Source organism: Brachyhypopomus gauderio, chromosome 8 (genome assembly GCF_052324685.1).
Source record: "Brachyhypopomus gauderio isolate BG-103 chromosome 8, BGAUD_0.2, whole genome shotgun sequence".
Lineage (NCBI taxonomy): Eukaryota > Metazoa > Chordata > Actinopteri > Gymnotiformes > Hypopomidae > Brachyhypopomus > Brachyhypopomus gauderio.
Window position 1 is genome coordinate 15,636,431 of NC_135218.1, and position 72,089 is coordinate 15,708,519.

Sequence of the window (72,089 nt, forward strand, 5' to 3'; positions counted from 1 at the left end):
ATTTGTATTGGTTTGCTTGATAACGGACAATCAAAGATAAGAGAGCTGACATTACAAACACAGTAACTATAACAGAGATGACCTTAATCAGCTATATTACGTATAATATGACAGCACAAATACAGTTGAAAGAAAAAAAAAACTCCAGAAACATTTAGAAGAAATGTGTTTCTAGTGTGTCTTCGACTGTGTTAGACTGTATTGTACCGGCTACCCTTGCCATATCTTGAAATCTTCTGTAGCTAAAACATTTCGTAACGTTAGCGTATGTTGTATGTAATCAACACGTCCACATAAACATGTAACGTTACTCAAAATCATAAAACCACAAGCAACCTCAGCCATTCTCCCAATAACCAGGCTGGTGTCCGGTTAAAATCAAGTCGGGGGAAACAATGACATTAAATCGTTCCCCAAACGGTTATTTGTTTATTTGTATATTTTATGCTCACGTAAAATATGTCAATTAAAATGAAATTAAATCAAATTGAAATTAAATCACGTATATTGTAGAAAAACAACAAGTTCAGGATCAGGACGCCAGCAACGTCTAACAGTTTATATATTTTTTGTGTTTCCGTAGGAGGTAAATGTCCGGCGCACGGCGCCAAAATATAAAGATTAGCCAGCTAGCTGATTTCAAATGTCAATGTTTAGGAGTAACTAGTTGTCAAACTAGTTATACATAATTAATCTGGGATAATTAGTTTACCCGTTTCTGTTGCTTCTTCTATAGCAAAGACGTAAACTGCATTACAATGCCGTGAGTGTTTGCTGACCTAGATACTGCATGGTTGTTTTCTTTCTTTTATTCAGTTATCTGGGCTGTCACTGTAGCTGAACTCACTGTGTTTGCATTAAGTGATTGCTGGCTAGTTTAAGATGAGATTAGTTGTAAATAACTAGTTAACTAACGTTTCTGTGCAGATTAACGTTGGAGTTGCTGTATTCCAGACCTACTTGGCTTGATAGCTATAAAATAAACAAATCGCTAACGTTTATTTTTTGGCAGTGTCAAACGAGCACTGCAGTTGGAAGACAAGGAAAATGTAAGGCAACATTTATTTTTTTTCTCATTTCTTCTATTTTTTTCGCTGTATATCCTTAAACGATTCATGAACTGGCCATATCAACAAACTGCCATCAGTAACTGGACGAATAGACTATGTAGTTAACTAGTGAACCTACATATAACATTTGTAACTGAATACATAGCAAAGTTCCCCGGGAGTGTACAATAACTGGTATGGCTGTTGGATGTCCAGTGAAGTCTTGTTTTGGATTAATTACTTATTTACAAATAGCCTGAGTCATTTCATCAATGTTTGATTCAGACTCCATTCAAGAGGCATGCTCCAGCCAGGAACTATTCACCTGTGACTGGTACTATGCCCATGAGTTCCATGGCCAAAACTCAAGGTACTGAAAGCTACAATCTGCATGGATCATAATGATGGTTATCCAGTATCTTGAAGCATGTTGAAGAATACTGCATAAACTAGGTTAAGGTAACATTTTGCCCATAGACATTTTCAGGAGGTGGAAAAGTATATGCTTAACAGTTCTGGAATAATCTGCAATCTGTTCAAAACCCACGGTTGCAAATGTAAATCTATATTACCACAGAAGATATAAATGAAGTGACTGGTTGATTTAAAGCTTTTGGGAGACTGTTCTGAAGACATTTTTCTTTACTTTATTGATGGTAGTTTTAGCACTGGGTGTGGCCTGGAATTCTCCTATTAGCTTATATTACAGCGTTCTTATCCTAACCGTTATGCATGTCTTTGTTTAAACTGATTTAATATATACAATTTGGTGATATTCTTCAGTAACAGGTAATTGTGTAACCCGTGGAAGGACTGTTAATTCCCTAGAAACAGAAGAGCCACTCTCAGAAACAGAGAGGTGAGTGTATCTATGTGAGACCAGGCTGGCCATAGCATATTTGGCTCTATTACCTTGTATGGTTTGAATTTGAATGTACAATGTAAGATTTATCTAATCACTTTTAAAGTTCACAATGGCCTTGCTTCTTATGCCTGACAGAGACCCTCCACCCATACATCCGTACTATTGCCCCCAGGTCCACTGGGAATCTCCCACATTTAGACTGGCCTCTGTGGCTGCTACATCCTTGAGTAGCACTGCCCCCAAGCTGCAGAATTCTCTCTTCCAGATCCTCCATAATGCTCACCCCATTCAGTTATTGAGGTTTTACTTCAAGCCCCATCTTTCCTCATTGTGTTACTCATTCACAAGTGTTGTAGTCAGTCACTGTGGTACTAGTGTTGATTGTTGTGTAAAGTATTATATCTTATTAAATATTTGTTTCATGTTCATTATATATTTGGAAGTGTCCATGTGAAGTGTATAGGTTGTCTAAATTGAAATTATGACGATCCAATATAAAACCTAAGAAAAATTAGAACTGATACAGGCAGATAATGTGTTTAGAAGAACGAACTAACTCAATATGATCTAAATAAACTTTCTTTTGTACACATTCTTACAATTAATCCTAAGCCTTTACCAGCTGATGTTGCACAATAGGAAATACAGAACCACTGCTTTTGTATGGTGCCATCTTGTTATATGTGCAACAGAAAACCCTCAAATTAATTGTTGCTTTCTTTTGATTTTTTTTTCTATTTTCAGTTGCATGTACATGTGATTTTTATGCGTTATAACATTCAGACCACTGCCAAAAAGATATCCCTCATCATTAGGGGGTATCTCCATTGTCCTCTTTGGCTGATGGTCATTATGAGTGATCAGAATTTAATGACAGGACATGGAAGCAATTTCATCACTAGCCAAAAGCCTTTGTGATTTACACACCACTAAAAATAGTTAGATAAGGAGTGTTTAAGAAAAGACCTATTTCCTCTCAAAGCATACTAACACAGGGCCCCTCTCGATCCATCACGACAAGCATTAGTTTTGAATTTTATAGTGAAGTCATTTAAGAGGAAGCTAGTTAAATATATATAAAAACATCAATAAAGAGAATGAGCTTATGATTCATTTAAGAAAGGATTCATTTGGAAAGTCGTACTGGAGCTGTTCCTGTGCCAAATAGCGAATGTAACAGCGTGGGGATCCTAACTGGAATTGATTGTGTGAGAGAATCATAATATTATAACAAAGTAAACTTTTAACATGTCACTATACTCTGAGATGTATTTTGTGGCATCGTCAGCATGTATAACACATTTTGTTGTTTTATTCTGTCATTTTCCAGAATAGGGGTGCAGCAATATATTTGTTCTAATTCAGAGCTGGTAAACTAAATGCAATCATTTTTTCCAGGTTGGTTTTTTTCAGAACCAAAATGGAGGAATATGTAGAAACCCTAATGAAAACAAGACAACAGCTGGAGACACTTCTGGTATGTGTGTTTAGATACCCTGCCCCTTTATCATAGTATTTTATATTTTTTTGACCACAGTAATAATATCTATGAGATAGTAGTTGTGTAGAGGACCAATGTGGTGCTTACAAAGCTATGATTGAGGCAGAGTCTGAAGAGTAAACTGTTCTGGCTAGCCAGGAATACATTTTTTGAGTAGACAACTAAAGCACTTTTGCAAAGTTCTCTGGATAAGATTTTACATTTACAGCACTTAGAAGACATAGTTTGAATTTGGATATTTATGAATGTGTAAGCATCTTGAACTGTACTAAATGCTTGTATTTAATGCACGGAGTTATACGTGTCATTCTCTTTTGTGGAATGTCTGTCTGTAGCCAATAGAGGGCAACAGTGAGCTGAGGAGTTTCTTGTTGATGGGTCCTGCTGACTTGCTAGCTGAACTCAAGCGGCACAAAGAGCTGAGTGAGTACTCATCACACCACGTGATTCCACCATTTACTTACCTGAATTACTATCTACTTAGTTACTCCCACACTTCTATGCTCTTCCATCCTGAGTGTTCATAGTTTGGTGAATCGCTGTCCTGCACGTGTTTAGAGTGGTAGTGACAGTTCACTTTAGCATGTATTTGGGTAAAAGAAATGATGTATTAAAATAACAAGTACTTTTTTTTCCAGTTGCTAAGCTTGACCGTTGTGTACATGCAGTGCCAAATCCCACGTCTTACCTTGAAGGTGAGTTAAAGTATAATTCATGTAACCTATTACAACAAACAGTAATATATAATTTTTCTAGATATCATTAAAGGATCTTTAGATTGCTCTTAAAGTTGAAGACCAGACTAAGACGTGTTTACTAAGAGTGTAAGTACAGTTCAAATGAACACAGACTAATCACTGCTTGATTCTCATCTGGGGAATAAGTAGAGTTGTGTACAGAACTGATTGAATGTACAGTATTATGATTGTGACCTTTTTTGTTTTGCTTTATACTGACAGAAAAAGAAAACATTTAGAGTTCCACTTATTTATGGCCTATGATTAATTTCAAGCTCTAAAGATTTGGCATCATGTGATGTGAGAAGGGTTTGCCATTTAGTGGACTTGATTTCATCAGTGCTGAATAACCATATGCTCTCTCCAAACACTGCCAGAATAAAAGGTTCTCTTGTTTTTCCAGATAGAAACAACATTTAGTTTTCGTAACAAACAACGATGCACTTCACTTCATGGGACTGAATTAATTTGATTATTTCAAGCACATATTCCGCCTTCAGCAAAGCTGCCCTTGTGATTGTCACATAATGGTGATTTGTGCCAAATGAATGAGACACTTGTGCAGGACTTGAGCATGTTTTTTAAGATAAGGTCGTTTGAAATTGTTTTAATTAGTCACACTCATGTCTTGCTCAATACAGCAGGAATGTCACATTTCTTTTGCCATCACATGGTGAAGCGTGACATGTAATGGTGTGCAGAGTCTATCTTGTTACAATGTATAGGATGGTTTCCCATTCTTTGCTTTGGATGGAGAATTGAGCCTTAGTGGCTATGAGCTGTACATCCAGTAAAGCAATTTGTTATTCAAGGCTGCATAGGCGTGGGGGCTCAGCTATGGATATGTCAGCGCGGGAACTCCAGGCAGACACTGAGGTGCTTTAGCTTGGAGAACAAGTGGGGTTAGCCACTCTGTGATGGGTGTATGAGAGAGAGAGGACTCTGGTCTAGACTGGCCTCTGGTCTAGACTGGCCTCTGTTTTACGGCCATCAGAGTCCCACTATTGACACCATGTTTTACATTTTCATTATTTCATTTTTATCTTGGATCTTATAGCTTGAAAATAATAACCACACCATTTGTACCTAAAAGATCATTATTCCAATATAGTGGAAAGCTATTTTATTTTTCATTCCTGAAGCGTTTTCTGAAAAGAAAGTGCTACTTTGTTTCCAGTCATGTAGCATGTCAGTACTGTTCATAAATGAACTGTATCCAGACCCCCAGGAAATTGAATCAGGAATGTCAGTTTGGGTAACTCTTAATATCTAACGCATGATATTTATTCTCTCTTACTGTCAAAATGTCATGTGGATTTAAAAGGACAAGACAGAGTGGTGGAATTGCTAAGATGAAAGAAGGATGCAAATGACCAGTAAAACTTTTAATGAAGTTTATGACCATTAGTTTTAATTTATATTTCTGTAATGAAAGAACCTATTCAAGCATGTAAAGTAGGTTTATCGGATGGTTGTGATACGATCAGATTGCTTCAAATTGTCAGTATACTGAAAATGTTCTTGGAAATGTGGTTAGACAGAGTACTGTGGTAAAAGGGTTATAGCTTGGATCGCTTGGAGAACTTGTAAATGTCATTTTCATTGTCCTGATTACATTATATTTGCCATCAGGTGTTTTATCTGACTTTGTTACATGTCAGACAATAATATGTATCTATCTGTTTACTCATTATTTAAAGGTGAACTGAGCATGATGACAGTTGACATTACTGTGTGCTGTCTTAAACTGTTTGATGTCACTTTGGGGAGAGCTGTGGTTTTAACGGTTATGTTCTTGGCTTTAAAGATGCTCACGTGCCTGTGACGTGAACATCTTTAATGCTAATGACTGTTAGATTGTTTTACACACACACACACACACACACACACACACACACACACACACACACAGTCACTGGAGCTGACATGATGGTATATTACACTAGCATGTGTAACAGCTAAAACAAGGACCAGGCCTTGTGCTACCGCCAAGACAGCTGAGAAAATCCACTGGGATAGTTTAACCTTAATGGATAAGCCTCCATATCCATGTCCCTACTGCGAGACTGCTTCTCCCCCTGCCTGCACTCTGGGCCTTCTGCAAGCATCCAGGGTAGCTGTACGGCCAGTTTCCTACGCTGAGCAGAAACGGGTAGGCAGGGTGGAGGGAGGAATGTTAACCCGAGTCTAGCTGGGGAAGAGTAACGAGGAGGATCAGAAACGCTAAGCTAAGCTTTTCAAGACCAGCCAAAGTTTTTAGTAAGCATTCTCCAGGACTCGTCTCTCCCAAACAGTTGGACTAGTTGTAAATTTCCCAACTTGGTCAGGCATTACAAAGTGACCCAGGCCCACACATGTGCTGATCGGCCCAAAATGGGAAGAGCGAGCTCGGTAATTGTGAGGTGCGTTTTCTGCTCCGGCTGGGCTTTGAGGGAGGGTGCTATTGATTATTTGTGTGTTGCGAGAGATTTGGAAAATTTAATTAAAGGAGTTGCGCAAAGGATTCATAAATCGGGGCCGGCCTCTGCTCAGCGCGCGCCCCTGCACAGACATTGTTATGTTCTAAATCAATGTTGCACTTCACAATATATTTTCCTTGGAGCATGAAAATAAATAACATTTAAACAGTTCTGCTTACCGCCGAAGCAAGTTTTATCTTCACCAAAGCCTTCTGTCACTGTGCAGCATACCCGCGCACCTCTGAGAGGTAGTAACAGATTTTTATGGCGAATGTTCCATAAGAAAATCCTATATAACGTGAATTTTGCGATGAAAAAATGAGAAGGAAGGGAACGGATCAGCAGTATAAAAATTGATCAGGCCGTAGATGGGGTCGGGTCGAGGGAGATTTGTAAGACAGCCTTAATAGACTGTATTAAAGAAAGATTCCTTAAAAATGTAATAAAACAAATAGGCTTTCAGCAGTTCTCTGGAGAAGGGTCACAGACCCTGCTCTCACTACATCAATCGTGTGCCGTTGATGGATAAATGGGGAGTGTTCGGGGTGAATTTGATGCTTTTTCATGCTGCTTCTTTGGAAAACACAGAAACAATTAAAGCTGTGCTGTATATTAGGAGGCGTTTGGGTGGACAGCTGATTAGCCGTTTTGCCAGTATTCACGGCTTCAAACCCCATCATCTGCATTTATGACCATATACATCTACAGTGGAATGTAATACTTTTAAGTATCATTTGAAGAGCATTTAATTAAGCATTTTTTTAATACTGACTATGAACATATCCTGAATTTTTTTTAGAGCTAATGTCAGTGTTGTGAGATCTTTGCAATAAATTTTTTTCTTTAAACACTAGGGGTTTCAAAAACATGATTATACATATTTGGTTAGATGATAATGTGAAATGTATTCTTCATGTGTGGTGATCTCACAGGTGCAACACAGATTGGCAGCTCCTATGAGTTCCTGAAGAAAATCTTTAGGTAAGTCTTATTAATGCCCGCAAAAATGGAATAGCCCTCCTCATCCCTGGAGATGCTGCGTCTCCTTGTCAGTGTGGAAGACACACACGGAGCGCGCTGTCAGGCTGGAGGCGGCTAGACGTCTGGGCTCCTGCCAGTCAACTCCGTGTGTGTCAAAAGCAGGTGGAGACACAGACAACCTCCGTCAAGTCTGAGACGTTTTCCTGCTCTCTGCGAGATCCCCCTTCTTTGTTTTCATCCACAAACTGACAGATTGTTGATTCTACCATGTACGCTGACCCACGCCTCTGCAAGAGTGTGTTTGCAGCTCTGACGTTGCTTTTCTCCCGCAGGGCTGATGGCAGACTGAGATTTAAACACACACACACACACATCCACAAACCAAGGTTGAAAAAGATGCGCACACACACACACACACACATATGAAAAGCTAAAATTACAAAGAGACGCACATATGCGGCGGGTAACGCTGTGAGAAGTGAAGGCCTGACTGGCCGTGACGTCTGCACACGTGTACACCTGTGTGTTTAGTGACGTCTGCACACGTGTACACCTGTGTGTTTAGTGACGTTTGCACACGTGCACTCCTGTGTGTGGAGTGGCGGAGTGCTCATGCTCGTCTGTGTGTGGAGTGGTAGAGTGCTCATGCTTGTCTGTCGTTGCTGTGTTTGGCAGTGACTGAGCGGGCCAACCCGAGGAACAGCTGGTGTCGCCCAAACTGGTTCCTGTTTCTGCTCGTGGTGGATCATATGACTCTCACTTTATCACCCCCGAGGAGGCCTGAAGGACAGGAGTGTGAGGTGCCCATCAACACCAGGAGTGTTTTCCCCGTACTCCTGAACCTCCCCTTTTCAAAGAAGAGACTTGGGAAGTGGTTAGAAGAAGTCCGTCCTGGACCATATCCCACATCTGTGCTTCATGACCTCGACAGCTTCACTGGAGAAGGTTCTTGCGCCGCACTAACGACGGCCCATCTTCGCCCGTCTCCTCACAATTGCCCCTCCTGCTCTCACTTCATCGGGCTTCTCCAGCTTCCGTTCACACTGACCATCATGCAATTCAAACCTACGCCCTGACCCACAAAAGCACGGACTGCGAGGCTGAGAGCATTTGCGTAGGCTCGAGAGCACGGGTGTCTGGTACCTGTTGTTCTTTTGCACAGGTGTTTCTCGGTCCTTCACGTATTTATTCCATCGATGGGGATCACAGGGTCCTTTCTCGTGCTGCAGGTGTACATGTAGCTGCAGGCCTTGTGCAGGCTGGAACACTGTAGCCCTTTTGTGACCTGATAACATTTACAGTTGTAATGGATTTTTCTTTTAATGCCAGTCATTAAGTCCTGTGAAAGGAGGAGGTGCAGAAAGATTGCGTGCACCTTTGTTCCTCTGGTATTTCAGCTTTATGGCATTGTGTTCTGATATGTCCCTTCCCATCAATTTTGTTTTATGGCTCATGAAGTCAATGCATTTTATTTTAATGTCTGTCCTTTGTGTGGGTACCTCCACAGTATTTAGTTATTGCGGGGATAATTTTTTTCATGTTCAATTAGTGTTCCAGGATTTGGATTCATGTTTGGTTCTATTACACCAAGAAATACTGAAATATTTCTGTTTTATCGAATGTGGATGACATTTCTAGGTATATTTCGGTTTCTGAGTTAGAATAAGGTTCATTCAGAAAAAAAATACTTCATTTTGTACAAAGCATTTATTGGCATGTAGAAAACAAGTGTTAATAAATGATATGTCAACAATTGGTCCTTGTGACAGACAATTTCACAATGCATTCTTATATTCACAGTTGACACCGAAGGTCTTTGTTTTCTCCTTAAGCATCCTTGTGACTTCTGGCAAAACTTTATCTGTTCTTAGACTGAGTGTGTGGGACATCCCCAAACCATCCATTAAGAGGAAATTTAATTTCCCAGATTAGGCCCATTTGTTATTAATTAAAAGAGCTTCCTCTGTCATCTTCCTCCATCACTAGTTCCCTGTTTGTAGAGTCCTCACTGAATTCTTGGTACAGCGCCGAAGAGCCTTAGTCGACTTTCTTGTGGCCCCTTCGGCTGGGCGGCTCCGTCAGCTGGACCAGGTTGAAATACAGTAGCGAGGCCAGGAAATGCAGATAAGAGAAAACGGAGACGAGCACAGGAAACAGGTCGGGCAGCGCCGCCGGGGGCTCCAGCACCGCACTCGCTGTGCTCAGGACAGTCATGGTAACCAGAGAGACGGCAAACTGCACAAAACACAAGACAGAGTGCTGTTTCTGGAACTGCACCGGAAGACACCACATAGTCAGATTTGATACGTTTCTGGTGAGGAAGACGAACCACAGCTCTTCATCACTCTACCAAAGGCCCACTGCGTGTGTAAATAAATATCTGTGACTGAGTTATCGGAATAGTATAAAGCATCTTGGACATTCACACACTGAAGAGCACGAGATTGGATCCAGGCTCAGATGTGAATATATATGAACATAAGTTATGCTTAAAGATAATAGTGTGATAATAAACGCAGCATCATTAGCTGTTGATGTTTGTGGTTTGATGTGAACTGCTGTGGTGGAACAGGAGCCCTTTCCCTAGTGGCAGTGCTGGGTTTTCTCCAACACCGCCTAGTCAAGAGTGACGGTCCTCACCGCAGACTTGAGCAGCAGACTGCAGTTGTGCGCAGACAGGCAGCGCTGGGTGAGTTTGTGAAGCACGCCGAGTCTGAGCTCCTCCTCAGAGCTTCTGTGGAGCGCCGAGAGAAGGTACAAGCTGAGGAAGAGGAAGGCCAGGCTGGTGACGGCGTACGGCAGGAGCAGGCCGTCCTTCAGGAGCAGGGGGAGCATGCTATAGGACAGAGGGAAGACAGCCCTGAGATCCAGCCTGCTTCACACATACACACACACAGCACCAGAAAGCCCTGCTCTCTCTCTGTCCAGTACCTCACTAGCCAGGGACTCCATGGACACGTCCTTTGGTGTCTTTCGTGCCAGGATAAATGGTGAAGTTTAATCGTAGCATTAGAGACCTTCCACTTTTCTGAGAGCTAAACAATGACTGACTGACTCTACAAACTGACCAATACTGCTATTTGGTGAATTTTACAAATTTTACAAAAAATATTTTAACTGCACAACATAGTTAAATCGGTAGTCATTTGAAAATAATGACTCAGTGTAATGTGTGTATGCTTGGGACATTATTATTTGTAGCAGTGATTTGTCTCTTTGCAACGGTTTTCTCCACTAGTCTGACAAAAACTCCTTCATGGAGGAATACTGGATTCTGTAAGTAAAGAAAGCATGTATTCAACAAAAGACAAAGAAGCCACTAGTGCTAATGAAGCTGCATTGAGGAAGCTGTCAGCATGAATCCACCGTATGTTGAGCAGTGATAGTCAAACGGCATGTGGACAATGTCAGAATATCTGTGTCCTGAGCAGTTAGCAGGCTGTGCAGGACACGCAGTAGCTGATAACAGTGCTACTTACATTTAGTCTGTAGTTTCAAATGGACCGTGTTTCTCTCGGAATAGGACCACATTTTAATAGACCACCATTACGTGTATCCGATACGTGTTTGTCGGTACACTTTGTTCCTTAAGTGTTGAAATTATTTCCATTATTTGAGTTCACAAAAACACAATGTCCTCAACACTGAATTAAATGAATGAGTCAGAACAAACTACGGGGCAGTGAAAGAAGAACAGAGGGAAAAAAGGTCTGCAAAAATGTACCATGTAACCGCTACATATATTGGGGTATGATTTTTTATCACAATAGACCAACAGATCCAACCATGGCCTACTGGTGTCAGGCTGTCTGCTATAGCATACCAGTCCCCAGCTACGTACCTGAAAGTGGAGACAGACAGGAACCAAGTGGCCATCAGTGGAAGTTCATTTATCAGAAGACACACTGGCCTGTAAACAAACATACACATTTAGGTAATTAGGTGCATCACACAAAACAGCAGGCCTAGGCCCCCGGTGTGCTGTTCATTCATCTGTTCCTTTAGAGGAGAGTGTAGGCCCCTAAAATGCACCTTCCTATGAGCTGATTAGTGACCTCATGGGTTGATCCATGATCGCACAGTCCTCACCGTTGGAAAACCCACCAGTTCACTAAGCTGTGTGTACTGTGGACATCAGTTTTCCAAAGGATCCTTCAGATATAGCCTGTGATGAGTCTTGTCAGGTGATCACTCACCATACACAAACGGTTAAACGCATACGCTGAACCCTCATCCAGAGATACACATTTATCTGACGTCAAAGCTATTCTTATCATCTAGAGGAAGGCATGTAGGTATGACCTCCACGAGCTGTCCTCATTCAGCCAGTAATTACAGGACTTGCCTTTCGCGACCCTGTTACACCCATACCACTGATCCTTCACACACACACACACACACACACACACACACACACACACACACACACACACACACACACACACACACACACACACACACACACACACACACACACACACACACACACACACACACACACACACACTGTGGCCCAGAATGCTGTCCTAATCCAGTGACATGCATTACTGATTGATTTGAACAACAGGTGCAAGATATAACTCAACAGTTAATAAAGCAACAATCTGGATAATCTAGCTTAATAGATCAGGGAAATCTGTAACCAATCCACTCAGCTTGTCTGCTGTACTTATATTGTACATACATCCATACATATTCACTCACACACACGCACACATATGTAAACATAGTGATGTAGAATGAATTCTTATAACAGGAGACCGTCAACTGTTTCCCAATTCAAATGAACTTTTTTTCTTATTTGTTGTCTGAATACTGCAATGAACAAAAATGGTTTGCAGTGAACGAAAACAATGAAGCACCTACAAATGGATTTTCTAAAACAAAAAACACCAGACTTGGTCTGACTAGGCAGATAAATGAATGCAAATGAACTTGTTCATTAGCCGGTGCTGTGAGTGACTGGGAACACATAGTATCACCAGTGAAACTTTAGAAGACATTTACTGTCAAAGGAAATCCAAATTTGTTTGATTAAATGTTAACAACCACGTAAATATAATTATGTATATTGGATTTTAAATATGCTTATTGGTACTGGCAAACAGAAAGCAGAAAAAAAACTGATGACATCTCCAGCTCGTAGGTTTAATTTGAGAGAATTATATTTTTCCACTTCAACAGGAGGTAAACATATGAATGCATATTTAATGGAGAAACCAACAATAAACGCTCGGGAGACACTTCATAGGATACACGAGACTATAAAACGCTCTGTGACACAATGTCACACGTTAAAAGGTGACACGTTATGAGCACTATATGCAACACTGCAGTAAAATAAAATTAGCACAATGTCCAGACTTACAAGGCTGGGAGCAGGATGGACTTCTCATGAACTTGAAATGAGAACAGGAAGAAAGCCAATGAGGAGTTCACCTGCGACATAAAAGCGGACCATGAAGCTGCAATCAAAACCAATCAAAAATAGGTTTAAAAGCTGGAAGTCTAAAGACACCACGTACCAAGGCGAGCTTGAACTGCCACACGGACGGTTTGGTCAGCAGTTTAAGTGACGAAGGCAAGACAAGCAGGAGAGTGAGAGCAAAACTGAAAATGGTGGAAAAACGTGTCAGTGTCCTTTCAACATTCCTGCTGGCTTTGAACGAATAAATCTAATTAGAAAAATCTAGTCAGTTGCCTCTGCCTTAAGTGCTAATCCCTCTATGAAAGAAAAGGAAGTGTACAGTTGTTTTTGTGTTTTTAATAAAATGTTTAGGGTCAACAAATAATATCTCACATATGTAAATAAAAACACTGCCATAACCTGGAGAAGAATTTAAAATTGTTTAACCCTTGAACTGTTGCCACTGAGACAGCAGCTTAAAAGGGGTGGAATTTGAAGACCACCCTCCCTGTCAGACCTCAGGGACCTGATGGGAGAAACCCAAAGCCCCACAGATGGTAGTTAAATGATCACAGTACATTAGAATGTCTGAAAGGAGCTTGTGGACATACTTCCTGACTCAATACCAAACATGCACACTTATCCAAATCTGACCGTTTCCCCTCCTACATCTTAGGTCCATGTCACAAAGTAAAACAAGAAAATAATAATCTGAGACCAGGCAGTCCAAGAGATTATGGGTTTTAAGAAACGTTGTCATTGTCGCCAGAATAAATGTACAGCCTTAGGCATGGCAAAGCCTCAGGATATCCACTGTATGCTCTCCTTGTACAAACAGCACGGCTAAATATAAAAATCCCTAACAGGGGCTATAAGACAGAGATGAAAACAGCCTATTGTTTAGTTGGATGACTCAACTAAGCCCAGTTGCAGATTACTGACCAGATATCGCTGTTTACAAAAGCCCACAGATATCATTAAGGTTGTGTAATCTTCAGGGCACTCAATCATAATGAGGACTCCAGAAGGTGTTCTGAAAGCAGGGTGCGCCATGGTGAGCGGGTGGTGGCGGGATTACCTGAGCACCAGTTGAGCTTCCCTGGGCAGCAGGGTCTTGATCTTTATCAGCACGTTCAAGCTACACCATGTGTTAGCCACTTTATCCTGTCAACACACACGCGCGCACAAAAGAACTGTCTACATGCTGGGTAAGTACTGTTCCCCAGTGAGGATCTGATTTAAGGTTTGTTTAAAAAATAAATTAATTAATTAATTACAATCAGAACTGCAAATATATATTACTTAAGTCATACATTCTATACAACATTTTGTGGCAGAAAATAGCACTGGTGACCACAGTAACCTTTCACACTGAAAGATATGAATGTCTGTCCCATGAAGTAAAAGTCTATTCCATATGTCAGATATCTTCTATGTGTTTGTTTCGTTATGCAATTTATTTTCGTTATACTCTACTTGATTCCATTCTAATCCTAGATACTACTGCTGAACTCCTGATAGTTGAAACCAAGACTACTAGTTTACAAAATTAGACTTCACAAATATGGTGAGCTTCCTTAAATACCTTTTCGCTTTTGAACGGAAAGCAAATAAGTGGCATTACTCTAAGTAATCAATTCCCAACTGAGAGTGTAATAAAAATTCCTGGGGGCTTTCTATAGCATTTCCACATAGGGCAAAAGGTGAAGAGCTCCTCCTGACATGAAGTTCCTTGGGATGATCTGAGATGTCAAAAAAAGCGATGTGCTCATTTGTAAATCAGGGACCTGGGGTCGAATGTGTACCAGTCAGCTCAGGACTCCATTTTCTGCATATCAAGCACATTCTTTCCTATCTGCACCTAGCAAGGCCTGTAGTCCTGCCACTCTAGGGTGGCCTGAGCCACAGGCTTAAGGAAACATGCCCGCTGACCTCTAATGGTGTCTGTTTATGCATTTATGTTGAATGTCCCCTGAGCTTCCTCATAAACTTTAGCAGTTGCACAACAATGTGCTTAGTAAAGCACACAAATGCTGCTGATCTGCTTCTAGGCTACGCCACTCACACTTTTTACAAACACAGCTGTCGCAGCTCACAGCTGTGTGTGTGTGTGTGTGTGTGTGTGTGTGTACGCCGCAGCTGAAGTACTGTCAGAGGACTCCTTAACACTCTTCTCACTACAAATGAGTTTCACTTAATTCAACATGTCTGGAATAGCTTCCAGAAATGTGCTCTCTCTAGTCTGATGCTGGGGTGTCGTGGCCTCTGGGTTTGGTTCCCTGCTCAAAGCGGAGGTGTCACCTCGGCGAATGTGTGCGCATACGCAGGCAGCCTTTTACTGACTGCGGCATTTGTTGCCAGTGAGAGCAGCTTGAGCTGGTGCAGTGCAGAACTGGAGTGAGGACTAATGCCCACGGTTTGTTCTGACTGCCTTGCTTTCAACTACGTTTTCCACAATTAGTATAAAGCAGGTGCCACCACTGACGCCCTTATACACACGTACGCACGCAGACAAGCCCCCCCAGCCAAGAGACAGCGATACACACATGCATATGAGCACTGAATCACAAACACTCTCAATTCAGTTCATGAGGTATGGCCCTTCTCCCTTTCACAGATGACCGAGTCTCCAGGTTAGGGTTGCTCACACCATGTGTATTTATGTTAGCATACCATAACAAGCAAATGTTTGATATTGAAATGTCTGAGTTCTCTTCAGAATTTGATGTTACGTCTTACATCACATGACTCTCGTGGCACCTCCACAAAAGGCTGAACGTGTGTTTCACAAGCACTGGATGTCTGTACACGTTAAAGTGGCTTTGGACAACACAAAGAATTGGGCTCTAGTTTTCCAGTCAAACACTTCAGATTTTTTTTTTGTGATCATATTTGAAAAAGGAATACAGCACGTGACCACCAATGTCTCCTGCATCAGACTCCAATTTAAGCAGAGAATACCAGATTTAACCAATTTAAACAGAGAATACTTGTGGCACTGAAATGTGGGTTCATGTTCACAAAAAAAATTACTTTACAGCTAGGTTACGTGTATATATACACAAACATACACACAGATTCATAGACATATAATGCATTTGGATTATGACCTCATGGGGACTTCCTTGCTAACCCAGTATTTGTAAGTTACCCAGCATGCAGTGCCAGAAACAGTGGGCACAGCAACCCTTCAGTGAACCACCATAGACGGCTTATGTACTGAAAACCAGGAAATGATTTTATCTGGTTAAACCTGTCCAAGCCCAGACCAGTGTGAACCCAGTGTGGGGCAATACCTCGAACAAGCCACGGGCCACGGGGAACAACCGGTGCAGAACCTGGAGGACCTGCTGCGGCTCCGACAGGAAGGGCAGCCAGCAGAGGGCAAAGGAGGCCAGCACAGTGGAGGAGATCTTCAGCAGCAGAAACAGCCTGCACAGAGGAGAACCAGAGGAGGAACATCTCACACAAGCCTCGTGGTAGCTGACGTGTTTTAAAATGTGTGGTGGTTTCTCATCCAAATACCCCCTTTTACAACTCCATCTCTGAACAAGGATCTGGTACAGTAAAAGAAATGGTTTAGGACTGGGATTTCCTTTTGAACACACTGAACCGATTCTTATTTAAGATCAAGCTGAGGACACAAACAAGTCGGCTTGTGGAAGTACTCAAGACTCTTGTGGAATAACAAGGCACATGCCTGCTGGTCTCATAATCACATTAATTCAATAATTAACCACAGCGCACATTTACACAGTGTGTGTGTGAATAATACATTAGCAATGGAAAATGCTGTAATAGATGTGATTCATAAAAAAGGAATCTAGTTGTTTCCAGCACTTCTTTAACAAATGTCCTTTGACAATGTCAGCGATGTTTTATATCTTTAAAATGCTGCTGCGTGCTGTATGAGTGATTCTGTGTACGCTGCTCAGCTGTAGTGGCAAGGCTGCAAAACACAGACATGACAGGGAAGGAGAGACATGGTGGGAGTCATCTGGACATATTTTTGCAGGCAATCTAATCCAACAATGCAATTGCTACCAAACGCCCTTGGCTTACTGTTACTACACCAACAGATGCACGGTGGCAAGACCAAGTTTCAGTGTAGTAGTAACAGAGTCCTGTGTGGTTCTGGGTGTTACATTTCAAGCTAAACAAATGGTAAACTTGTATTGCATGCAAGCCATCTCAGAATTGTTTCAGTGAAAACCTTGCAACAAGGAAAGATGTCCAAGCAGTTGTTATGCAGATAATTCTGAGATAATTTTAACATAGCACTAGTTTAAAACTAAACTTGTATTTAGTCTTATTAGTCTTAGTATTAGACTATTTTTGAACCAGGATTATCTGTTCTTTTATTTGATCTAAACTTAACCTGTGCAACTGAAATTAGGGAAATTTAATTTATTTTCATACACTGGAAAACACAATGCATTTAAACAACAACAATCAATTACAGAAATTATTCTAGAAAAAAAAATCAAAGATTCTTAAGTAATAAAATGTGGTAATGGAAAATGTGGGATCAGGCTTTAAAATAAAAATCAATCAAAGCTAACAGCTGGACATTGTAATTTTAAGCAATGGGCACTTACAAGTATAAAATACCCACTATGGAGATGGATGCTATGTAGTGATATCAGAAACTGAAACACAATTATTTCTAATTTAGCAACGCAAAGCACACGGTCCGAATGTCAGATACTAGCCAAAGATGAGACTAAGATTTCTAATTATGTCACAAAACCTAAAAGATTTTGAATTAGACGTGTAATAAAACCATTGAAAACTAAGGGACGGGACCTGTGTGATGGTATATTAAAAGCACAAGTATATTCTGCACGATAGTACTGTAATTATATTCATAGGGAAAAGGAAACATAGCTAAAACAAACCATAACTTACATCAAAAGACCTTTTATGTCATATGTCATTCCAGCAAGTTGTTACACTCGGTGGGCACATTGCATGAGGCACATCTGCATTACAGCAAACTTACAGCTTAATGTGTCGGCACATTTTATATGTTCAGCTGTAAGTCATCATAGTCTCCACTAGTCTCTTTAATGAATTACCCATTTTTAAAAGATAACACATATATACTTATATAATACTTATATGCAAAGAATATGATTAAGGCATATGGTGTGTTAGCAGATTATTAGCTATGACTACACTTGCCAATGGAAAAGACTCAGCAGCACAGACAATACTGCATAAGACTTGTGTATATAAGACTAATGTACAACTAATATAGAACAACACATGTTTAATTTCTAGCTCTCATCCCAGTCACCCTTTTATTATGCAATGAAATAGAACCTAATATATGACATCACGGCACAGAATACAACAGCAATGGCAAAAGGCCACAGTTCGTCTTTCTTGGCCTGGTAAGACTTACCCTCTACCCACAATGCCCTGTTTGATGCACTTGCCCAGGAGGAAGCAGAAGAAAGGCAGCGAGTGGTAAAGCTCCATCTGCTTGTAATTAAGAGCGAAGGTGAAGGCCAGGGATGCGAGCAGGTCCCACCCTAAACCAAGCCCCACAACACCCCACAACGCCAAACCCAGACTGACGCTGTTGTATCTGACACCCAGTTAAGGCTTTGTGCAAAGAGATTATCTATTTACAATGTGCTCCTGAGTGCCCAGAAGGATACTGGAAATGACCATAGTCAATGAGAATGAGTCCTGGATAAAGCAGGATACACAGGGCTGTAGCAACCTTTGGATGCAAAGACAGAAAAGCCATTAGGACATGAAAAGGTTAACTGCACTGCAATGATTACAGCAAACAAAGAATCTTGCCATTTACCTTCCTTTTGGAGGACCCATTACTGAGGTAAAAACAGTAAAGAATGACTGCTGGAATATAGAACAATACATCTGCAATGAGAACTGGGGGTGGGGTAGGGTAGGGGTGGGGGGGACATCACAGACAGCATTAATAAAACCACATTTTTAAATACTATCCACATTATTATTTAGTATAGTAGTTTAGCATAGTTATAGTTTAGTATATTTTTTCTTTTCATAGCTGTGTAATATGCAAAAACCATACGGCTACATATATTTAATCTTCAAGGTTAGTTAGCTCACCTTTCCATAAACATAAGGCAGAGAACCTGTAGACTTCTCAGTGATGCCGTCACACACTTACCTGTTGTCCTCATGAACAACTTATGAGAGGCACTTTCATGACCTCTAGATGAATGCAGCTCCACCCATGCTGGATTAATGAGGTTTGCACTACACACACACACACACACACACACGAGTCAAAAACTATTCAGTGTTGAAATAAACGTACAGCTAGTGGTTATACACATGTAAAGGCTCATACAATACTTACACATAAGCACATAAAAGACTGTGGTAGGCTGTGAGAGGTGGGTAGTCCAGACCCCAGTAGCTCAAATCATTGTCTGTGGTGTTTAAGTACCTTGATGAATGTAGGGGGAAAAAAATCACGGAATCATGTCACACTTTGTGATCGAGCTGTCATTATATAACAACGAAAGTAGGCTTATTCTAATATCTACACAGTAGTAATAAAAAAATGAATGGCACACCATTCATGAACGGGAAGATTGTACGTCACTTCTTGCCAGTGTCGTTGCGCCTCGTAGTCTCCAAACATCGGTGGTTTGCCAGCGCCTAGACACCAGTACAAAACCAGGAGTGGACGTGCACATTCAGGTCACTTTATGTTTATGTTTCGCATTAAATATAATGCAATTATTTTTTGTTACGCTAAAACAAAAATAAGCATTAGCGTTAAAAAATGTGTTTTGGTTTTTCTTTTTGTACAAAGCAATAGCACTGTGAATGGACTGACGTCTAGCTAGCTAGCTTAAACCATTTGTGTGGACAATAACCTGAGTAGGAGTTAAAAGAGACAGCCCATCTCGTCGTTAGGGCAAGCAGAACGCATATAGAAATAAGGCTCCAGTTCTCCATGTCTGGCAGCCAACATAAATGTAAGAATTACAAAAACATGAATCGCTATCATCTAAAAGTCTTGAAGTTCAACACGGTAGGGACTACAGCTTCCTGGAGGCTGACGTCAGCACAGCCCGCGCATGCGTGGTTGTGATCTATATATCATACTCCTACACGATTTGTGTAAGCGGATGGTTTGAAGATCTACTAGTCTCGGCAAAGCCGTGCACGCTGTTACTCGTCCGGCCATTACTGATGACGCGCGGGACGCTTGTCGCCTGTGGATATAATTATTTTTTTTAGATATTCTTTATTCTTTTTTTTTTTTTTTTCTTAATTTCTTTATTCTTTATTCTTTATTAGGATCCCCATCATAGATAGTGATTTGTTAAGGAGCTTAACTTTCCCGTGTGTTGCTTAACCGAGAAACATATCACGCAGATTTAGCGCACAGTTGATTCTACACTATAGCAGATTTTAGCAGCAGGTTGAGATGGCATCAATGGCTCAAAGGGAACGTTAATTATGCTAAAACATATTTAGTCACACAAACGTACAGGGATACATTTACTGCCTTATGTCTGGCAAAACAAACCAGGGTAGAGAAAAAGACACCCAAGTAGAGGAAGATAAATAAATACAAATACACAGATAAGTAAATGAATTCAGTACCCTGAATGGGGGGGGGGGGGGGGGGGGGGGGGGGGGGGGTTGGCGGCTTTCTATTGTAATATAATTCAACATATGTAAGTGTAATATTACAATAGTAAGAAACTGCAGTTTTGCTGCAGGTGGCAATTAACCATAGCCTACATCATCTAAATATAGGTGCTCTCTTTCTATTGTCCAATCTCTATTGCTGCTAGCTAGTATTTGCAATGAATGTAACAGTGGCCAACAGAGAAATATGAAGCAGGTAACACAGTTTTGGATAATTAAATAAAATCACATAAAAAGAGAACTTGAAACATTCATTGGTATAGGGCACTTGAAGCATTCAAGGCATTCATATGCAGAATAAACCAAAATAAAGCCTGTATACATTATGCAGTGCTTCATTTGTTGAATTTGCTTTATTTTGATGAAGTTATTTGTGTTTTTAATGTCCCATTCTTTCTTCAAATGTCTCTTCTGTTGGTCTCTGGATGGTGTGTTAACGGCAGTGCCTTGTTTCCTCTCGATCGTGTGGAAGTTGTGCAAGATGTGCTCCTTTGTGGTGAGCACATCAAACATTTATAAATGATAACCTTGGACAACTGCTGATTTGCAATGACACTTTCATTACAATGAGCAGCCTATTAGTCACCGTCGTCTCCATTAGTTATTAATGCTCCTGTGTGCCTGCTTTACTTTGCCATTTATTGCTTCATCTCTGTGCCTTTTAAATATTCAGTAACAGCTGTATCCACATTTACTGTTGATGATCAGCTCCGGGAGATGTCTGCGTTTGCTGCTAGCCCCATAATAAGAACCTGTCCTACATGCTGTCGTGTATTGTAACACCTAAGGTCATCTTAGCAGAAGCAATGCAGGATTTTCTGTTCTGGGCTAGCTGGCTTTCCTTAAAGTATACCAATAAAAAGATGTAGCAAATAAGGTACTACACAACACACTGTCTCTCATTTAAGACAATCTAAACACTGGGATGCTTTGAGAAAAGATGCCACGCATATAACCATTCCAAATAATAACGTTGCAATGATCAAATTGTTGTAATGACCGTCAGCCTAACTCGTTTTTATCTATGCGTTTAATAACGTCTATTGTCATTTTAAGAAAATGCAAATTGTGTTTAAGATATCCGTTCCCTAAACTGTGCATGACACGGGGAGGTGTAAGAAACCCAACCTAACGGGAGGTCCCCGACCTGCTGTCGCTGCAAGAAAAGCACGAAGCGGCACAGTTCAGCGCACCTGTGAGCACGCGGGCACAAGGGCGCCTTCATCAGACGGTGACCACCGAGACACCACATTGCCCCAGCAGGACATTTCTGTGAGGATCGTGTTGGGAAACTTTTGAATTTACGCCTTCTGTGATTACTGAGCGCTCCAGTGCTTTTAGAGAGATACTCTACATTAAGGAAATGTTGGCTTTTTCAGTGTTTCATGGCTTCACCACTTCGCCACTGTCGTTCTATGATAATTGTACCAGCACAAGCTTCTGTTCTCTAGCTTATTTGCACATTTGTAAATAAGATTTAATAAAAAAAAATGCCCCATCACCAGGCCTTAAAGTGTACACACTTAAGTAAAACAAGTCTATAGAGATAAATAGTGCTAATGTTATTTAGCCGTTTATGCAGTTAAATGGAAATGTTACATGGTTATTATAGGTCTATAGGCTGAACAAGAAACCATCAATACTGAAGTTCGGGGGTCACTTCCCCGAAATCACCATGCAGCTAAGCCCAGGTGAACTGTTAAATATCAGACATTTTTGTAACTTTTCCCCAAAACCTTTCTGACAACGTTATTAGCGTCATTATTTAACGAGTCAGTTAAATAACAGCCTACTATTAATAATAATAAAGTGTTTTGTAAATCGGTTATTATTTCTCCATTTATAAAGGAAATTGTTTTCACCCGTTTAGTCATGACATAATGAAGGTTACATTAACGTTTAAAAGGCCTTTAAATTAAAATGACGTGCTCATGATTGTGACCAAAGGTGTCACGGATTTGTCAGTCGACTGTTGGTTGTCGATTTGCCAGTGGGTCTCTGTTTTACGAGCCAAGGTATCGAGGCGCAGTTAACAAAGAATTTTTAACTTGTTTGTAAGTCCAGCGATTACGAGAGCTGTTGGAAAACACAGGCACGTGGGCTGTTTGTCACACCTTCACTGTAAAAGTGGCTCGTTAATCTCTAGGATTCATCGATATCGAGAAACCCAACCTGGATCTCGAAAATGTTTCTTTTGGTTTAAATTGCTTTGGTCTATGATGATTGTGTCTATAAGCGCCACCTAGTGATGTCTATTGAAGGTTTAACACTGCAGGCTACGGAATGTGTCTGAAAGTCGTACACTGCGTTTGGCCCTTGTGTCAGAAATGCAGCCTGTTTGGTCGCTCAGTCACTGTAAAACACAGATCGTGTATTTTGTTAATTGTAATAGGCCTTGAGCTTATGAAAATAACCGTGTTGTTTAACAGGCTTCATAGGGTCACGGTTTGTTAGGGCGCTTGTCAATCACACTGTAGGCTAACACATTTTTTTCTGTGGAGGAAATTATTTAATAACACACGTCTGTAGAATCTGTGATGTAGATTCTACGTCAATTAAGACTTTTTTATTTGTATTGTCATTATGGGTGGATATAGAGGCCCACGAGCTATTATATAGACCATAAAGTCCCACTGCATTATTCGCTTTGCCTAAAAATAGAGGTCTTTACGCGAGATACTTTATCCCTGCTAATTCTGACAGCGCTTTATTTTAAAAAGCGAAAGCGAACGTCACGTTGCGCCATAAATCACCCTGGGAATGTGCTGTCTAACTGCTCTCCGACTGCGAGGCATTGGAAAAATGCGCATAAAAATGTTTGTCTAATTTTAAGGAATAAGGAGACAGTTGTGGAATGAGGCCCGTGTTCTCCGGTGTCATTCAGAAGGACACGCTCAGCGCCTTCTTTTGCTTGAAAGTGAATTTAAGAAGAGAGGCCTTTCTCTTTTCCCATGGGTATCAGTTAAATATAGTCCTACCCCGTGTGCACGGTACACCATCCACCATTTGCTGTTTGTGTAGAGATGATTAGCTAGACACAACTGTGAAACGAAGTGTTACTTTTATAGAAACAACTTGCAAAACATTTTAGATTGCGTGGAAACTGATAGGCTGCTTAAATGTCTCGGTGGTAGGACTGCTCTCTGAGATGATCAATCACTAATGCCATCAACGGTTTTTATATCAAAATATGTTGGTGAATTAAGCGTAAGTCCATCGTGGATAACGACGCAGATTGCGCTGCTTCTAAACGTGGACATGCCATATTTTATTTTTGAGTAGCTACACTGAAATTGTAAATATTATTATGTGCATAGCATAACAACCGTATTTTAAATATTACATTTGATACATGTTTTTTCTGTCATTTGTTAATGGTGATAATGGACAGTGAAAATAAATTTTACATTTAATTGCGGCATAGCTAGCTGAATTTGTGGTTATCTAATTAATCTATAAAAGAGTTAAATATATGCATTTTTTGTTCATTTTAGTATGAACAATATACTTAAAATACATACGTAAAATACGTAAAACGCCCAAAGTCCTTTGACGGTTTTGAATACATTGGGTTTTTAATAAAAGCATATTAAATCTTGTAGTGAGAAATTTGGATAAAACACTATACAATACATCTAGGTTATATTATTATTTAGAATTGAATTTTGTTTTAGGCCTATGTTTTTTTAATTGATTTTGAAAAATGTTTTCTTTTGCAAAATAACAATTGTAAGCAATAATTCGGCTATATTTAAATGTAATTAATTAACGATTAATTAAAGAACAATTACAGCAAATTTATCCCGTTCGAATGTGACCGATGTCACTTTAAATTGTTTATGGAATCAATTTGAAGTTCAGCTAATTAAAAATAGGCTATATGTTGTCTGTGATTTCATTTCTTATTTTAACATTTATTAACAAATGTATTCAATTTACAACACGATATAGCTACATAGAATACATATATTTGAATTTTATAAACAGGCTACTTGTCCAGTCTTCGAACAAGAACATTTCATAGTAAAACAAAACAAAACGACATTAATTAGCCTAATAAAGGAATCACTTCTCTCGTGATTCCAAAGAAGAAAATACATATATATATATATAATGTAAAATAAAAAAAGAAATCACTCTGAACTACAAACTGTCAAAGTTTGAACAGCAGAATAACGAAAAAGTCGAACAAGTACATTTCTGTATACAAATATTTACAATTATTACCTGTGCTTAAAGCATTCCTCGATTATGTATATTTTCTTTTTTTACATGGCTACATAGAGGTGGACGAATCGTCCAGTGCTGCCTAGTTCGTGCTGTACAGTCTTTCCCTCCTTAAATATTAGAAGTAGAAAAAAAGTGTATCACTGAGAAGGCCATTTGGATACGGCTGTCGACGCCGTGGGTAAAAACTGTCCCGAGATGATGTTTGAAGGAACGCTAAGAATGGGCGCAATAGCCGCCGATGTCCGGGATAACGACAGAGACTGTGCGCTCAGTAACGCGGACTGCACCGTCACTGGCGGCCGCAGGAACGTCTGTGCGCTCGAAGAGCTGCTGGACACCCCGATAATGTTCTCTATACTGAACGAGGGTCGACTTGACGGCTCGGACTTGATCGCAGTACTTAAGCTATTGAGTTGCAGTTGTAGACTCGGACTGAGTTGGGAATTAAACGCCTTTCTGTTCAGTTCTGCCGAAGGCAAGAGCGGCACCGCCGGAGGCAGCATGGGACCCACCGGGGGGATATAAGGGTACTGCAGCGCGGCGGGGTGTGAGTACGCAGCCGGGTGAATTCCGTAGTGGCGCCCGTAGGGACTCCCAATACTGTACGCTCCGAAACTTTGCATCATGAGCGCGGTCTGGTCCCTGAGAATGTCCGGCTGTCTCTTGAAGCGTTTCCTTCTCCTGAGAAAACTGCCGTTGTCAAACATGTCTTCAGACTGGGGGTCCAGCGTCCAGTAATTCCCCTTGCCCGGGTTGCCCGGCTCCCGGGGGATCTTGACGAAGCAGTCGTTGAGGGACAGGTTGTGGCGGATGGAGTTCTGCCAGGCTGGAAACTTCTCCCTGTAGTACGGGAAGCGGTTGCTGATGAACTCGCAGATGCCACTGAGCGTCAACTTCTTCTGCGGGCTCTGGAGGATGGCCATGGTGATGAGCGCGATGTACGAGTACGGCGGCTTCACCAGGCTGCTCTTGGGCTTGTTCTGCACGGGCGCGGAGGAGCTCTCCTGCCCGTCCCCTTTGGACTCGCCCTCGCTCGCGCTCTCGCACGGACTCCCGCTGCGCTCCTTCACGTCCTCCGCGTCCTCGCCCCGGTCCTGCACGCCCGGGCTCTCGCAGTCACTGTCCCGCTCCATCCCCTCGTCTCCCTCCCCGACCACGTCGATATCCACATCGTCAGCCGTGAGGACCGTCTGACCGGACATGTCGCTGGCACTGCTGCCTCCAGACAGGGTCATCACCGCTTACTCTGCTGAGGAACGACCCGAGGTAAGAGCGTGGTCCGCCGTGGTCAGATCGGATGTCAACCAATTGCTAAATGAAGGGCAGACCCGGCCTGCCAGTGAAACTTAAACTTTAGAAAATATTTCTCCAAGCTAGTGGCTTCGGAAGTTTTAGCAGACTTGTGCGTTTCACGTCCGGTCCCCTTCCGGCCGTATTTCCTCGAACTACGAGTGATTTTGGACCGAGAAGTCAAGATGACACATGCTTTAAAAGCAGGTTTTAAAGACTGTCTGATAGATTACTTTTCACTTAAAGATATACTATCAGCTCGGTCACGTGACGCCATGACGTCAGGCGCCCCTCTGTTAAACCGCGCGGGCTGAAGTTGCTCCACGGATTTGTCAACAATGGGACAACAGTAACACCACTTGCCACCTCTCGCCGGCTCTGTTCGTCTGTCATAGACTATTTAGCGGTGGCTGAGGGAGAAAGGCAGGAAAAAAAAGGAAACTGGCCTGCATTACTGAAATCTCCTGACCCGACGCGCGTTACTTCGCCTGCTCTAAAAAAACCTAATCTAACTTTGCTCAAAACTATTTGTGTTGAAAGCAGCTGAAAGAAAACGACTACAGCTAAGTTAATTGAATCTCTTGTCATTATCGAGTGCTTGTATAGTCTAGTGCATGAAATAAAATATTTAGGCCAATTTGAAAGTAAGATAACTGACTGATTTTATCTTTTGTAGGCCTAATAAAACAGTCTTACTGACAGCAAGTTGGAATATTTCGTCGAAAGAGAAGGTCTTTAATTTTATGTTCCTGCAGGCACGTCTTGGGTGTTTTGCAGGATACTGCCCGCTTTACCGATTTTGTTATACGTGTCAGGGAAATAATTGTGTGGCAACAATAGGAAAACTGGAAATAAAGATTTCTTAACGGGTTCTGCAGAGGTGTTAACGACCTAATTATTGCATGTGTTAGCATATGAAAAAGTAGGAAACGAGCAATTGAGTAAATGCAAAATAACTATTCACAACCGTCAAGGTGAGCGACGCATGTGGGATGTTCCCAAGAAAAGGATGTTGATAGGGAATACGGAACTCTTTAACATTCCCTTCATCGTGTGAGAAAATTTTGCTTAGTGTTGTTGTGCTAGAGGGGGGTCCGTGACGTATATATGTAATATTGACGCATTTGGGTAATTTGGATATGTGTAGGATCGTAACAATTTAAAACGCATTCTTGCTTTATTTGAGTGTAAAGAATAATCGGACGAGATTATTTATGTCGACAGGCCTGTTCAGACGGATTAACAAACAAACGCTGTTAGTCGCCTTGAATCGTCATTTATTTTGCAACTAGCAATATAACGTTTTATCGATTTGCTTGGAGAGTTCCCACCCACCTAATGAAAATATCTTTAATTGACAACAGAATCAATTATTCTTACCATTATTTCATCATGCCTGACCAAATGTATAAATTACTTTACACCGGGAAATTAGAAGGCCGTCACGAGACTTTTTGTTCATCTTAAAATGTTGAATGCAAACATATACGGGAAAATTGCAATGTTTCTAAACGCGATAAAAATGTAGTCTTGCTTTTGACGCTTGAGAATAAATACACCGTAATGAAAAGGTTATCTACTGCTAATAATTTTCTGCAAATAAACATCAGTTAGACTGCGCATGTACTAATAAATGTTACCCTATATTAATAAACTATACATATAGTATATATATATATATATATATAAGGTAATTATTTCTCATAATACACAGTTTGCTGTTTTTAATTTTGTATAATTAATTTAGTTGTAGGTTAATGTCATTTATTTCGTTATTTCATTAACTTCTCTCCTCATTTTATTGTTTTTATGGGATGACATTTAATATGAAAACTACAACCTTTCACCCCGACCTGCACACGAGGCTGCAGCACCGTGTTTAGTCTATTTTGAACTCTCTAAGGGACGCGTGCTCATGTGACATCACAGAAGCAGCTTTTGCATGGTGAATGAATGCAGGATTAATTAAATCATACCGTTTATAATGGTGTTGAAGAGGGCGTGGGCATGTCCCCCGATTAGACAAGTAGTGTGCTATTGTGCTACTGCGTCCAAGCAAGCAGACGGGTGACCCGTGTGATCTTCCGTCTATCAATACGGGCTACTTAGCAAATGAAACCTCTGATTCTCTGACACTTAAACAACATTGTTGTCTGAATGTCATATATTGAATTTTTTTCGTTTTGTTGATTCTCTATGTGAATTTCTCGATCCTCATTTTTTATTTTCTATATTATGCAGTGTTAAAATATATCGGATTTATGTTCCAGTCTCTCTCTCTCTCTCTCTCTCTCTCTCTCTCTCTCTCTCGGTCGCCTTTGTTCATGCCAGTGCACATCGAAGAACATTCGAGCTAGGCATAATATCCAAAAGGAGATCAAATTCGTCCTCCCTGTGATCTTTTGAAGCTCCATAAATTCGGTTTTATACCTTCGCAGTTTGTTAATGAAATGTACATTTAAGCACACACGCACGGCTTAGTCCGCCAAAACCTTTTAGAATAATAAGCTAACTCCTTCCCGCGTGAGGCTATTAGGCGACGCAGCCATAGCAGGTGACGGTGCGGATACAATCGCTGAATGTGATTACCAAGCAAGGTCAGAAACAAATAGCTCACAAATAGCTAACCAGGATCGAATTTATGCCTAATTAAATCGCTCGAATAAAAGGAGATAGAGGGAGAAATTGAAGGGTGTATACCAGGAATGTGTCCATTCAGGAGAAAAGCTCGCACGGCGCTTAGGTAGAGACTGCATACCTGGGGCGAATACTGAACTTGAACCACAGTGGATGTTTCCAGGTTTAGGTTCGTATGCATTGAAAATACGTTAATAGGACATACAGTATGTCTTCCTTAATCAAAAACCACGTGCAAAGCACAGTGCTTCTTCATAAATTATTCAAAACTGCGGGTCTTTAGAAGGAATCCCTTTCATTATATTTAAATGAATGTTAGGCTTCGTAGATTGTTTAATTATAGTGGGTTTTGGCCTAAAATATTTTTAAGCTCGCGCAGTCTATTTTATTAACGGAAACCACTCTTATATTTGCAGATTTTGTAGCATTTGTTCATATTCGTTTTCATTGTACTCAAATCCCTTTATGTTAACAATTATGACCAATGGTATGCGAAGCTTATTAGTACTGCAGTCATTGCACATTTAAGCAAGATCTATTCTGGGTGTATATCAGTGACAGTAGACTCCTTGCGCCCCTCTCACGAAGGCGTTAGGAATTTGAGACACATTCATCGATCTAGGTTTTCAACTGTTAGAACAACTGGATTTCATAGACTTTGCCAAATATCTACACTACTGGGATGTCAGTGTTGTAGGCCCTTTACGCGTTTTGCTGAAGCGTATTGGGTTGATTCCGAATGGCTGCGCAAGTTTTGAAAGGCAAGATATTTAATTAATTATGAGAGCGTAGGGGGCAAGCTTGAAAAACGGTATGATAAATTAATGGCATTGTTAGCGTGCTTTTAATTACAGTTACACCAACTCGGAATAATCAGCACGTCAGATTTAATAAAAACGAGTCATTCGCAGAAAACCGTTCGCCTAATTCCGGAAGGGAAATGTCCGTGTCATATGTACTCCCGTTAAAAAATGACTTTTCATTTAAATGCAATCCTTAATTGGATTTTCCACGGTCGACACCGTGATTCCCCAAAGGCTATACCCACCAGAAGGCAGGAGCTCAGGTTCCTTCCCTCTGAATTCACTATTTTCATCCCATTGAAGAATCCACTCTATCAACCTGCAACTTTCTGTCAAACAATATGATCTAGCTCATTTTTAACAGTGCCTTTTTCTGCTATCAGCGTAGAGGCTTTCGCCGTCACAACAGTGCAAGACCCAAACGGTTATTTTGCTCTCCACGAATGTGGACACAACAGCAAATAGTTTATGTAGACTATACAAAAATAGGATATGACAAAATGTTGTGCAGTACAATTTGAAACACTATTCCCAGTCTCTCACAAAAATGGACATTTCAACTTGTCTAACGTGATATTTGATTAAAAAATCTGACAGGTGATAAAATCCTATAAAGATGCTTTTTTCCTTGCATGGCTTACGGATGAAAAACAAAACCGCATGCATTTAACTCATTATAGTAGCCATATGTCTTAAGGATGTCTTAAACGTTGCAATTAGACAAATATTTCGTTGGAGTTTTATTTTTTTCCGTCAAATTTAGGAACAGATTTGTGGAGAAAACAGAAAGATAAGACAGTTGACATGTCCAATATCTTCTTATTCTCTGCAAAATGTGAATCTGCTAGCTTCTACAAGGTGTACAGTATGTGTAATCAGGGCTCTTCTTTCTTTCTTTCTTTCTTTCTTTCTTTTTCGTTCTTTCTTTCATTCTTTCTGTCTTTCATTATTTCGTTCTTATCCAATTGAAATTAGAAAACAATTACCACACCATTACCTAAAACAACAAAATACAGTTGACAGGTAAATTATAATAATAAATGATAAATAAAGTGTAAAAGTGTTTTAAATATGAACATGAGACCAGCCATTAGACTTTTTGTCAACTTTGTATAAATGACAGGCTGTCTAAATTCTAATTTTACTAACGAAATAGTAAGGTTTCATTCTGTATCATATTCCTGAGTTGGAGACTATCGTGAGGTGTGGTGTGGGCTAATTGGGGTTTCTCTTTGGACTATCTAAAGCAACAGAAAGGAACGCCCAGTTGGTTTAATTCGTTATCTTCTTGGATACAGGAGGTTCAGGCTATAGGTTTTGATAATTTAAGCCTCCCTTTCACCATTCTGCAAATGCTGACATCACCGTCACCGTCTCAGCACGCCGCTGCTCCACCGCGAGCCCCAGTAGAGGCGCGTTAACACCAGTTACTGACTGGTGTAAGGGTGGGAATGGACACCTTGAGGTTGGTTAAATGTGCATCCAGATTAACATGCCAATGTGTACTGTTAAGTACGTGTGATGTTACCCGGCTTGTAATTCTCATTGTCATTAAGTTTGGGATTGAAGTAGCACATTACCACGACGAGAGAGTGTTATTTGAACGTTTTCGCTTGTAAATAGGGTGATTTAGATGTGTAATACGCACTGACCTTTCAGTAACATACACTTTGGTCTACTTCGTTCAGTCACTTGAATCACATTTATGTTTTAAGAAAAAAAAAACAACAACAAAAACAAAGCAAAATATAGTTTAGAAAGAAAATTGTTCACATTTTTAAACTAAAAAAACTGGTGTTCCATATAGGCAATGTATAAAAGTAAAGCTTGTTATTTTTGATTTCTTAATTCCCCCAACATTTAAATGTGTTATAAATGTGTGATTTGATTGACCAGATTCTAAATTCTAAAAAACTACATGCAAATAAATATATGAAAATATTTTCAGTTTCGTAACAGTGACTTCCAGTGCGGCAATCCCTAAAACACAATTTAAACTGGTAACAGAATACCTGTGTCAAACGTTCAAATATGTTTGAACTTGACGCAGTTATTTTTGGTATTAACAGTGTAGGAATAGGAATTAACTATTGATTTATAAATAAATAATGTTAAGTCATTTGTATTATTTATGTTAAACCCTGTATCCTTGCCGTGCTCCTCACTGACCTCTGAACTCAATCTTTTCATGGGCATTGGTGCATAAATATCTGTAATATCACTGTAAATTAAATTTCATTCCAGTACTAATAATGTGCACTATACTTCACCAGTGTTTCACTGGCTTTACCTAACATGGCTTTGGAGCCAATTACCTTTAATGGTAGTTGTCTCGAGAACATTTCTGGTTGAGGAGAAGCGCGTCAGCTCCGCCACGTGAAACGGCAGAGGGGTTATTGAGCACCGCGACGTGGTGTCGCGCGGGACCTCATTGCCATGAACACGTCCGAGACGCAAAGACAACGGGGATCTCCACGGCCATGACTTTGGGTTGCATGCTTATGAGGTATGAGAGTTTGAAACGGTCCTAAAATAACTTAAAATTTCAGCCAAGTCAGATGAATCGAATTCATCTTCTTATCTTCAGCAAAGCCTTAAAAATGAAGTCGAAACAAAATCAATAGCGACTAAATTGGCTATTAAGAGGTGTCAGTTGTTCCTTACTGAAAAGGAATAAAATGAGAAATTCGTTTGTTTTCAAACAGCCTGTACGATATTGGCCATGGGATGTTTTGCAACGTCAGTACGTTGCTTTTAAAACTACTGCAAGAGTTTTTTAAACAGTACTGAAGAATGAAGAAACAAACTGAAGCTTCTTGCTTAAGCATTTGTTTTGTCTGTCATGTTCATTTAGCAAAATCTGAGCCTGAGAGAATTGGATACAGATAGGTTAAGCTGCTTCGGCCCGTTTTTTGTCAGTGGCAACTTTTTATTTTACAACATATCTTTTGATACTATTTCACGTCGAGGCTTAGTGTTCAGAGTCAATAAGCATCATTAAGCCACTATGTCTCCCCTCTTATATCTCTTTTCAAGATGCCATCAATGCCTTCAGTTCATTACTCAATTGTCTACTTTAGATATGGGCCTTGTCATTAGCCAATAATTACTCCCTTTTGACTCCTTCATAACTTGCCGTCTCTGTACTTTTACAAATGCCTCAGGCTATAAATACTAATGAAATCTCTTTGCTTAATTTGATTTTGCTGGTACACTTGCAGTTATGGGTGAACTTTCCCACGAGAGAGACTCGTTGAAGTAGACCAAACTCTCAGCGGAGAAGGGGGGGTGGGGGGGGGGGGGGGGGGTTTGAGCATTCCAAAGAGTCGAATAGATAATTCCCATAATTACCCAATTGGCAGCCAAATGACCTTGCAGAGCAATAAAAAGGTCTGTTGTTAATTTCATCGCTGGAGCTGACATGCGGTAGATTTCTATCTGACATGTTGAGGGTTCACAAGATAACAAGTGTACTTGCACGAGAGGGTACGTTCAATTAACACCGCTAACAGAACGCAAGAGAGCTGTAGGCATATGCCTGCTTCGTGTGGCCCTTCTAGTTAGAACTGCATAATTTATGAATTTCCCTTCGTATAGATAATTTGAGACAACACATTTTCATGTTGAAAATGTTACTTAATTTTACTGCAGTGTTTACTTGTTTTTAAGTATTATAAACGATGTGAGTCGTTTGAATTGAATTAAACAGCTCGAGTTGTGTTCCTTTCAGCGCTACAAGTTGCTGCTTGAGTCTTATATTTAAAATCTCATTTAATGTTTTGTCATTTAAAATATGATTTGTCCAAAATGTCGCCAACTAATTTATATTAATTTGATATCCTAATGTATTTGCGTGCACTAGCAGCCAAATATTAAAGGTGCGGTGAATTACGGAGCAACGTATCGTATGAAAAGGGATCGAACAGAATGTACATTTGATAATACATATGCAAAATCACATGTGTAAATATACATATGCAAATCTCTAGTGCATACGCGCGACACACGGGCGACAAGGTTAGGCAGTTTCTGGGTCTCCAGTAATTGTTTTGTACAGAAAAAGTTACTGTCGCAATCAAGAGGTGCAGGAGGCTACTGTTATTTCAGACTAATAGGTTTCCTCTTTTGTCGTTTTATAGATACTTGAAGCACGACATAGTTTATTTTTTAAACTGAATGAAACCTATTACATTATTACATTACATTGCACATGGGGGATTTTACATTAATTGGATACATACTACATGTTTTCATTTAATTTGTTTGGATTTAAGAAAGTGGGCTGCAATACATTTGAATATTGTTCCATCAGGTCCTTGGACATTTTAAATGTATGCATTGTAGGAGTTCAAGAAATGTTACAATATATAGCTAATGTAAATCAAATAAATCTATTTTTTGTTTGATTTTGGGTATCTAATAATATTATGTAAGCCCCACACCTTGGTATATAGTTTATTGGTCATAAATAATGCCACAGTTGGGTTTGTATCTGATTGGGTACACCTTCCAGTCTCACATGATAATGGCTGTAGAGGCACTAATTACGATAGCATTTCTGAAGAGTTCCCAGCTTTGGCTTAGAGCTATCTTACTCTGTTTCTCTACACCACATCAGCAGTACTCTGCAGTCACCCTGCTCCCGTTCCTCTGTGTTCATGTCTGCAGGGATGTCACTGGACATTCAAACTTTCTTATGAACACGCTTCATTCCTTATTGGAAGATGCAACAGAGTGCTAATCCATGACATCGGCATGACTTTGGAACAGAAATATCATTATGTGGCATCTGTTGGTTGAAACAGCAAATGAGCAACAGCTTCCATGAACAGGCATGAACTGATGGTCTTTATGATGCAACGTTCTGGAACAAAATAGTAAAACATTGTGTCATTGGATATATTTAGGGTCTAGGAATATTATTCATGAATTAATATAATGCATATGCAGCCTGCACACACGTTTAACTCAAAGGGGAGATCAACCATATGCATATAGCCATGTCAACTGTATAATTCTGCATGTAGACAGATGAAATTCCTCTTCCCATTCAAAGCCTTCCTTCCCTCCATTCAAGCTACTGCTGTGCTTTCAAAAGGTTGTTGTGCGACTTTGCAGATTGCTCCTAACAGCAAATGACCCGGCTGATGCTCTGCTCGGTCCCAGCTGAGAGTTTTTTTGTTTAGTGCAGGAACTTGCAGGGAATCTGGGTATCTGTATTATTTAAACACATAATAAAATCATCAAAGCGTAGCAGTGAATTGCCGTTTGGCAGCTGGGAACCTTGCCCCAGAATCCACTGGCTCTTGGCTGCGAAGCCAAGGACCCGCTAAACAACTAATGGGACCATGTGACTGGACTTGAGAGGAGGCTCTGAACGGCACATTCAATTCTACAAAAAACAATCTATACTAGAAATTAAAAGCTATTTCTGTCAGATGACTCACATATGCTAGTAATTCTGCTTGGGAAAATGGAGTCTCTTCTTTGAATGCCATCAGATGTTTACAGGCCTAACAGGCTAAAATGCAAGAGCGTTGCTTGCAGAATTCGTGTCTTGATGACGGCACACAGCACCCTGCTGCCCCCGTCTTCCCACATGCAATGAGAGTTGTATCCAGTCCTGCGCTGCTAGATTACATGACTGTGTTGTAGCTTGGTGTCCACGTTAGCTGCTATAATTCAACATCATCGCTTTGCTGTTAACCTCTGCTGCTTGCAGGTAAGATAACAGAGGGCTTTTAATGAATCTACCAAGGGAGTAAAAAGAGTTTTTAATATGAATATGCTTTCTTGTTCACATGATCAAATATTGCAAATATACATATGTGTTTGTTTCTATTTACACCACTTTCGACTTGTCTGCGTGCTCCTCACGGAGATGCACGGTGGTCCACTGCAGGTGTGCTATATGAATAAATGTCTCTTTCTCTTCTTACCCTGCCCCAGTGGGACTTTAGAATATGTTTGGCTGCATCCTGTGATAAGCCTAAACTTTTTTGGCTTTTTTTTTCTCCTCAGGACAAAGGCTCTATTCTCTCCTCTGTGTTACGCTTCTTTATCGCCTGCCTTAGGGCCACAGAACAGCACCCCCCCCCAGACCCCCCCAGACCCCCCCACCCCCCTCCACCCAACCCCAATGCGGTGGAAGGCACATATTAAATTTGCATGGCATCAGTCACTTCATTGAGTGCACAGCGGGTTCCTCGCTGGGTCATTCATTTATGTGCATGGTCTGGACACACACGCCTCAGACAAAGCTAGGTGGTGAAAATATAAGGTAGTTCTTAGTTTAAGGTTTTATTACGTCACGTTGCTTTGGACAAGTAGATCGTAACAGAAGGTTTGGGATATTTGTTTGCTTTCACAACATTACGCTAATAAGGACATTAGGAACTATTTCCAGCATCATGTCATGTACAAAAATAATAATAATAATAACAATAATAATGTGCTGTGGTCTCCATGAATGTCTTTTTAATTATAATGCCGATTACTATGCACAGGAGTTACATATGTACACTCATTGTCACTAATGTACAGTATTACTTATTAACTTTTTGTCATTTATTTTTTAGGCTATGTATTCTTTCTCTCTCCCTCTTTCTCTACTCTGCAGAAATGTTGAAAAACAAGAAATAAAGAATCAAATCCTTAAATGTGCTTACTGGTTATTTGCATCAGACACTTTCCAGTTTATTTCTTTTATTGAAAGTGTATATTCTTGTACAACGAAAAAGCTTTTTATTACTTATTACATTTCAGGAGATTTATTTCTCTAGCAGATAACAGCTAAAGATGTTGTTCTCTTGATTTTACTTTTCTGTGAAGAGCCAGATGAACAGATCACAGTCCAGGCACTTTTTGAACGTGTATGTTCAGCCTTGCTTGTTCAAAGTTTCCTCACTGCATGCTTATATGTATTGGTGAACTTGAGATCTGCATGGAGTTTCTCTGATTTGTGGATAATCTTTTCAGCATATTAGGTTCTTTGCAAACATTCGATGAATTTAAACATTCGATGAATTTCAAAGCAAAGTTTAGCCTTCTCAAATTATATTTTCTAACCTAGACAGAGTCTCACTGTATAACACAAGGAGGCCCAGCTCTTTGGTAAGGTGAACATGTCTCTCTTATCTGTGTACCATCATGAAGCCCTGAGTTCAAAGCTGGGCATAGTTGCTGTCTTTAATCCAAATGGTGTCAGAGGTAGGATGGTGTGGTGAGCCCATCAGAGCCCACAGGTAAAGGTGTGAAGCCTAACGTGATCACCATAGTGAGTGGCAAAGGATGAACTAGAGTACCATTTACCACTCAGGAGAGTTAATGTTTACTTTGGCTACTGTGCCAGATAACTGATCCTTTGATCTCATGGTCAGAGACTGTGTTTGTCACTTACACGACACTTTCTGCCTTTGTTATTTTCTCTATATCCTAAGATTCTTATACACTCTGATTTTCTTTAAGTCTTCACAGTAATGATGAGATATATTAAACCTTCATATATATATATATATATATATATATATATATATATATATATATATATATATATATATATGCTTTGAATGCACTGCTGTGGTTAGTTTGCTTAAAGAAATTTAATATGATAAACTTTAATCACTTAGCCTTGATAGATTTTTCAAACCAATTACTTTCATCTGGAGAAATAAAAATATTGTAGAACCACCAGTTATTTAGTCAGGTGCTTAAGGAGTTGGAATCCCCTGAATCTTTCTTTAAGGCCAGCAGCGCATACCTGGTTTGTGTGCTGCTCACTTCCCAAGGCAGAGCTGCCTGTCATCTTTGTATTTGCCATTATTTTTCCACTGTACATTGTGGCCAGTTCCCTCCTGCTGTAGGTCTCTCCTAACACATCACAGTTACCCCCCAGGGAGAATGTGGGCTGTCAGACATTTTTGAAATGCCACCCATGCATCATATGAGAGCAGAATGCCTTTTACAGGACACCACTACCTGTTCATGTGACCTTACACATGCCCTCAAATCGCTGTCCTTGCTCTCTGTTTACAGGGACACACACATATGTGGCATTTGGCAGATACTCTCATCCAGACCAACTTACATATTTATCAGACCTAAGAAATCGTCCAAGAGGCCACGGCATTGGCAAGTAAACATATAGGAGTGTTTACTTCAAATGTGATGACTGCCACATATTTTGTTTTTAGTTTCAAATAGAATTTTAATGCATTCGGTCAGATGTGCAGGGTGCTAAATGTTCATCCTGTGGGTGGGGGGGCTAAAAACACTCAAGCACCGTGCGGTCCTGGAGAATGAGCACTGCACTCATGGCCTGTTCTTGGACCATGCCACTGTAGGCATCAAGCCCCCCCTCACTGTTTGTGTCCTGCCAGCCAGTCAGCCAGTCATCCAGCCAGGTTGGGGGTGGTATTGGGGGGCTAGCCGTAACCCTTGGCTGGGTATTTCCAGAGCCCTTACTCACTCCTCACATGAGGCTGACATGGAGGTCTAATTTCACATTAAAATTAGGATGCGATCAGGAGAACCAGTTACTGAGGTCACCCCCACAACCACACAGACCACAGAGCCATACATACTCCCAACCCACTATCACATGAACAAGATGTGGGAAGGGAAGAGCTGATTATACTTTTACTAGTCATATGATTCAAACAACACCGTACATTGTGTAGATCAAGGATTCAGCTAACTGTAGTGTTAGTTACGTAGTACTAATGACGTGACTGTTTCCTATAATTTGACATATTTCTACTTCCAAAATAAAATATTATTGGGTACATTCAAATGGGTTAAAGGTTGCAATTTTTTGTAATATATGAGTTATATACTCATTTCAGTACAAAAGTGGTATAATGTATACAACATTATATGTATTTTGATTAGTTTGTTACTGTGTACATATAGCAGTGGAAAATGTTTCTCTTCATTTATCATTTACAGAATGTCCTTTTACTTTTAAATAGTGTGTAGGGCTAATAATAATGCGAGTGTAGCTCTAATGTATTTATTGCTTCACACACATGTCGTGAAGGTGTAAAAGATACGTGCTAGTTGAATTACCTTGTAAATTTGCCACTGGTCTCTGTGGCTTCGCATCGTGGTCCTCCATGGTGTGTAGGTGCTGGTGGAAAAAGCTGGGGGTTCACAGATAAACCTAGCCAACATAAAGAAGTATTGATTTCTTAAAAGCCACAGTCATGGTTTTATAATGCTTTTTATACACCCATTCAATTGTTAATGATCAAAGCCATTAGGTGCATTTTTTTGCCAAACAGTGGCTTCTCCCATGTGACAAGTCTACAACAGAGTTATAAACAAAGCCAATGTAACAAGCGCTTAATTTTTGTAAGTGGGCCTTGACATTGCTGAACATGGATGGGTTCCTGTATTCTGTGGCAAGTAAGACTTGCTCTGGGCTTCATCCTTCGTTTTGCTCGAGAGCATTTAAAGCCAGAGCTTGGGTCCGCTCTGATAATGACATTACGGACACAGGTCTATGGCCGAGTTGATTAGTTTCCCATATAACCGCGTGTGTGTATAATTCTGTGATTATGGCGACATCTACCTCATGTACACAACAGTGGAACAGCAATGGCTTGCGTTAGGGGTGGGACTGTTAGTGGTGAGTTGTTTCCTGTTCCTAGTAGAGTCATTTGTTTCGGCTGGTGAAGGTCTCTGTTTCCCGAGTGCTGGCAGGACCAGATTAAGAGGTGCACACGGGATGGATGAATTCTGGCTGAATGAAAGATTGGCGGCCATGCCGGCTTTTTCCCCAGTTCAGACCTTAGGCTGTCAGAGTGATGAACCTGCAGGAAATATGGCTCCTTTATTCAGCATTCAGGCTGTTTAGAATCTCTCCCCCTCTACATTTCTGTGACATTAAAACTGTTTATAAAAACAACAAGATACATCAAAATATTTGAACGTTCTTTAGTCTTGTGTTTGTATATGAATTTCAGAAATCGTTCCTGTTCCTATCCACTCATTAAACTGTTTATTTGCATGGTGAGACTCACCATTAAAGGGCTGGCAGCAGAGAGGGACTGAGGGCTGCAACAGTAAAGAAGCAGCTCGCTCAGGAGGTGTCGGTTGCCACCAACATTGTTACAAGTGTGCAACAACTTCCCGAGCTTGTTTACAGCTGGAGAGCAGAGTGCCCTCAGGACAGTGTGGCCCACGTTGGGCCCAGGTCAAGGGATGGGTCGTGGCAGATGAAATACTTCATACAGCCTTAGATTGCCTGCTTTGACACACACAGACACAGAGGTTAGGTCACTAAATAGATATTGATCCAAGTAGCCACGACCCATGGAGCTGTTGTGTGGGATGTCTGACAAAGATAAAAATAAAGGATGGGAAAGGTGATCGGGTTCTTTGTCTTTTTTACTCTCACTCGACTTGACTCTTAAAGTCAGCATGAAGGCACTAGGCTACAGGCACTAGGCTGATGTGGTATTAAAAGTAAAGCAATAATGCAACTTGTGTAAGAAATTATACAATCCTTCATTGAGACTTCATAACTGATTCATAAAGCCCATATATAACACATTTGTAAGCAATGATATATAAGATGTCATTACATTTGAGTGGTCAGTAATCTTCTTGTTCTAAGTACGCCGAGAACTTTGCTAGCAAATCTCCTATGTACAAACATATACTCTGTGAGCACAAGGAGTGAGACACAAAGTTCAGGTGTTTCATTCCATCCTATTGCAACAGGCATATAAAACAAGCATCTGGCCAAGCAGTCTGTCCTTACATTGATCTGTGATAGAATGGTCATTCTAAAAGCTCACTGAAAATGAGAACTGTACTGTAAGAAGAAGCCACCACTGCAACAAGTGACTTCGTGGAATTTCTTTCCTCCTAAATATTCCTCCAACAATTGTGAGTGGTATTATTGAAAAGCGGAAGTGTTTAGGTACCACAGCAGCTCAGCTATAAAGTATCAGACGTCGTAAAGTTACTGAGACCAAGTGTTGAGGTGTGTAATGCTCTGCTGACTCAGTACCTGCAGAGTTCCAAACTGTCAGCTGATCTGACATTAACATCACAGAAACTGCATCGGGAGCGTCATGGTGTGGATTTCCATGGCAGAGCAGCTGTATGCAAAGCCTTACATCACCAAACGCAGACGGAGGGATGTGAAGCACACTGCCACTGGACTCTGGAGAGCTGGAGACGTGATCTGTGGCGTAACAAATCACGCTGTTTCGTCTGGCTGTCTGATGGATGCGTCTGGGTTTGGCGAATGCCAGGAGCATGTTACCTGCCTGACAGCTTTGTGCCAACTCTAAAGTTTGGCAGGGGGGAGGATTATGGTGTGGGGCTGTGTCTCAAGGGTCGGCTTAGGGCCTTTGGTTCCAGTGAAGGGAAATGTTATTGCTTAAGCATACCGAGACATTTTGGACAAATGTATGTTTTTGACTTTGTGGGAACAGTTTTGGAAATGCCATTTTCTGTTCCAGTGTGACTATGCCCCAGGATACAAAGCAAGGTCCACAAAGACATGGTTTGGTGAGCTTGGTATGGAAGAACTTGACTGGCCCTTACAGAGTGCTAACCTCCACCTCATTGATCATGTTTGGGAAGAATTAGCAAGAAGACTGTGGGCCAGGCCTTCTCATTCAACATCAGCGTCTGAACTCACAAATGCTCTTCTGGAAGAATGGGAAAGTTTCCCACAGACAAACTTCAAAATCTTGTCAAAAAACCTTCACAGAAAAGTGGAAGCTGATATTGCTACAAAGGGGGATCCAACTCCATATTAATAACTGTGGATTTAGAATGGGATGTCACAAAAGCTCCTTTATGTATAATGTTTACGTGTCCCAATACTTTTGTCTCTATGTGTCTGTATGAGTTAGAGCAAGTGATAGTCATCTTGAATGTTTAGTCAAGCATGCAGGTACATTTTTGGTAAACAAGACTTTATAGACTTTATATCTTACTTTATAGACTTGAATTAGACTCAAGTTGCTTGTGAGAAAATCAACTGATTCATTATATGGTGTGGCTGTCACCTCTTTGTGGTCTTGGGGTAACCACCCATCTGATGTCATTTCGGAGGGCTTGCTTAGTCAACATCAGATCAGTCACGAGTTCTCCAGACAGACAACAGAGCATAAGAGGGAGTGAATGACAACAAACCACTGAACTTGGATGTGATTCTACACTGGGACGTATGTTCTTTCATGTTTTCTCAGTGCTTCTGGGAACCCTTGACTGTGTGTTTACATGTCAAAGGCATAGTTTGCACTTCTAGAAAAGTCTTTATAAATCAATGAGATTCCTCTGACAGTTACCCAACCTTTGTCTTTCAGGAATCACTAGTGTACATATGATGTATTATATCCAAACATTCCTTTACATTTATTATTAGATAATAATGTGTATATGTGTTTACATATATATCCGTTATAATCCGACATGTCGCTAATCAGTATTTAGAGACTATTCTGTATATTTTTGATTAGATGACATATCCTAGTTCACCATTAATAGAATATATACTGAAGAAGTCAATTGGTTTTAGTCTTCCTTCATCCCACATCAGATTTTTTATAGGAGCACTAGAGTGAATTAATAGCCTATGCTCTAATCGGATTTCCAGCGTTGTCACATTTTATATTGACCAGATGTAGGGGCAGAATTCTTTGTCTCAGTGAGAGAAGCTTCATATTATATATGTACTAGTACATTTCAACTTTCCCTAGAAGATCCATCAGGTAATGAGAAATTAAATGTGGGCATTTTAGCTAGGATGGCACAAAAAGGGAATTACTGTCTGAATGTTATGGCTGCCCATTTGGGTTATTTATTCTTTGGTCCGTAGTTCTTTAACATTTGGTGGCATTTGGAATCTTAATCACATGTTAAGTGGGGACCATTTGTATGTTAATGGATCAATGGCATGTAGTTAATGTAAGTGTGTGGCTGAGCGCCGTGGTTTGAACTGTCACACTGGGTCATTGAATACAGGAGAGGCTGTGTGCTAGGAGGCATGGCTGCATACGGATGTGTGTACAGACTGCAAGGGTACAGTCTCCTTATCCGGGACTTATTTACTACTGCTTCAGGTTCACCTTAGTTTGCAATGCTTCTTGATACCTTTAAGTCACTTTCTTAGATTTAATTATGAATAGTGTTTTATCTTATTTTCTGATGGCAGCAGTGTGATACACATGCATGTCATCATTAAAATTCTGCAATTATTGCAAAAAATCGTATCTACGCTGTTAATAATAAGCATCTATAAGTGGCATAAAAACAGTACATATGGATTTAAGAAGCAAAAACAGGCACACTACTGGTTAGGCTCAAACAGTTGTAGTAACTGTAACAGTTTCAGTAGTAACACAAGTACAATATATAAATAATGCACTCTATAGCCTTTTGAAACCTAGCTGAGAATGCTACTGTCCATTGCTAAGCAAAGAATTAATTGTTATCATTGTCTTGGAAAGCAAATGCGTGTGATGAGACAGCGTGGGGGGGGGGGGGGGGGGGGGGGATGTTGGGGGGGGTGGGGGGGTGGAGAGGAAGCCTGGCTAAATGAGAGGGGGGAAATGAGAGTGGAAATTGGAAGGGGATTAGCGGCTTTGCTAATGAAGCAATTAGAGAGTAAAGCGCTCCACTCAGGTGCACGACTCCACCGCTCCCTTCACTGCAGCTGGGATGTGATAGCAGTCCGCACATGCAGCCTCCGTGGAGACGTGCGGGGAAATGAGCACGCGTGCGTGTGCACGTGGACGCCTTCTGCCCCGCCATGTTGGTTTTGCTCAACATCCTCCTGGAACTCATTTCATTACAACAGGAACAGGGAGAGAGAAAGAGGAAGAGGTCACATCGGGAAGACAGAAAGGAGCAGTGATCTATTCCTTAGATGTTGTCTGGCTAATGAGTCTGTTTCGTCCTCATCCAAGCCGGGATTGAAAAGTCACGGCAACAGAGAGCGGAGACAGACGGAGACAAAAGTGAGAAGAAGGAGGCTGAGAAGCGAGTGTATTTTGCATTGACCCGTCGGCAGTGGGGTAATGAAGCCCCTCTCAAAGTCAACAGTTCAGAAACTCCTTTGTCCTCCTAAAAGAGTCTTTAATTTTTAACACAAACTTGCACTTAGGTATGCATGAACTTTGCTAAAATCCAGAGACATGTGTATAATAGGGCCGTAATGGATGACGGCCACACACTCCGTCTAATGATGTCAGGTTGTTCCGCCGGGCCCCTGATTGAAGAGGGCCTAATGTAACTTTAATTTGGAGTGATGTATGGAGGGCAGCCGAGCTTTGAGGGGCCCCTGTCGCAGCTCTATGGGACAGGCGTGTGCGTATCTGCGGCTGGGCCATGGATCCGTGGCCCCTTTTGGGTAGCAGCTGGAGCCCCCCCCCCCCCCCCCCCCCCCACCCCTGTACTGTCAACAGTCTCCTTAACCAGGATTGATAACGACGGCCGCCTTGCTAACCCACACAAGGCTGTCTACGGCACACAACACCCACGCCACATGGAGGGCCGGCCCAGTTGCCTATGGTTACCAATAGGACGACAACAATTTACCGTTCTGAGACAAAACACGCTCATTTTTCCCCCTTTTTTTCTATTATTATTTCTAGTGCCAGAACCGCCCCCCCTCCTCCCTCCTCCTTTTCAGCACAAATGAAGTGAGTGAATGCTAAATCAATGTTTTCAGTGCTTCTCACCACCATCTTTATCATCCTCCCTCATTGTATTGTAATCAGGGGGAGCTGAGCACCGCTTGCTTAGCAGATGCATCTCACGTTGAATCATTATAGTTTGTAGCAATATCCTTTAGCATGAAGACCAGATTTTTTCCCCCCAGTCACCTCTTTCAGGTAAAAGTTTAATCATGAAACAGTCTTGACGTAGGTTCAAAATAATGATCAGCTTTATCAAAGTGTATATTTCTCGCGTTTAGCCGAGGTTCCAAGGCACTGGACAGCATTAAAGCCTGGAGCTTTTAACCCGCAAGTTCCCATTTTTATTAGCCTTTGTGTTTAACTAAGCATTGAATGAGCACTGAAGCTAATTCCAAATTCCCTTTGTCATCATCATTTCTAAGTAGAAGTTGGGTAATGGATGCGCGGTAGAGGCTTGTCGCAGTCTGAAAATGAATAGTGAATGGTATTCATCAGCCCAAAAGGAAAGCGTACCCAGATCCAATTATATATATTCATTAAGTGATAATGATATCATGGTCTTTTAACTGGGAAGAAAAGAGGGTAATTGAATAATAACAGTTGTACAGTCCCGAGGGAGAGGCCCGAACAGCAGCAGGGGGAGGAGGGAACTGACCCCGCGGGGTGGAGTGCTGAGCTGTGGGGATTGATGGAATTCTATTACCCCGCTGATAGATTTATTATGAAGGGCTGAGTGGACTCACTGCTCCACTTTGTCACTCACACTAATCAGCTGCTGAAGGTTCGGAGAAAGGTGTGTGTGTGTGTGTGTGTGTGTGTGTGTGTGTGAAGGGTCTTTGGCTGCCCCCCCCAGTGTCTACCATCCCTGACAAAGACAAGGTTAGGAGAGGATGACAGACATGCTGTCCTCCATAAGCCCCCCTGCTCCCTGCTCTTGTCCCATCACTAATGGGCCAGCTGAGCATCACGACCTCTCGGGCGAGCCCTCATTTGTTTATTAATGGCCGACATGTGAACCAGCATAAGGACGTGGCTCGTGGGGGGGCAGCGGTCCGCCGGCGGTGTGCTGCAGCAGCGGGAGACTATTTGTACACGCTGGAGAGAAAGAGCAGACACGCTCATTTACACGCGCTCACTTCCACATTATGTACTGGACAAGGAATTAATGGAAGTCCTCACACACACTCACACACACACACACACACATACACACACACACACACACACACACACATACACACACACACATATATACATACACACGCACACACACACGCACACACATACGTGCACACACACACACACGCATGCACGCACACACTCACACACGCACACACGTACACACACACACACACACACACACACATACACACACTCACACACACGCACACACACACACACACACACACACACACACACATATACATACACACACGCGCACACACACACACGCACACATGCACACATATAAATAACCACGCACACACACACACGCACACACACACACACACACACACACACACACGCACGCACATACACACACACACACACACATACAGACACACACACACACACATATGCAAAAATATAAATAAACACGCACACACGCATACACACACACACACACATACACATATAAATAAACACGCACACACACACATACACACACACACACACACACGCACACACACACACACACACACGCACACACACACACGCACACACACACACACACACGCACACACACACACGCACACACACACACAAACACACACACGTGCACACACGCACACACACACACAAACATTGAACTGTTGGAATGAGCTTGTGTCATAATTAATAAATGGGCAATATTAAGATGTTCAAGCTTAGATCTATTTGTAAATATTGTTAGGTTGTGTGGCTTCTATGGACATCACATGTTTGTGCTATTTCCTCTGTATTCCATATGTATTGTTTGTTTGTGTGTGTGTTGTGTATGTGCATATATGTGTTTGTCATGCTGGGTTTGATCCCTGGTATTAATCTGGGATTAGTAACAAAGACTCAGGACTTCATTATCACGACAACTGCCTTTGATAAACGTGAGCTTGTCTTTTTGTCCTCTTGAGAGCTTTCATGACTGCACAACAACCCTTGAGAACTCGTGAGGTAATGACATACAGATTTGAAAGTGATTTGGCACTATCATGGGAGAGAGAGGTCCTGTCAGTGTGGGAGGTCTGGGCAGTGGGGACACACTCAAGCTCGTCGTGTCCACACAGACACGACAGTAAGAGCAAATGTGACCACGTGTGTCTGCTCTCATTGCGGGGCCCATCGGATCTGTCCATGTATGTAGGTGTGAACATATAGAGATTCTTAATTTTGCCGTCTCCAGCCTTGTTTGGTCAACCTCTTCTACCTTTTCTGACCTCTCATCACTTTTGTAAGGCATTAGTGCACGTCTCTGTGTTTGATGTCTTACGCTGTGACCCCCCCCCCCCCCCAAACCCACACCACCCCCACCATCACGCCCATGGAAATAGGCCTCCGTGTTCCAAAAGCTCCATTTAAATATTGTTCTCTTTGGTTTAAAAAAAAAGTGAAATGTATTTGTTTCCACTTGCTTTCTACGATATGAAAATAAATATTTTGAAACTCTATGAGCATAAATAATTGATTTATGTTAAACAACAAAGGCCGCTTCATTGATTCACATCGTGTGCCTGAGCTGTTTGTTTTAAAACACTGCACAGCTCTGTGATGTGCGGAGGAGAATAATGTTTACGCTGGCTGGATTACAATTAACATAGGAAACCCGCATCGTGTGCGTGTCCGCTCTTCGCAGGACTGGTTCTGGTTAAAGCACCATCGTAACCTAGCAGCACTCCACTGTTTGTTTACAAGCAGCAGGGCTGAACTGTAAACAGGTTCCGTAGCTGGTGTGCACATTGGGTTTTAGTACGACCATGCAAATCAGTCACCTGACCCCGACTGGCTTGATAACTGACTTCTGTGATTTCTGTGATGCGAGCCTAAGCTTAGGTTCTGTTCGTCACATCTGCAGATTTCTGCACTATGATGTTCATGGGTTTCAGATAATGGAGGCTGAATTGCACAGAGATAGATGCATAGACAGATGTTGCCTCTATTTATTGGCTAACATGCTGCAATAATTCTTTAATCTATAAGCCTTTCTACGACTGGGACTAATTCGCCTTCTAAATCACCCTCGCCGGCACGGATGCACGCAGCACATAAACACAGTCTTCCTCATCCGGCTTCCTTCCATGGGCATGTGGAAATGCGTAGATGAAACAAAATGCACCCCCCTCCTCCCCCTTAATGGCTGTGGCTTGTTTCGAACACATTTGCCACATTGCCTGCAGTGATGTAGCATTGGACCAGTTGAAGTGGATCAATACTAAAGAATGGCTGTGCCTCGTTGGCATGTAATCATCTTGTTGGCTGCTTTGACACTGATCCTCCATTATGAGCCAATGAAGCGTGCTGCACTGGCTCTGTGGTGGGGCCTCTGTTCTCACTGCTGGTGCAAAGTGCGAAAGCCGGTTGGTGCACACAATCGTGGCTAGAATGTCAGTGCTAATTATTTTAGGGCTATAATGGAAAATGAGCGCTGTAATAAGCAGGATACAAATACCCAGTCATCAGATGTTTAGTCATTGATTTCCATGATTTTCCAGCACTTGAATTTAAGTGAGGTTTATTAATAGCTGTTGCAGCTACAGTGGTTCAAGCATCCTTAAACCCCCAGCTCTTGCTGAATGATGAATTAAGCCTCACGGTGCCTGACTGGATTAGTGCAGTAGAAACTCAGGGGGGAACTGTCTTTTCTGTGAACTCACCAGGTTCATCCTCCATGGAGTCTTAGACCTGTGCAGAACCAGCAGAAGACAGAGCCTCTAACCTCACCTAAGGGAAGCATGGATGAAACAGTAGTCTCAGTATTCTCCGTGATTGTCGCCTTTGCTGACCCTTCTCCCACCGTGTTGCCCTGACCCCATCAACACCTCCTCCTCCCAAGCCCCATTAAACCGTGCCAACCCTCCCCTGTGTTCTCCATTCAGCCGTCCCCTGCTCCAACAGGGTTCCACGCTGAAAACGCCATGGGGCTGAGGACTGAACCTAGTGGGACACCGTCTAGTTCTGGCTGAGTACTGTCACGGCTGTTTGCTGGCTCTCTGCGGGTATGCTGAGCCTGGACGGTTAGGGTAATGAGATTTAAGCCTTCTAATGGGAGATCATTGGCGTGGGAGGACCATTGTGAGTCTGGCTAGCACTGTGCAGAAGTTAATTATGACTTTTAGTGATCACTTTGCCTAAACTTGATCAGTCATCAGTCTCATTATCAGAAACCCCATAATGGCCTCATTGTCTTTACAATGCAGTTCACAGGGCTGTTCTCTTGCACGTCTGTTACAGGAGGAGAAGTCAAGAAGATGCTGATGTTTGTTGTGAAATACACTGCTAAGCTCATACCCAATTACATTCCAGTCTTCTAAATGTCATATTCCAGCCCCGCCCCCCTTCCATATAGCTTGGACATTGTCATACATACATATGGCTATACCCTTTCATTTAGCCACCATTTGTCTTCCACTGCTGCTCATCCTCCTTTTAACTCCTGCCCAGGCCTGGGCCACATTTCACTATCAGGGTGAGTGACACTCAAGTGGCTTGCTATCAGGATAAAGTAATGCATTCCCCAGATTGCTTGCAGCCCTGAGGTGGGACACCATGTTCGCCTCCTGTGACGAGTGGCTTTGCTCCCTTTGGGTCTCAGCAGTAACTGGTTTTAATGTCATTTAGCTGCAGGGTGGCTGCCTCCTTACTGCTTCATGAATCCATTTTCAAATGCCATAACATTTCCCGAAAAGCCCCCACTTTTGAAATCCAATAATTAGAAATGTCTATTTAAAGTTCACCGCTCCTGCACTGGTATCAATTAAAAGCCATTTTGAGGGTGATCAGTATCAATTGTCAACAAATTAAATTCATGCACTTAAGGCGGGTGAATGTGAAGGAACGTATTCATCTGTGGAGGTTGTGCAATCATTAAAACCGTGTCTTTTCTCATTGTCTGTTAAAAAGTGATTTAAATTTCATTAGTAGCTTCACTACTGGTGTTTTACACCAGGTCCAATCATGTGAATGGAGACATTTTAGTTGGTTCCTATTAAGCTATGAACACTGTAATTTATAAATTGTATGGAAAAAAAAAACAATTTTGGTTTTAAAGGACACAGGAAAATGCAAATTGTTAATCACATATGTATTCTAGGAGAGAAAAATGCACACACACACACACACACACACACACACACACACACAGTTCGAACAGTGTAAAACCTTTAACTAAGATTTTTTATTGGAACAATACACACCTTTATGTAAATATTTGTAACATTCTTATGTAAACAGCTTTTTTCTTAGAGTTTACTGAAAAGCCCCTGTGCACCTGGCAGTTCCAGATATTTTTCACACATTCAGTCTTCATTTTGTTTCTGCATACTTGTCAAAACAAACTGAAGAAGGGTATGTTGTTGTGATGTGCTGTTTTGTTTTATAGCTGCAGTTTCATCAGTGAACATTTTATGACTGAACATTCAATGTTTGATAATGACTCATCAGTGTCACACAGGAAGCTGATCATTTTCAAAAGGAAGCTAAAACCTAACTGCTAGCATTCCACCATCTGTTTCCCAGAGTTTCTCCAACATCTATCAGTTTACGACAGTACAGTGACTTCACTGAGAGGTGATCAGAAGACTGATTGGCACTCAATTATGCATACCTATTGTACATCATTATATTTTCACTACTGACTGGAAGTTTGAATATTACATGCTACATGAATCAGGTTATCTTTTGGCAAAAGATTAATCCTGGAATCTGCTGCATATTGTAATTTAGAGATGATGTACTGATCATTTTGTTTCCTTGCATGACATTTGGAAGTCCTTGGTTCGATCAGTACTACTGAATACTGTTTGGCATGCTTAAGTCAGAAATTCGATATTCCTTTTCACCAGATACTTTGCTTCAGTGGATTTGACTTGTTCCTTTTGAGTTATTTTCTGATCACGAGAGGAGAAACCAGGAAACAGGGGCCTGGGGTGTCACCTCTAATAAAACATTTATATCCACGGGGGAAGCATGTCCAGTGCTGGAGACCAGCGCAGACTCAACACAAAGGTAGTCGCTTCTTTTGATCTGAGTGTTTTGGTGTGGGGGAGTGATGGTTGTCATTGTCTGTGAAGCCCCCCCCTCCCCCTGCACCTCCTAACTTCCATCCCACTGCATGGGGCAAAAGTGTTAAAGTCTCACAGTGGTAGCAGCTACTTCAAAAAGAAGCCCCATGAATAGAACTCTGACCCCTGCCCACTACCAGCAGCTAAACTGGTAGATAAAGAATCAGGGTAATTTGTATCAACTCAATAAGTTACTATGTGGCTAAACAGGAAGGTCATGACTTCATGCTGCTACCGTGGCCCCATGGCAACCAGACATCAATGTAACATCAGTTCTCAAAACACCGCTCCCCCCTACCCAATCTCAGAATGGGCACTCTGTAAACAAGGAGCGATTGTAGAAGAACAACAGGGTAAATTATTTCAGCTTCATAGTTCTATGGTAAAAGAACTGCTTGCAGAGAGGGGATGTGACACTTTTTCTGTGCTGGCATGAAAGAAATCTGCATATGTTTTCCCGCCAAACCAGCTTTCAGTATGAGATCATGGCCGGATGGACTCAGATTGAAGCAGATGGGTGGAGGATCACGGCGGTGGTTCTTTGGTGTGGGGTCAGTGACGACCTTCTCGCCCTCATGGGAATGGACAAAAATGGTATTCCCCCTCTGTCCTGCTCAGTTTGCTCAGCTCAACCAAAATTCTCTCTGCAGTAAAATCAATGTTGCCATTGTTGGGCCAAACAGTGCGTTCTGACCATGGCAAATGCAAAGAATGCCAGAGTCCTCATCCCGATGGCCCGTTGGGACATACAGATTTGATTATGAGAATGGTCAAGGTTGTTTTTCACCCCTACTGAAGAAAGAGCCTCCTTGTTCCCAGCCAGGACAATGGCACGTCTAAGGAGCATGTGAAACTTGCTGAACTCAGTGCAATAATTCAAGCCTTTGATTTTACAAATGTTTTTTTGACGTCCTCCGCATCTGCGAATACCTCCGCGTTTTCCCTCCGCCTTGCAAAGGACTGTTGGACTCCTCAAAGCTACACCCACCCTCCTGTGCCACCGGCTGTGCTGTCTGCTATCTGCAAGCCCGGAGGCAGATAGAAGAGGGCAGAGAGATGACGGCTGGGAAAAAAGTGACAGAGACGTGAAGGAAAGATAAAATGTGGGGGGGGAAGTGGGAAAAGAAGAAAAAGTTGGGCACGTACATAAGTTTTGCTATTTGGCTTTGTTGTTTGAATTAAAACAAAGGTTTCCTTCTTGGCTGTCACAATCCATTAGCAGGCAGGGAAAGCTGCTATCCGAGTGCTGGCTGGCTCTCCCGGAGTTGCGAGTGAAGCTGGCGGGGTGTGGAAACTAACGCGTGCACCGCGCTGTGACCGCGTCACCCGCAATCAGCACCAGTGCCTGGCCAGATTAATCATGACAGTAGGCAATATTTCCAACATTATTAGAAGAGAAACCTAATATTTTGGGACATCAGGGATCTGAGTTCTGGTGTCCATCAAAGTGAGAGCCTTCATTTTATGCTCCGTGGATGGGTAACCTCAGCACTTAACCCCTCTTAGATATTCCATCTCTCTCCCCTCCTGTCTTCTCTCACTATCCTGGCCTGTGCCTGGGCTCAGGCTATGAGATGCCTGGCTGTTGTAATGCATTCATTCCACCCACAATCGCTGCACCTATTACAGCGTGGTTTCCAATAGCAAAACAAGTGATTGTATCGCTGTACCTGAGGATAAAACATCCATGCTGAACACATTTTAAAGGCTGAGTATTGAATCAAAGGCAGAACAGCAATGGAGTATTGCATCCACTGTCCCACTAAATCCGGTCCTAGGTGGGAAGCTTCATTTCTCATCTACCGCCATGTTCTTGCTGTTGAACACAATGAAGCGATGCCATGTTCGGCCCTTCTGAAATCGGCTTGATTACAAATATATACATACTTGAATTGCATATTTATAATGACTCTATAAAGAAAGAATAAAGAATAAAGAAAACATTAATTAATGCATAATGTAATAATCAAATGAATGCTATTTAAAATAGCCTTTAGATTATGTTTAATGGTACATATATTTGCAAAATATACTGCATATTTGAAGATTCCCTATTTCGATCTTGTTGGCATATGATTTAAATTGTGTTTTAACTCTTTTAAATAAAAAGACGTCGCTTGCTAAAGTGTCGTTTGCTTTTTGGCATGTTGGCCATAGTAAACAGTGTTTTTATATTGTGAAAGGCCCAGTCTTTTGTATACTTTTTTGTCTATACATACTTGGTTGGGACTCCCATCACATAGGATGCATGTATATATTGTGTAAAAGTATAAATATATCTAACCTACTTTACTGTCTATGATATATTCTATGAGTAGATGACAAAGCACTTTTGTAAGTTGCTCGGAGTTTGTGCAAAATGCTGAAAATGTAAAAATGTAAATGAAAATGTTTATATGTAGGTTTGCTACATAATGTTGTGTCAGGTGGAGAAATACATGCAGAAACTGAATCATGAAAAACATGCACTTTCTAATAGCTTCATAAATCCAGAACATAAACAGACTTTTAGAGATGTTTGTTACCCTCTTCCATTACCACTCTCCTCGCTGTACTTCTCATAGATTTCTCCATCATTGGCATTTTGCTTAAATTGTGCTTGAGCTTTTATACGGTTTATTTAACTGTCAGTTTCTTCGACTTGTAGTCAATCTATAGGAAGCTGTCCAGTCATTGATCTTAGTCTCTGTCTCTCTCTGTTTCTCCCTCTCTCTCCCTCTCTCTCTCTCTCTCTCTCTCTCTGTGGTCTTGTATCTGTTTTCTAGTCAACTCATGTTTGACTTGTCTGGCACAGGTTTCTGTGCACTAATGTGTGACTGTTCATTAGGGGACTTAGTGTGTTTAATACACCATAGCATTTCCCCATTTATTTAATTTGTAAGGCTCTGACATCAATTGTTGAGCTTCATTTGCCCAGTCGAGGCATCAGATGTCAGCGTTAATAAGGTGGAAGAGCTGTGTGCACATGTGTATAAGTGTGTGTGTGTGTGTGTGTGTGTGTGTTTAAGACAGAGAAACAGAGAATCAGAGAGGGAGAAAAGACACAGTATAGTATACTTAATTTCAACAAAAAGCAACAGGATATATGTATTCAATCAATAAATATTACAAGTATTCTTGTAATAAATAAAATCTGCATAAATCTGCAGATGAAATTGGAATTATCTATTGGTGAAATTATGTTTTACAATATTACAAAAGAAGACAAGTTGGCTTAAAAAAATTCTAACTGTATTCATGATTGTTTATAGCAGGTATGCCTATATGAAAATGCCTCTTTAGCTCAAAACATATGCTCATCATTTGGTTTTTTGCCATACTATACCAGTCAAAATGATACTCAAAACTACACTGATTCCAACGCAGCCACCCGTCATAACCTGGTCACACCAGACCCTTCTGCTGAATTGCTGTGGTGTTCATTCACCTGGACAACTACAGCATACGTCTAGTGTTAATGTCCGCTATTTATTAAGTAGCACACTGTTAGGAGGTGGCAGGGTGGTCTTAGGAGATGGATGGCCGCTCAAGGACACATAAGAACTGAAAAGTAATTAATTACCGATAAACACATTTATTGCAGCATTGCTGTAGTGACAAATGTATTAGATAATCACCACTGGCTCATGCAGAGTGTAAATATCTGCTCAGGTTTTGGTATTCGGTGCTTTCCACATTCTTAAGTCTGATATTCTGAGAGGAGACATTTATAACAGCATGTACGCCCCCATTTACTGGTCACGTACTCTGTCCTTTAAAGCTCCGTTGACCTTTTGCACAAAATGAACCCACTTTTTAAAATGAAGCTCCATTTGAATAACTGGGGCCACAAAAGGATGCGTGTGTTGGATAAAGTCACACAGCATCCCTTTATGCACTGGAAAACATGACTTCACAGCGAGTCCAGCAGTTGGGATATCTCCCATTCATCACTCCAACAGCCCCTAACCATAAGCTGACTGCCGGGTTTGATTAAAATGAACAAACACAATGGCCAAAGGTCTGTGGGGCACAGCAAAGACCGAATGGCATGACTCAAACCTCAAACGTGCTCCGTCACAGTTAAGAAGCTCTTTGTCACAGCCAAAAAAACATGCTTCGTGGTGTTGTCCCCCAAGAGCTAAATCCACCCACTCACAGGTCCAAGCATTATTCATGCATCAATGACACCAGTTTTTGTCTTGTTAAGGCCGGATGTGCTCCAAAAAAGACCAAGAGAACCTATCAGAATGTACATAAAAAAAATAATAATGGGGCGGGGTAAAGATGGAATAGAGGGAAAACTCTGTTGTCAAGGGTTAATATATTCGTGCCCACTCACTTTGAGTCATGTCACAAAAGCTTTACTGTTGTCTATTCTCGGCAGCTGTGCATAGACGATGGAACTTGGAATCCATTGTAGGCTGCAGAAGAAGACTTGTTCTTTGTGGCGTTTTATGGAATATCTTTTACCATACGCCTTTGCACAGCTTGTGAACCATTTGGAGTTGCTACAGGCTAAAGAAAGTTTGCATAGATTAGCAGAGTTATTGCAAATTTGCAGCCCACTACATGTTTCACCAGTAAGCTTGAAACACTGACATTGTCGTTGAGAAGCTGTTTACATAGTTACGCCACTTGACTGGGAAGAACACAATACCTCTTCCACCATCCCCCCTGCAAGAGGCTTAATTAAATAACTGCAATGCAATTGCATTTATTTCTCTAACATGTACTGTACCACTCTCATTTCACAGCAGACTAAACGGGTCCTTTTGTATAGTGAGCTATATATACCTGACAGGTGGTGCAAATGACTGTGTATGACATGAATAAGATTCAATATAGCACCTTAACCTTGTGCCAGAGCTAACTTGCATTTGCAAATTTACAGGTCATTTGTATTGACAGTAATACATTAAATAGGTTTAGCATAATAGATAACAATTCAATAAAAACAAGGAGGCAGATTAAGAGAAACAATAGAAATAGCTTAGACAAAATTGGACTGCTAATACATCTCCATAATAGATGTGTTTTCCCAAGACATTCTGTAACAATTTTTCTCTAATTCTATTAGCTTAATCAAATATTACTTCTAACACCTAACATTTTTCATTGTCTCCAAACCACCATATCTCTGCACACTGAGCTGAGAGAGAGAGAGAGAGAGAGAGAGAGAGAGAGAGAGAGAGAGAGAGAGAGACCGCGAGAGAGAGACAGAGAGAGAGAGAGAGAGAGAAATAAAGAAACACTTCTTACAAGGGCACTATCTTTGATTTGTTCCTTGCAATGTGTGTCGCACTTTAAATCTTTGATTAGATGCAATGATTAAATATATTTGGTATCTCTCTCCTGGGTGGTGAAGCTTAGACCAACCCAATTGCTTAGCTTTGTCTACCAAACATGCAACAATATATCATTAGCTACAAAATGATTATAGATAATGCATGAAAATATAAAATGTATATGTTAGATTGTGTTCTAACAGTTCAACTGCAATTAAAAAGGTGTCAAGTGATCGCATAGACACACTGGTTCTTCTGCTCATCTAATCTTTAGTATTAGTTACCATACTGCACAGACTCATCATGATGCATTATGATTATGAACAGAGGCAAATCTATTTAATTATACTGACTTGTGAGCTTATGCAGATTACATTGTGCAGTGTCCTTTGTGTGTGCGTCTTGTTCAGCATTACAATCTGAGTGTTGAATGGATGAATTATTCTTAAAAAGAAGGTCAAATCTAAGGGAATCTTTTTATTGTGTTAAGCAACAAGTGGATCATGGAGAGGCCATAGAGGAGTGGATTAGGGCATGATTCTCCAGGAGTGGCTGAGAGCATGGTTCTCCAGGAGTGGATGAAGGTGTGGTTCTTCGGGTGTGGATGAAGGTGTGCTTCTCCAGGAGTGGATGAAGGTGTGCTTTTCCAGGCGTGGATGAAGGTATGCTTCTCCAGGAGTGGATGAAGGTGTGGTTCTCCAGGTGTGGATGAAGGTGTGGTTCTCCAGGAGTGGATGAAGGTGGGCTTCTCCAGGAGTGGATGAAGGTGGGCTTCTCCAGGTGTTGATGAAGGTGTGCTTCTCCAGGAGTGGATGATGCCACGATTCTCTAGGAATTACCTCAGTGGAATCCAGCACTTAAGCACAAATCCCTATATATTCATTCCCAGCCTCAAGCTTTTATTGTCTCTGTAATGAAAGAAAAATGTGAAAGCCACTTGAAGAAAATGTTTGTCTTCCTGTGCACTGGTTTTATTGCCTGCCGTCACCCTCTGCAATAAATCAAGTCCTATGTGTTTTCTGTTTAATAAAAATTATCCTCAGTTCAGTATTGCATTGTCCTCTCCATGTGGCCTACACAATAATGTGTTTATATCCATTCTGGGCCAGCCTTGGAAAGACAACTGAACAGTACTCGTTTGCTTTATTATGCATATAATGAAGTGCTTTTCACTTTTCCAGAATACTCGGGAATAACTGAATGGCAAATTCAGTTTCAATCAAAGCAACGTGATCTGCATTACTTTAAAAGCTCTTGGGTCTGAATTTCCCTCTCCTAATGAGTGGCCCCATTTGTCCAGGAAATGAAGTTTTTTAAAGTTGAGGAGCTTATCGATCAGAGTATTAATAGGCTAGGCTACCTAATTAATAGGCTAACTGCTAGCTAGGAAGGTTGAGCCTCAGTATGCTAAGTTCTTTACTTAGATCCACCTGTTAGGTTTGGTCTGGGTTAAATAACATTGATGGGTGGGTAAGATAAGGAAAAAGATAACCAGTGCAATTTATCTAATATTTTTACAGATCACTACAAAATAAATACGTCTTGAAAGTGTCTGGTATGTTACTGTAATCAAAATGTGTTATGATCATGTGCTATGAATCAAGCATCTTTAAGTCTCATCATAGTGCTAGATGATGACTTATCTCAATTATACTCTTCTGAAAGTTTAAATGTTTGACACATTTTAATTGACAACTTCCTTGTGAGAAACTGAGCTTTCAGAAGCAGTTAATAAGCAGTTAATAAAATAAAAAAAAAAAAAAAAACAGTCAGTTTGTCTAAGCATTTGGGAATTCAGCCATTATAGTGGATCTTCTCAGAATCAAAAAAACTTTTTTTAAAATGATTATCTTCGTGTCCTTAAAGACATGCAGGCTTTGCCTCCTTCATAGCAGTGAGTGAGTACTTTGCAGTTATCCCTTAGAGGCCGGTGTTTCTGAGCCAACATGAAAACAGTTCTCTTTTTTTTAAAAAACATAAAGCATCCTTGTTTTGTGGGGAGCATGACACGACCTCAGGACAAACTGCTCATTGAGCAGACATCTGAGGAGCATGGGCAGCACAGAGATCCGTCATTTAGCTGCATGTCCACGAGGTCAAGCTGCACCACAGAAAGCACGACGTTTTGAAAAGTTCCTTTACAAACGTTGGAGGGATGGTCAGTCAGAGGTATTGCATTGTTATGTAGGTCTACTCCAACCTGTTACAATGGACCCCAAATATGGCTGAGCACAAACCATATTTTTGCAGTTTTTAGGCAGAAATCAAATAATTACTAGGACAAACTGGACAACCAAATTATGCATTTGAGAGAGTAAAATTATTTAATTACGGTGTTTTTAAGGACTGGAGCTAAGATATGATTTTCTGTATCCTAAAGGGACTATGAATACCTAAAGGAATGACATGAGACTTAAAACTATTGTTGATGAAAATGAGAGGGTGGATGGGGGCTGTTTATGTGCCCTGTACACTCTTTACATACGTTGGCCAATGAATGTTCTCAGATGAAGATGTTCTCAAGATGAAATTCTCATGCTTATACAGTGTGAACAAGCATCTTTGCACTGAACAAAAAGATAAGCAGTGACAAAAAGATGTACTGGGTGACAAATCCATATATATAAATACATAACCATAGGAATCCAGGTTTCTAGCATTAAAAAACCACAAGACAAACACTGAATTGATCACACCAGTACAGCCACAAGACCTTTAGGCAGCTATGAGAGGGAAGGGTGTTGACAGAGAGGGAAAGAGAGTCTTCCTCTTGCAGACGCAAACAGTTGATACAACGTGATGAGAGCGTTTAAAAAAAGCTTGCTTTGTTTAGCTACTTGAGCGCTATAGAATCATTTAATTATAGGATGCTTAAGTGTCATCAGAGGATGCCTGCCTTACAGAGCCATCCTGTATATTTGTTTTCAAAGTGTGTGAGAGAAGTGATTATTTTTTAATGACCGGGGTCCGTGCCTCGGCTGATGCTCTGGTGAAAAGTTTATTTTTATTACCTTGTGGGAAGATGTTTGCTCATCTTTTCCTTTCTCTCCCTCCCGTTCACATCCCATGATGCTTGAAGTGGAGTAATGCATTTGTAATGGTTGAGATCAACATAAGGCAGTGCTTCAGACTTTAAGTCACTACCGTAGTCTTCATTACACCTCAGCGGCAGAATTCCAAATCATTTTGACCAAAGCTTAGGATTTACAATACCATATATAAAATGATATAGAAATAATGAGGCTACCAATCACCTTTTGCTTTGAATACTGAATATTAAGCCATAAATAAGACCAAAAAAGAATCTTTTGAAGTAAAAAAACCCAAAAGCATGCTACAGAAATTTTTTTTTGCTGACACACTGTATGATATGGTGAATGCCTCTCCCAGTTTTGGAACGGGACCTTTAGTGATTTCCCTTTCAGTAATGCCAGAGACCTGAGTGTCTTGGGCTCACACCACAACTGCCTGTAGATATAGCTCCCAGTCTGCGGACTGGGCTGGGGTCAGGGTCAGGGTTAACCCTACTGTTCCCAGCATTCTGGCATTGTTCAAGATCAATTACTTAGTATTGCCAGTACATGCTGGATAAGTGTGGATGTGAAAGAGGCCATTCTCAGCTTGGCCCTTCCACGGCCCCCAGTCCCAGCAGCAGGCGGTGTGGTTCTGCCCAGACACAGAGGGCCTACCACTCCCAGTCCTGGATCTTCCTGCCACTCCTGTTCGAGCCACCTCAGCCTGGGTCGTATAAAGTCATCGTCGTTAAAGAGAGTAAAATTACATTCCTGCTTTACTAATGTTTAATTACATTAATGTGCAATATCAGTCGTTAACGGGCATTAATTATAAATGAAGATGTAATGACGGCTATTAATATTTAATTAAAGGGCAATCAAGTGTTATTTGGCAGTGTTACAAAACTAGACACTAATAAAAGAATATTCTGTTCATCCTGTAATGAGTGAAAATGGGGAACACGTCCAGTATGTGCATTATAGCACGTTTACTTAACCTTTCACTCACTAACTGGTTGAAGCGATGAATTTCTGCAGCTAATTTTAAAAATCAACTCATTTTCCTCCCCTGTTAAATGACGAATTTTCAATTTGTTATTCCATAGGTGCTATGCTTGTCTGTGCTGCATAGTTTTAATGCTGTGTAACAAACAGAAAATGAATAAAAATGAATGTGAAGTTATTCTTGCGGCCGAGACAAAAGTTAACACAGTGCAAAAGCCACAGTTTTGCAGTTTGGAGCAGGAATTCCAAAGTACAGTACTAGCAAGCTGTTTCTTGCTGTAATGTTGGGCCTTCACAAAGACAAGAATTACAAATGGAGTGGGCTGTTGTTGTAGACTCCAAAGTTGGCTTGGCCTGCAATGTGGCCTCAGCGTTTACCCGTTTGTGCTGCAGAACACCCATGCAGCTCTATTGAGATGGTAAGCATGGTTTGTTTACTCAAAGTTTCCCTTTCTTCCCCATTCACAGTCACCAGTTAGCAAAACAAAAGAGGCCTATGAGGCAGTCATTTGTCGAGTGGGCTCGTGAGCATGCCGGGCAGGCGGAGGGGGCAGGTTTGTGGTCCGGCACATGTTTGTTAGGGTGGGTGTCACCATTGTTTTAACCCAGATCGCCCTCCCTCTGTTGCTTGTGATGTCTTTGTGTGTCCTCGTGGCTTTGGGATGGCGTCCTCCTCCACGGTGAGGAGTAGCCTGGGAAGAAATATGAGCTCCATGTTTATTGTTGCATCTTGGCCGTGCGAAACGGCCGCCTCCATTGTGAAAAGTCCCCCGCCCTGCTTAGAGGAAGCTGGGAGTGTTTGAGGGCCTGAGACACCCCCCGGGCTCATCAGAGTGGTTCAGTCTGCCAATCGGTGTTCTAAGCCCAAATGTTTAAAGAATGTATAAGTCATCAGAACTAAATTATGGATTTGTTCATCTATGAGACATCATCTGAGGCCAGCGTGAAGAACTTTTGTTCGGTGACTGTGCAGAGACAACGTGGATTTGTAAAGTTAATGCCTCCTTCTTTCCGGCTTCATATTTAGAGATACATATATGTCATGTGATACAGTATTTTATTAATTTCTGTGAAGTACATTAGAATGTAATTTCTGAAAAATACTTCTGCTAATTTTTGACTGTGGATGGATGGACTTGATAGGAAAAACTGGGTTGCTTCTTCACATAATGAAATTATTCTGGCACAGAATATTTTAGCATAAGATTATTACTCAATGAATCTGACTCCGAAGGATGAGCTACATTAAGGCATACTCTGCATATAAATCTCACACTGATATCCCCCCTGACATTAATGACCAAATGTTACTTCTCATCCATGCCATTACGATGATCTAGATTTCTTCTTAAAGACTTTTTTTTCCTTTAAAAAAATTAATTTCTGTCTTCTTTCCTCCAACTAATATTGTGAATGTAGAGATCTGCTGACGAGGATGAAAGAATAGAAAAGAAACGATCTTCAGAGTGCCACTGTGTCACTTGGACTCATATTCTACTGGACCATTGCATTTAGAAAAGTTTCAAACTGGCTGCAAGGATTGTTAGGCTATGAAATGAAAATGTTTTAAATATGCAGATCAAACTGAATAGAAATGTGTTTCACCTCTTATCCTCTTAATTTGAGAAATGTATGTAAGCATTGCGTTTTCATGTTTGTGTGTGTGTGTGTGTGAGAACATGCATGCTGTACATGTGAGAGGAATGTGGTGTATATCAGTGGTATTGGCACTGAGGGGCTGCAGTTCACTCCTGGCTGTACATGTCTGCCATTCCTGAAGTCTTCAGTATGCAGAGAACACGGTACCATAATTAAACCCAATCCCCCATGTCATGCCATCTCCCATCCGGCTCTGACCCTGCAATATTTCATCCAATTTGGCCTGTTTGACGGCCGTCCCCTTGCTCACAGTTTCTGGACTGTCAGTGGAGGCCCGGGGACATTCAACAGCTTTACTGGAAGTCAGAGCCTTTACAAAGGGCTGCGATATTCACTCCTCCTGTTGAGAGTTCAAATCTGGGATGTCTTTTCACAGCACAAAACAGCAGAGTTTAGTGTCTGTGCTCTTGAAGGAGATGACTGAGCATTTGTTTATCATTCTTTATCATTCTGTCCCGTTCCTGGCGATGCTGTTGATAATCATACCACTATTACTACAACTCCGTCTAATAATAATCATTTACTGGACTTTTACCATTAACTGCAGTTGCACAACTGTTGCACAGTTGGCACATAGACATGGGTGCAGTCTCTGATCATTTGTGTGTAGGTTGTGGGTGGTGCAGTGCCTGGTCATCTGCTGTGTGCTGGATGTGGGGGGGGGGGGGGGGCGCGGAACTGATGGTGGCTGCATCACAGTGCAGCCGATGGGCTGGAAACCATAAAGACGTGTTCCGAGCTGACACAACACTTTTAAAGTGACTATTAAAAGACAGACAGGTTCTGTTGCTACCCAATAACTCTTACTGATCCAATAGTCCCGACAGGTCTGGGGACAGTACGGGATCATTAGTGGAATATATTCCTTTATTCTTTTAGTTACACTCTGTGGCACCCAGTGCTATAGCCTTAGATAGCAGTGTGATTTTGCTAAGAATTTGGTATCTTTTCTAAATGTAGAAATAACGATTATGAAAGTTATTACCACACCAAGAACAATATAATCAACAATAACATATATACTATAAGTTATAACACATACCATATTTAATACATTGAAATTACAGCTCGAGTTGCTTTACAGTACAAAATAAAAACAACAGAGGAAAAGGTAATAAATCATCAAAAGTGAAATAAAACTGAGAAATAATTATAAATACAACAAAAAATAAGTAATGCATCAAAAAAGTAAAAACAAAAGAGGGAATTATTATTTGTTAACTATAATATTATTATTAATCATATTTTAAACATACAATAAAAATGCTACAAAAATAAATTGCATAAAATAACATGAATTAAATACTGAAGTAAAGAAATACGTTTTAGCAGTTTTTTTTAAATCAGTGATGGAAGTAGAATGATGAATGTTTATTGGCAAAATATTCCAGACATTTGGTGCATAAAACCAGAACGCTGCCTCTCCACTGTTTTAAAGGTTCATGTGTGGAATATGGAAAAGCCTAGAACTGGATGGATCTAGAAACCAAAAAATATCAGGCACTGATGTTTGAAGGTGCTTTACCATTAAGAGATTTAAAAACCAGTAACATTTTCTAACCGATTCTTAAAAGAACAGGCAGCCAGTGGAGTGATCATAAGATCCTTTAATATGGCTCTACTAATATATTCTTGCTGCTGCATTTCACACAAGTTGTAGTTTGTTGTAGTTACAAGACATCATATGAACAATGCATTACAGTAGACAAACTGAAGAAAACAACTTATTTATCCCAAGATCTAAACTGCTCCTTGCAGTTCATAATGTAAGAGATTTACATAATAAATAGTTTAGCACTATATGTCCCTCAGGCCCTCTGGTGTGACTGATTATAATGCAACTATCTCTACCATGTTTAGCACCATCCAACCAGCCCTCTTCAGTTAAGTTCTGTTGACCATGTGTTTGCAGCGTGTTCTAATCCTCTGCCGCTGATGGAAATCACACTTATAAAATGCACCTTGCTTGTAAGCTGTCATGGTCAGACACTTGTGCTAAATGTTTAAGTGCAAGTGTAATGTGATTTATGTATTCCTATTACCACATCCACCGCTAGCGGTCCCTGGAGAACCCACTGCTCTCACTGCTCTCTCCTCGAGGGCAAAGAGGCCCGAGGGCTTAGAGCGGGTCCACGCTGCAGGAACACATTTCTAAGAGCTTACGCGGGGTCCCAGGAAAGGCCCATGAAGGGCACGAGGCAGTGGAAAGGCAGAGGTGGAGTCCAGCTCCAGAGCGCTGTGATCGGACAGGAATGCTAACAGAGTGCAACCTGACTCTCTCTTCGCTCAGCGCAACCTAAACAGTGCAAGCACAATCCGTCCTGCGCGGAGCCACTACCCCCACCCTCCGCCCCAACCAACGGCACACCTCGAAACTCCATCCTGTGGCTGTGAATAGTTCTTTAACTAATTTTTAAATATCAGCAGTGCTATTGTTAGAAATGCTGCTTGCATTTTTACGTCTACTGAGTGTGGTTCTGGTCATTCTTTATTATAGTGTTTCTGTGCTCCAATGGTTTATGTTAAAGCTATGTTGTTTATCACTGGCGATGGATTGATGGTTTTCCATGTGTTTATGGAAGAGAGTTCATAGTATTGAATATACTACTCAGATGAAAGACACAATTGCTGTGTCACGATCATTACACGATCATTTGTATTTCTGAGTAAACATACTTGTAGAATGCAATACATATTAAATAAGATTTTTTTGATCAGGTGTCCTAACAAATTTCCCTTCTCAGTCTCTCCAGGGCACCCATTGAATCTTCAGCCCAGCGGAGAGGAAGGAGAGTCTTTGGGTTCTCAGCTCATAGGCATAACAAGAGTAGGGATGGTGTTCCTGGAGGTGAGAACAGCCCTTCTTTCCTCCACCCTGGGTAGAGACATCCTCGCCTTATTAGCGAGGTGAGACGTGGAGGGGGTGTTGGGGAAAGTGGAGATCTTCGCAGTCCCATGTCGCAGTCCCATGCAGAGGGCCATTTGCCTGTGGTGTGATGGGGTGGGGGGGAATGTGTGATCTGATCACAGGAAATCACACACACCCTGACACTGTTTGTGGCCGTGGAGAGCTAGCTCTCACCCAACGCTGCTCTTGGTGCTGCGGCCAACGCGAGGGGAAGCGCTTTTAGCGCGTTCATAAAATACGCCAATTAGCATTGTCACAACAGCATTTAAAGGAGGGCTACTGAAAAGGCTGCTGGCCACTTCAAAGCCTGGCTGGCGACTTTGTACAAGCGTACACATTAGTTTCAGGTAACTGTGAATGATCGTTCAGGGAACAAGTTATGGTGTTGATTACCAGTGTGACAGGAACCATGATTAAAACAGGGAGATGGTAATGACATAGCATTCATGTACTGGCTCTGTGTCCCTTTCTAAAGGGTGATGTATGACACCATTAGAATAACCTCACGGCCCTTAAAGACACCAATCTTCCCTGTCTCGTCCTTCACACATGCTTGTCTTGACATTTGGGAACTGTGGGACGTGTGTGTGTGTGTGTGTGTGTGTGTGTGTGTACAGTACCTATGCTGCATATGTGTGCAAGATAGCCAAACAAGTCAGGACCAGTGTGTTTCTGAGGGTTTTGGATTTGATATGATTCCACTATTACAATATACTTAAAATGCGATGATATTGATGGAATTATCATAATTTGAAAGTACAATATAAACGGATATAAATAGATGAAGATTAGCATATCTTTGGCCATGCTGATACAGTCTAGGGCCATCAAGCATGGCTGCTTTATTGCTGACATCTTTCGCTAATACCATTAGAATGTTCTTCGGGCCTGGTTCTGCTAACATGTTACTCAGACTCAGATCTTGTTTGCGAGGCGTCAGCGGAGCAGTGGCTGTAAACACATGGTGCGCCCGTGTGGTTGAAGTGTGCCCAGCCGGGCCACACTGGACAAATGTTTGTCAGAACACCTCTGTAAACATGTCCACCCCAGCAGGGTCAGCCAGAGGGTGGTTGACACTCAAGCCGGCATGCTGATAACTCAGCCATGTCAACGGAAGTGAAAACATACACCCCGTTTTCCTAACGAGTCAACCTTGTCTCTGGGCGCCTGGGTATTCGCAGCCTACCAACACGTGTTCACCACTCCAGCACCCCAAAATACACTCGATATTTTCAGAACGTGCCCTTTTGATTATTCTAGCTGATGAATTTGGGTGGATTGGGTTTTGCTTGCTTAAGATCAGGGAGCTACAAGTGGCAGCTCAGAGAAATGGGAAAGATGACAGTTTATGAGGAATGGGGCAGGGTGGGGCGGTGGGGGCAGTTCTGGTTTCAACTCCGCTCATGTGTCTTCTCTCAATCTGTCTGTCTCTGTGTCAGTCTGTCCATCCTAACTCTGTTGACTGGGCCTGGGGTGTAGCTGGCACAGATGAGAAAAACAGCCGTGGTCTTCAAAGCCTTAATTTGTTTCAAGGAACAACATTTGTATGTGAGACACTTAATGGAGTGAACCAGGCCCTGGGATCAAAGTGTTGTCTAAGCTGTGGGCCCTGATAACACTTAACAGACTGTAAATGTGGTTTAGGAGAGTCAGGTCCCCTTCATCAACTGTGGGAGCCCCTACTGGCAGCTGAGAGGTATTGCAGGAAGGTCTGCTTCACTTAGGCATATACTCAAGTCAGCAGCCATAGTATGCCAGTGTATTATGTATACCAGGCATTATTTTAAAAGAAACTATTATCGCCCAGTTTAGAAGAAATCTACCAATGCATTTTTTGATAATTAATGAACGAATATCTAAATTAACATACATTGATATTACATAAACTAACAATCTTATATATTTGGGTGATATGCTTTCATTGAATGTATGAGTATGTTTTTCCCATGAAGTATGGAACTGCCTGAGTGAATATGTGCTGAAGCTTTATACGGCTCTATGAAAGGCCTGAGGGAGACCTACATTTTCAACCCTTGAAAACCCAAAAGAGCATTATTACTCTGACTTCAGTTGAGTCCTGTGACAAGCACTTGACATTTTCTGAGCAACTGGTGGGTGTGTTGGTGGTTAAATATAAACAGCGAGTTTGTGGCATTGATTATTTGAGACAATCTTTGGAGTGGAGAAATAAGAGCCTGCCGAAAAGATAAATGATCTCAGGGTCGGTTTCATCTCGGCAAAGGCCAGAACTCCCTTCCACCACCATTTGTGCTACCAGTAGTATTAAAGTTTAAAAGTAAGTTGTACAAATGACCTGCTGGAGCTCCTAGTTCCCAAATGGCAAGTCTAAAAGGAACAACTCTGATATATCACAGCTTGGGGTGGGAGGAAACTTGAGTCACCAGGCTGGTAGGCTGGATTTATTAGTCGCTGTATTTTTCTAGTGTCAAGTGATGTTCCATAAGTCTGAGCCACTGGGGTTTAGTGTGACCTCTTCCCTATTGGCAGCTGAAGGAAGAGTGTTTAGATGCCGGACTATTCCTGTGAGAGTGTTAAACACAACAGATTAAGACTCCTTGCTCCCATACTAGCATTGGGCCACTTATCATATTAGTTTGGCTGGACTAGTATATCCCAGACTCCTCTGGACACACTCCCACTCTCTAATGTTAATTTTGGTTGGTTGGCAACACCCTGTAACCCCAGAGACATCAAACCACACGGCACCAGCATCCTGGTGTCCTGCACCAGACCCCAGACGACACGGAAGAGACGCAGATCTGCACGTCTGAGCGTGTGTCTCACCAGGACGCACACACGTTTTTGATGTTTTTGTGGTTGGGTCTGTGAAATAAACAGGTGAAAGCCAGAAAGGGTTCCTAATCATTTTACATGGTAAAAACATCAAACAGGTGCATTTTTATGCATTCTTTTTTTCCAGCTAGCTATGAAGTTGTATAGACATGAAACATGGCTGGTGTCAGCCTAATGATTGGTTAACTGTTATGTGAGCATGCTTGAGGATGTTGCTAAAGATACCAAAGTATCAATATCCACACATGTTTAGTCAGATATTCCATGTCCACATACTAGTCATAGTTGTTGGGTGATACCCCTCACTGAGCTTTGCATGCTAAATCTAGTTGCCAGAAGATCTCACTGAACATTTATTGATTTACATTTTTGTTTATACGACTGTAATGTTCTGGGGACACTCATCCAAGCGAAAGCCCTGATCATCTCTATCATGAAACAGTGCTGAGAGATTATGTTTACAACACCGTTTTACTTCATTTTAAATGAAGTCTAATGAGGCATTGACCTTGTTCCTTAAATAAATACACAAATAAATTCTATTTTTAAGCTACTTTAACAGCAGTGGAATATGAATATATTTACCCATTTATGGCAGATTTCCTGATGCTGTTTAATTTCATGGATTAGAACGGTGACTTAAATTCTTTTACATGTTTCTTAATTTGAATTTAAGTTGACAGTCCCAGTTCTCTTTCTAGTGCAAGAAGGTTGACGATACCTCATAGTGGAGGGTTAAAATTATTCAATCTGATTGCTGTCTAGTGTAAAGTATGATTGTAAGACATGTAATGACATTCCATCTCTTTCCAACTCAATCGAGGAGGAACTCACATGCCTGATTACATATAGCAGTGAACACAGGAGCAGTCCCTACCTTTTAAGTCATCTTTTGTTCTGTGTGTGTGTGTGTGTGTGTGTGTGTGTGTGTGTGTGTGTGTGTGTGTGTGTGTGTGTGTGTGTGTGTGTGTGGTGGGGGCGATGGTGGTGAGAGAGAGAGAGAGCTTGTGCACATGCACATATACAGTGTAGGTAAACTGACTGCTGGTGTGTTCTCCCAGGCTTTTGAATATGAGCTGATCGCATAGCAGAGGCTTACAATCAGGAGAACCTTCATACCAGGACTAATGCATGTTTTCACAAGCACTGGTGTACAGTGCACTGCACCTCATACCTCTGCTAGCTGTTCCCTGACTGACAGATAAGCCTCAGGAAAGCAGTTTAGCTGGCTTAGAGGTTTTCCTCTTGTGCGGAGGCCAGGGTCAGGGTTGCACAGACCTCTTGTCTCTTTTTCACACACACACACACACACACACACACACACACACACACACACACACACACACACAGCTGAAGATTTTGGCAGGTCAGCTACTTTCTCTGTGTCTGTAACACACACACACACACACACACACACACACACACACACACACACACACACACACACACACACACACACACATGCACAATTATTGATGGTTGTAAAAGTAGCCATGCTAGCAGATGCCAGACTCTCTCTTCCATATAAGAGCTGCAAAGAGCTTTCTCAGCTGTTGCCCTCAGATCAGCTGTAATTAACACATGCCCATTTCACTACGGCTGCCCTTTCTCTGCTCATCCTCCCCTGCAACTTAATCCGTAGGTGCCATGCGAGCGAGAGAACTGGGGGGGGGGGGGGGTGTGAATACAGCAGAAGGAACGCCTGGAGATGTCCATCTATGTCACTACACATGGACAGTAAGCCTCATTGAATACTAAACTCTCAGGTTTAAATGACAGATATACCAAAGCAGTTTATTTGCTGAGGACATAAGTGTCATCGTGAAAAAAAACGTGGTTTCATTTGCATAGCTGTCTCCATTTCAGCCATTTTTATATATGTCCTTACAGTTTGTAAAGCCACTGTAATATGCTTCAGAGGGATCTCAACTACTGAGAGATGATGGTCTTTGGGAAATTCATGACTAGGACCGTCTTTCTCAGCAAAGATTACCCATTGTAATAGGACATCTCAAGTCCTAGCTCTGACGTTTTATAAACATTTTATAAACGTCAGACACAGTGGGATAAGAGAGAAGGGGGTGGAGTGAGAAAATCTGATGTTGAAAGGGAAATCAGCTTTTCTACCCTGTCCAAATGAAAAAAGTTTGCAGTGAACACTGAACTTCATGAGACAAGATGGACCATCAGATGAGTCTGTGCTGCATCTTTCTGTGACATTAAGGATAGCATAGACGCTGGGATCACTCCTCTCTCTCTCTCTCTCTCTCTCTCTCTCTCTCTCTCTCTCTCTCTGAAGAGGATGCAATCTCATTGTGCTGGGCATTGCTTTCTGTCCCCCTTTCTGTGTGTGTGTGTCACAGGTGTGTGAGGGATTTCTCTGAGATAGAACAAAATGGTTAACACATACTGTCATTTCTAATTACATATTAATGTACACTGTCATTTCTAGATATTTGGAGAATGACTGTTGCCAAAGCAGTTGTTAATATTACAATAATGTCAAAATACAAACCAAAGTCAAGACAACCTATGTATAAAATCAGTGCATGTTTAAAACAGGCAATTCACTGCTAGGTGCTCATGACTCACAAGACTGACATTCCATAAAGTAAAGCTATCCTATTACTGGGTATTTGATGAATGAAACTGCTATTTCGATTTATTCAAAGAAATATTATTTTAATGTTAAAAAATGGTTATTTGTCATTTTCTCATTAAATTCACATTATATAACCATTAAACAGCCGTGCCCTAGTGATGTTTGCATAATCTCACTTTCGACCGATTGTGTACATGTATTCTAAATTGTTAAAAAGACCCAAAACACACTTCATCACTCTTTCCAAAGCGCTATAATAGAAATATTACCTAAATGGCTGGCAGGCTGGGGCTGTTAGCCGAATGCTAATAGGTGTCAGAAAAGGGGGCAGAATTTATGACACACCATCTGTTCTGCAGCATGCAGCTCAATGTGTACTTCCAATGTTAGCTCTGGTAAAGACCTCCCCATTCAGATCCACTAATCACTTCTCCTAACACGAATTAGCTTTTGGATCACTCCACCCCATAATGTTTTCAACTCCTCTCCTCAATGGAATTAAAGTGCCATTAATTCTCTTTGGGTGTCTGTGAATAATCTGCTCACGGAGTCGACATTTTTTGTAATTAAAAAACAAACAACATTAGCATATTTTGATCATTACTTGAACATCGTTACTTAACAGCATGGGTCAGAATCATTGACGACACAATATTTTCTCAAAGATCATTTTTTGTGTAAAAGTATGTTAATGTTTGATGGAGAGGGCAGAAGTGAATGATGTCTAAATATTTATTGTCTGGAATTATTCTGCATGGGGTGCATGTGAAGTTACATGCTTGAACTCGTGATTCAGTAACAACATTATATATCAAGTACAAATCAAGATTTAGACATTATACAAATCAAGACATTAATGGAATAGCACCAAGAAGAATCTTCTGAAGAAGGAGAGAAGTTTGGTGGAGAACTCCATTCCAGTCCATTTGAATAAGGAGTGAAGTTTGGTAGAGAACTCCATCCAGTCCATCTGTCTAAACAAGTTTATTTTTGCATTTGTCTTTTCTGGAATCCCCCAGGTCTAATGATGTCTAATACTGTCTGATGAAGCTCTAAAGATTTCCCATATCTAAAACAGTAAAAAGCTAATTGTCTAGCCCAGGCCTGATTTAGTGGTCTCTGTTTTATGTGTCCCGGATCTACGGCCCTTTATCATGGTCTCTAAAGAGGCATACGTTATCATCCCACTGTCAGTGGAATCAATCCTTATCAATTTTAAAGTTCAAATTTTGATTTCATGACTTTCAGGGGAGCAGCTAAGAGTGAAAATGACTATTTCAGCTGCTTTCCCTACTCCCCATCTGTGTATTGATTCTCTCTCTCCTTGTCCCTGGCTGTACCTCAGAGAGAGAATAGGGAGGGTCCCAACAGTTAAATATATAGTTAAATAACATTACCTTCTGCTATGCATTTGCTTGTGGGTAACCAGGTAAATGACAGGCAAGGTCACACATATTTTGTTCACATGTGAGATAGAACTTGTCTAACCAAATGGGTCACTGATGGACCAAACTGATCCTTCGCCTGTGGTTTTGAATGGTTCTGGTGCTGCGTATGGAAGCCAAAATTAAAGTCATTTTTCTATAGAGATGTAGCTTTTTCACACAACACGCATCCATACACTATTTTAATATCTCAAAATCTCAGCACGTTACAGTATACAGCAAACATAACAGAATGAAAAAGAAGGAAACCTTTTACCATTCGTCTTGGTGTAAGTAATTTTATGAGTCCTGGACAATGATCACCTCTGCCTTTGTAGTGCATAAGGCAAGTTAGTACATTTTCCTTGGCAACTTAAGAGCACGGCAAACATTGTAGTGTTAGCTGTGGTGCTGGGAAATAAACTGAAGGGACGATAAACCGATGCTCCTGTGCTAACTGCCCACTAAGTGGGTGGGACAAGGATGCCATGACCCCGTTGGCCTTCCCACCAGCCCCTGCTAACAGCTTTGGCCCAGAGGTCAGCCCAATTTCTCCAGTGCTGAGTGCTCATTACCCACACGCCCTGTGATAAATGCCCACGGCTGCATGCGGCTGCGTTGTCACGGCACCCGTCGCTAGGGAGGCCAGCGGAGACGGATAGGCTCTGGATCTGGATCTCTATGCGGGAATGGTTACCTAGCAACACTTACCTGAGTTTCGCTCTCTTTCTCATATCCTCTTTTCTTCCGCTCTCATGTATGATTCTTCAACACTCTTTCTTTATTCTTGTCTTTCAGCTGTGAGTTCTGTCTGGCGGAGAGAGAGACAGGGGGAGGGTGCATCTCCTCTCT

General features: G+C 41.3%; 3 protein-coding genes across 4 annotated transcripts; 1 reads left to right on the forward strand and 2 right to left on the reverse strand.

Annotated features, from left to right (window-relative positions):
* Positions 1-412: 412 nt before the first annotated feature.
* Positions 413-9,355, forward strand: itgb3bp (integrin subunit beta 3 binding protein). Of its 2 annotated transcripts, none has more exons than XM_077014854.1 (9): positions 413-763; positions 928-1,049; positions 1,335-1,419; positions 1,833-1,908; positions 3,313-3,391; positions 3,751-3,838; positions 4,054-4,110; positions 7,544-7,592; positions 8,268-9,355. In XM_077014854.1, exons 3-9 carry the CDS (start codon positions 1,389-1,391, stop codon positions 8,272-8,274), a joined length of 387 nt encoding a protein of 128 aa, XP_076870969.1. In that variant the 5' UTR covers positions 413-763; positions 928-1,049; positions 1,335-1,388; the 3' UTR covers positions 8,275-9,355. The 2 variants fall into 2 exon arrangements, with proteins under 2 accessions (XP_076870969.1, XP_076870967.1); XM_077014852.1 differs by having other exon boundaries at positions 414-763; positions 1,013-1,049.
* Positions 9,356-9,498: 143 nt separating this feature from the next.
* alg6 (ALG6 alpha-1,3-glucosyltransferase) lies at positions 9,499-20,084 on the reverse strand. The gene is made up of 14 exons (XM_077014851.1): positions 19,884-20,084; positions 19,578-19,662; positions 19,358-19,447; positions 19,166-19,254; positions 18,821-18,903; positions 18,666-18,730; positions 18,407-18,592; positions 16,296-16,431; positions 14,078-14,163; positions 13,118-13,202; positions 12,961-13,031; positions 11,434-11,502; positions 10,233-10,428; positions 9,499-9,827 (listed from the first exon to the last, which is right to left on the reverse strand). Exons 1-14 carry the CDS (start codon positions 19,963-19,965, stop codon positions 9,630-9,632), a joined length of 1,521 nt encoding a protein of 506 aa, XP_076870966.1. The 5' UTR covers positions 19,966-20,084; the 3' UTR covers positions 9,499-9,629.
* A 4,485-nt stretch (positions 20,085-24,569) lies between these two features.
* foxd3 (forkhead box D3) lies at positions 24,570-26,509 on the reverse strand. The gene has a single exon (XM_077014855.1). The coding sequence runs from the start codon at positions 26,130-26,132 to the stop codon at positions 25,035-25,037; it is 1,098 nt and encodes a 365-aa protein (XP_076870970.1). The 5' UTR covers positions 26,133-26,509; the 3' UTR covers positions 24,570-25,034.
* Between the last annotated feature and the right edge of the window lie 45,580 nt (positions 26,510-72,089).

What these genes read in the sequence shown, in the direction of transcription:
- foxd3 (XM_077014855.1), bottom strand. Translation starts at nt 26,132, where the DNA reads ATGACCCTGTCTGGAGGCAGCAGTGCCAGCGACATGTCCGGTCAGACG.
- itgb3bp (XM_077014852.1), top strand. An exon ending in AGTTGGAAGACAAGGAAAAT is followed by an intron (nt 1,050 to 1,334) that starts GTAAGGCAACAT and finishes TGTTTGATTCAG; the next exon opens with ACTCCATTCAAGAGGCATGC. An exon ending in CAAGCGGCACAAAGAGCTGA is followed by an intron (nt 3,839 to 4,053) that starts GTGAGTACTCAT and finishes TTTTTTTTCCAG; the next exon opens with TTGCTAAGCTTGACCGTTGT.
- alg6 (XM_077014851.1), bottom strand. Translation starts at nt 19,965, where the DNA reads ATGGAGAACTGGAGCCTTATTTCTATATGCGTTCTGCTTGCCCTAACG. An exon ending in AATCTTCCCGTTCATGAATG is followed by an intron (nt 19,448 to 19,577) that starts GTGTGCCATTCA and finishes ACATTCATCAAG; the next exon opens with GTACTTAAACACCACAGACA. An exon ending in GGCAGTTCAAGCTCGCCTTG is followed by an intron (nt 13,032 to 13,117) that starts GTACGTGGTGTC and finishes TTTATGTCGCAG; the next exon opens with GTGAACTCCTCATTGGCTTT.